The 72,089-nt window shown below is 42.6% G+C and overlaps 1 protein-coding gene and 1 long non-coding RNA gene across 7 annotated transcripts in view; one reads left to right on the forward strand and one right to left on the reverse strand.

Moving 5' to 3' along the window:
• LOC122458473 overlaps window positions 1-7,818 on the forward strand; it is a 17,594-nt gene extending 9,776 nt beyond the window's left edge. Inside the window, exon 3 of the long non-coding RNA XR_006278530.1 lies at window positions 7,648-7,818. This is a non-coding gene — a long non-coding RNA (uncharacterized LOC122458473). The remainder of the gene's footprint in view (window positions 1-7,647) is intronic.
• An 11,722-nt stretch (window positions 7,819-19,540) lies between these two features.
• MCUR1 (mitochondrial calcium uniporter regulator 1) lies at window positions 19,541-54,195 on the reverse strand. Of its 6 annotated transcripts, none has more exons than XM_038390964.2 (9): window positions 53,859-54,188; window positions 51,522-51,644; window positions 50,372-50,475; window positions 42,653-42,754; window positions 39,870-39,911; window positions 37,282-37,353; window positions 31,684-31,737; window positions 28,307-28,421; window positions 19,541-24,654 (listed from the first exon to the last, which is right to left on the reverse strand). In XM_038390964.2, the coding sequence occupies exons 1-9, from the start codon at window positions 53,956-53,958 to the stop codon at window positions 24,599-24,601; spliced, it is 768 nt and encodes a 255-aa protein (XP_038246892.2). In that variant the 5' UTR covers window positions 53,959-54,188; the 3' UTR covers window positions 19,541-24,598. The 6 variants fall into 6 exon arrangements, 5 of the variants coding, with proteins under 5 accessions (XP_038246892.2, XP_043364261.1, XP_043364262.1 ...); XM_043508326.1 differs by lacking the exon at window positions 53,859-54,188 and adding an exon at window positions 53,382-53,587; XR_006278993.1 differs by lacking the exon at window positions 31,684-31,737 and adding an exon at window positions 31,771-31,915 and having other exon boundaries at window positions 24,558-24,654; window positions 53,859-54,195.
• Window positions 54,196-72,089: the final 17,894 nt, after the last annotated feature.

Genomic DNA, 72,089 nt, shown 5'->3' on the forward strand with positions numbered 1-72,089 from the left:
AAAGTAAGATACAATCTCATGAAAAACAAACTACCTAAATTATTTATCCATAATTTCCACAGGCTCCTTCCAGGTCTCTGACTGTGGACTACTGTTTCTACAGTCCTCTTCAATCCCAGCATGCTTTACTCTAGGTTAGAGGAGAAGGTAGCTTCAGCACATGTTGCCCAACAGCATATATTTACCCTACTCAATTGTTTTCCCCAATACAATTTCCTGTGCTCAGTGGAGGTCACCACCTCCACTGATTTGTAGCTATATTTCCTGGAATTGGGTAGCACTAGCCAGGAGATTTCTGAAACACCTTGATACAAACAGCCATACCTTTTATAGCCCAACTTTCATTTTGTATCCCATAATAATTGAGCCATTTTAGTGTACAGATTCCAAAACTAGTCTTCTGTACATTTTCTGTGGCACTCCTAGCACACTTGTGGGCTCTATTAAATAGAAATGACAGTAAAATGAGGCATGGAACAATGTAAGCAGTCAGACCTGATATACAAATGAGTAAATGTTGAGAGTTATGTTCAACACTGAGACAAAATTCTGCCTCTTCCTCTGCAGCTATGGCGAGCCCTTCCTTCAGCAGAACTATATGACTCAGTTCAGCTCTGTGCAGAAATCTGAAGAGGTATTCTGACCTGCTAGACTGTAAGTGTGCCAAACAACAACTTTGATCTAGTGTATGGATTATAGTGGGTGGATTAGAGAATCAGTTGACCATGATGACTGCAACTTATTCATGAAACTGCTGCACATGCGCCAGCGGTTCTTAACCCACAGCCCACTTGCGGCCCAGTCAGCACACAGCTGCAGCCCGTGTGACATCCTCTGGGTCAGGACAGGAGGGGTATCTGCCCCTAGGCACAGAGCTGGCAGGGGTGGTGCAAAATGGGGCAACCCAGGATCAGGGCCAGCAATGTCAGCCCCCACTCCCAGCAGGATTGGGCCCAGCAGCATCAGTAGGAGGCCAGGGTGATCCTGCAGGGTGCTGAGCACAGGTCTAGTGACCCTGGCTGAACCAGGCTTCCCACAGTGGAAGGCAAGCAGGATGGACAGCCAGGGTATCATAGAATATCAGGGTTGGAAGGGACCTCAGGAGGTCATCTAGTCCAACCCCCTGCTCAAAGCAAGACCAATCCCCAATTTTTACCCCAGATCCCTAAATGGCCCGCTCAAGGATTGAACTTACAACCCTGGGTTTAGCAGGCCAATGCTCAACCCATTGAGCTATCCCTCTCCCCTGCCCCCCCAAGGACACCAGCAAATGCTGGGAGGGGAAGTACAACTGGTGCATGGGAGACAGACTAGGTGGGAAGTCTGGTGGAAGTCCCTGAATGGGTGGCAGTCTCTGGGTGGGGGGTTGGGGAGAGGCAGTCCCTGGGTGAGCCATTCTGCCCTGTACAGGCATGTGTACCAGCCCAGTGTTGCGGGTGTGTGTGTGTGTGTGGAGAATGACAGTCCCAGAGGGGTCAGGTGATGGAGGACCATCCCTGGCTGGGGAGGCACCTCACACTGGCTAGGGCAGACAGGCTCCGCAGCTGTGCTCTCCAGGCACTCGGCCCAGCCATGCTGCCAGCAGCAGCAGTATGGAAGTGAGGGTGGCACAACACCATGCCATGCCACCCTTACAGTAAAGTAATTATAACAGTGACCATTTTGACTTATTTTGCTAATTGAAAATGCTCTTGGTAGACATTTGCCAGTTCTGAAATGAAAGGTACTATAGCGATTTGAATCCTATTGCTTTCATCTAATACTAAACCCTATCTTTTTAGGGGAGGCAGCCCACATAACACAGAGCTGCCTATGCAGCCCACAATGATAAATAGGTTGAGAACCACTGACATGCATACTGAGAACTTTAGTCCAGTCTCAGTTTGTGTAAATCCCGGAGCATCAAGACGAGAGCAACTTACGCCTCTGCTTTTGGTTTCCTCCCTCTCCTCACAATACATAGTGTCTATGTGCAGAAACCACACATCCAACTAAGCAAATGGGAACATAGCAAGTATTTTAAAATTTATTTTCTCCACATAAACAAAAAAAAACTTGTAACATTATTTTTATTTCAAAGGGAAATTTTACAAGCCACAGAATGAGAATGGGCACGTGTTGAAATTAAGTACAGTAAATTTGGAACAAATGAAAGGAAGTGCTTTATTATGCAACATTTGTCAGCCCATGCAGTTTGTTGCCATAGGAGGAATTAGAGGCAAATAATTCTGTGACTGGGTTTGCAAAAGCATTGGAAAATTGTTTGTTCAGGAACAGCATTTGCAGCTAGGGAAGATAAGAGTATAATAAGGGTAATTACTTCATGCTTCTTTCCATAAACTGGTTGCCTCCAGGAGATAAGGAAGGAATATCCCCCTCATGTCAAAGTGCAGCACTATACAATTGGCGACACACATGGTTTCTTTTGTGGCCCTTCTCTGAAGCATGAAATATTGTCCCATTCTGTGCAGTATCAGACCTTTCCCAAGGATTAACGGTTGGAGCTAATAAGGTATTTATTCTGTGGGGTAAATTTTCAAAATGGTTGGGACAGGAGTGTTCAGCTCTGGTTTGTACAGGCTTTAATGAAAGCTGTGCTACTAATGTTTAAAAATATTTTTTCAGAATCATTGGCCAATAACGGTGCCTGCCCTCCAATGTGGTATCAGGGTATGTATATCTTTGCTGCACTCCATTTTGGCCGCACCTTTCATTTTATTACATAACTAAATACATTTTAAACAATGGCATACTACTACATACATTTCTATGGCACACTTCCTTACAGAATCTGGGCACCACTGCATTTAGCAGGGACACCATAGTAATGAGCAGTCTAAAACCTAGATACATTAGATTGAAAGAGGAACTCATATCCCATCCTCTCCCCTACAGACTAAGACCACTTATAGTGTGGCTCTACTTTGAATAATTAATAAAAGCTACCTTGTGGTGTTTCCATCTTTATTGCCTTCTTATGTATCAAATGTGTTCAGTTTATAAGTAAGTGACACCTCCACCCCCTTGCTGTTTCTAAGGGCTTTAACGTGGCTAGTGTAGTTATGACAGAGTTCTCCCAGCACTATAAAAAACCCCACCTCCACGAGGGGTGAGCTACCAGGACTGGTGCACTGTCTACACTGGCACTTTACAGCACTGAAACTTGCGGCGCTCAGGGTTTTTTTTTTTTCCACGCTCCTGAGCAAGAAAGTTGCAGTGCTGTAAAGTGCCAGTATAGACAAGCCCTTACTGTCACCCTATGCTCTCAGAGTCCCATTGGATTCCTTCCTTCTCACACATCAGTGATGAGGGTTCTGTAGGCCAAATTAGGCCTTGTTTACACTGCCCAATACCATTGTTTTCAAGATGTGCCCTCAGCACTATATACACAGGTATAGCTGATTGGAACTTGGTAAACTATCTTGATTACGGTGAAGTGAGCTGTAGCTCACGAAAGCTTATGCTCAAATAAATTTTCATAGATTCATAGATACTAAGGTCAGAAGGGACCACTCTGATCATCTAGTCCGACCTCCTGCACAGCGCAGGCCTCAGAATGTCACCCACCACTCCTATGAAAAACCTCACCCATGTCTGAGCTATTGAAGTCCTCAAATCATGGTTCAAAACTTCAAGGAGCAGAGAAGCCTCCCTCCAGTCAACCATGCCCCATGCTACAGAGGAAGGCAAAAAAACCTCCAGGGCCTCTCCAATCTGCCCTGGAGGAAAACTCCCTCCCGATCCCAAACATGGCAATCAGCCAAACCCTGAGCATATGGGCAAGATTCACCAGCCAGATACTACAGAAAATTCTTTCCTGGGTAACTCAGATCCCATCCATCTAATATCCCATCTCAGGGTATTAGGCCTATTTACCCTGAATATTTAAAGATCAATTAATTACCAAAATCCCATTATCCCATCATACCATCTCCTCCATAAACTTATCGAGTAGAATCTTAAAACCAGATAGATCTTTTGCCCCCACTGCTTCCCTTGGAAGGTTATTCCAAAACTTCACTCCTCTGATGGTTAAAAACCTTCGTCTGATTTCAAGTCTAAACTTCCTGGTGGCCAGTTTATACCCATTTGTTCTTGTGTCCACATTGGTGCTGAGCTGAAATAATTCCTCTCCCTCTCCTATATTTATCCCTCTGATATATTTATAGAGAGCAATCATATCTCCCCTCAGCCTTCTTTTAGTTAGGCTAAACAAGCCAAGCTCCTTAAGTCTCCTTTCATAAGACAAGTTTTCCATTCCTCGGATCATCCTAGTAGCCCTTCTCTGCACCTGCTCCAGTTTGAATTCATCCTTTTTAAACATGGGAGACCAGAACTGCACACAGTATTCTAGGTGAGGTCTCACCAGTGCCTTGTATAACGGTACTAAAACCTCCTTATCCCAACTGGAAATGCCTCTCCTGATGCATCCCAAAACCGCATTAGCTTTTTTCACAGCCATATCACATTGGCAGCTCATAGTCATCCTATGATCAACCAATACTCCAAGGTCCTTCTCCTCTTCCGTTACTTCTAATTGATGCGTCCCCAACTTATAACTAAAATTCTTGTTATTAATCCCTAAATGCATAACCTTACACTTCTCACTATTAAATTTCATCTTATTACTATTACTCCAGTTTACAAGGTCATCCAGATCCTCCTGTATAATATCCCGATCCTTCTCCGAATTGGCAATACCTCCCAGCTTTGTATCATCTGCAAACTTTATTAGCACACTCCCACTTTTTGTGCCAAGGTCAGTAACAAAAAGATTAAATAAGATTGGTCCCAAAACCGATCCCTGAGGAACTCCACTGGTAACCTCCCTCCAACCTGACAGTTCGCCTTTCAGTAGGACCCGTTGCAGTCTCCCCTTTAACCAATTCCTTATCCACCTTCTGATGTTCATATTGATCCCCATCTTCTCCAATTTAACTAATAATTCCCCATGTGGCACGGTATCAAACGCCTTACTGAAATCTAGGTAAATTAGATCCACTGCATTTCCTTTATCTAAAAAATCTGTTACTTTTTCAAAAAAGGAGATTAGGTTGGTTTGGCACGATCTACCTTTTGTAAAACCATGTTGTATTTTGTCCCATTTACCATTGACTTCAATGTCCTTAACTAATTTCTCCTTCAAAATTTTTTCCAGGACCTTGCATACTACAGATGTCAAACTAACTGGCCTGTAGTTACCTGGATCACTTTTTTTTCCTTTCTTAAAAATAGGAACTATATTAGCAATTCTCCAATCATTCGGTACTATTCCTGAGTTGACAGATTCATTAAAAATTCTTGCTAATGGGCTTGCAATTTCAGGTGCCAATTCCTTTAATATTCTTGGATGAAGATTATCTGGGCCCCCCGATTTAGTCCCATTAAGCTGTTTCAGTTTCGCTTCTACCTCTGATATGGTAATATCTACCTCTATATCCTCCTTCCCATTTGTCATGCTACCATTATCCCCAAGATCCTCTTTAGCCTTATTAAAGACTGAGGCAAAGTATTTGTTTAGATATTGGGCCATGCCTAGATTATCTTTAACCTCCGCTCCATCCTCAGTGTTAAGCGGCCCCACTTCTTCCTTCTTAGTTTTCTTCTTATTTATATGGCTATAGAACCTTTTACTATTGGTTTTAATTCCCTTTGCAAGGTCCAACTCTACTCGACTTTTAGCCTCTCTGACTTTATCCCTACATCTTCTGACCTCAATTAGGTAGCTTTCCTTGCTGATCCCTCCCATCTTCCACTCCCTGTATGCTTTCTGCTTCTTCATAATCACCTCTCTAAGATGCTTGCTCATCCAGCTTGGTCTACAACTCCTTCCTATGAATTTTTTCCCCTTTCTTGGGATACAGGCTTCCGATAGCTTCTGCAGTTTTGATTTAAAGTAATCCCAGGCCTCAACTGCCTTTAGATCCATAAGTTCTTCAGTCCAATCCACCTCTCTAACCAATTGCCTTAATTTTTCAAAGTCAGCCCTTTTGAAATCAAAAACCCTAGTTGCAGATTTATTTTTGTTAATCCTTCCATTTAGTTTGAACTGAATTAGCTCATGATCACTTGAGCCAAGATTGTCCCCTACAACCATTTCTTCTATGAGGTCCTCGCTACTCACCAAAATTAAATCTAAAATGGCATCCCCTCTAGTCGGTTCAGCAACTACTTGATGAAGGAATCCATCAGCTATCGCATCTAGGAAAATCTGAGCCCTATTATTATTACTAGCACTGTCCTCCAGTCTATATCTGGGAAGTTAAAGTCTCCCATGATCACGCAGTTTCCATTAGTATTTACTTTATTAAAGACATTAAAAAGGGCTCTATCCATAACCAAATTAGATCCCGGAGGTCTATAGCACACCCCAAGCACTATCGCAGGAGAGGCTTTACTAGTTTTCTTCCCCAATGTAATTTTTGCCCAGACAGACTCTGTCTTATCCATTGCATCGCTTCTTATTTCTTTACATTCTAACTCATCGTTGATATACAATGCTACTCCACCCCCTTTACCTTTGTTTCTGTCTTTCCTAAAGAGCACATACCCTTCAATACCTGTAGTCCAGTCATGACTACTATTCCACCATGTTTCTGTTATCCCTATAATATCTGGTTTCACTTCCTGCACCAGTAGCTCTAGTTCCTCCATTTTGTTACCTAGACTCCTCGCATTGGTGTATAAACATCTTAATTTTTGCTGTTTGGCCTCGCTCACATTTTGTACCCTATTAGGCACAGTCATTCTACAGCCAGTATAACCTATTAGACTAGTATCCACACCGCCCTCGCTCCTTATATACATTCTCCTACCCATGGCTGTATCCTTTCTTACTTCATCTTCTTCCCTCTCAATGCTAAAATCTGGCGTGGAGATTTTCTGGACATCTCCCATCCATCTCCCCCCAATTCCTAGTTTAAAGCTCTCTTTATCAGTTGTGCCAGCCTCGATCCTAGAAGTCTATTTCCTTCCCTACTCAGATGAAGTCCATCCCGAGAGAACTGACCTCTGTCCGTGAATGCCTCCCAGTGGCCATACATCCCAAAGCCCTCCTTATAGCACCACTGCCTAAGCCATCTGTTGACAGTCATAATCTTGTCACACCTTTGTTGCCCTTCTCTAGGAACAGGAAGGATCCCGCTAAAGATCACCTGAGCCTCAATTTCCTTAAGCGTCTTCCCCAGCCTAGCATAGTCTCCCTTGATACTTTCCAGTGAGAATCTGGCTGTATCATTTGTTCCCACATGAAGGATAATTAGGGGATTCTTTCCCGCTCCCTTGAGGATCCTTTTCAACCTCAGGTCTACATCCCGTATCTTAGCACCCGGAAGACAGCACACCCTTCTATTCTCAGGATCAGCTCTAGTTACAGGCCTGTCTATTCTTCTATTTTGTTAGTCTCTAAGGTGCCAGAAGTACTCCTTTTCTTATTTTGATTATGATACACAAGATGGAATTGAATCCAACTTCTTCTCTCTATATTGTGTTGGTTCTGTAGAGACGACTGGAGTAAAAAAAGAGGTCAACGTTTGTTGTTGTCACGAGTTAACAAGCCCAAAGTCAATTGGTTTGATTCTGACTACTTAGAGTAAACCAGTTACTCTTCGGAGTAGAGCTATGCAGAAGACTCAAATATAAGGGGAGTCTTAAATATAGGGGGAAGGGTAGCAACCTTTATGTATGTAGTAGCATAAAATCCATCCTTGGCAGCTGTACTGGATTGCTTTACCTGTAAGGGGTTAAGCAGTTCAAATAACCTAGTTGGCACCTGACCAGAAGGATCCATGAGGAAAGAAGATGCTTTCAAATCTGTGGGGGGAGGATTTGTTGTTGTTCTCTTTTGTTGTTCCCTCTCCGGATGGAGGGAGAAGCCAAGCAGTTACAATGTCTCCTGAAAATATACCTGGAATAATCCATCTAAAACCACTGAAATTGTAAGTAGGGCAAGGAAATGCGTTAGATTATCTTTTGTTTTGGCTTGTGAATTTTTCTATGCTACAGAGGTAGTTTTATTTCTGTTTTTGTAATTGTGAAGCTCAGCTCAGAGGGGAATCCTCTGTGTTTTAAATATTTTTACTACCTTGTAAAGTTACCTTCCATCCTGATTTTGCAGGTGTGATTTTTTTCCCTTTTCTTTATAAATAAAGTTCTTCTTTTACAAACTTGATTGATTTTCAGTGTCCTGAAGACAAAGAGTCTGGTCTGTGCTCACATTGCTAAGGCAATTGGTTGGTATATTATTCTCAAGCCTTCCCAGGAAAGGGGGTTAAGGGGTTTGGGGGGATATTTTGAGGGGATAGGGATTCCAAGTGACCCTTCCCTGAATTTTTGTGTAAATCACTTGGTGGTGGCAGCAATACTGTCCAAAGACAAGAAAAGGAATTTGTGCCTTGGGGAAGTTTTAACCTAAGCTGGTAGAATATAGGCTTGGGGGCCTTTCATGCGGGTCCCCACATCTGTACCCCAGAGTTCAGAGTGGAGGGAGAATCCTGACAAGGGGCTCATGGTCAAAGGCATTTCTTAGGAAGATAAAGAGTTATGCAAATTGGAATCTAATTTGGTCCCAATATTGTATGTTCTTGGGCAGAAAGCTAATGTCACATATAAAAATCAACTTGTTTTTTCCCCTTTAGTTAAACTTTTTAAAAAAAAAGAGAGAGAGTCAGGAAGAGATCTTATACAAACATTTCAGCCACTGTTGAATTTCTTCAGCTAAATTACAAACCTCCATCCAGTGTCTCCCAAACAGGTACATCTCCCCCCTGGCCTCCCGAACCATGATTGGCAAATAACTGACTACTTGGTGGTATTCTCAGAGACACCAAGGATTACCAGGGTATGGAGACTGAGCTATCATATTCTAAAAATTCTTTCTCCAGTTCAAGGATGAAGCACATGGAAAAGGTGATGTAGGGAAGTTTGCACTACTGTTGCTTGGATGGCATATGTTCTACAGATAGATATCTAGTCTCTCTCACTCCAACCCCTTCCCAGAGAACAAATGGAATTCTGACTTCATGGAGCAATGGACATCACCTGGAGTTCTCTGCTCAGTGTCCCACCCAATACGACTTTGATCACAACCCCTCACTTTTCCTTCTGGTGACCCCAATTCCTTTTTAGCACTCCTCTCTGATTAAGAGGGTGGTCATCTGTGATAAATGAAGTGGGGAGGGGGGAGCTCCCTGTTATGGACACCCAGCCAGCTATAAAATCCCTCTTAGTAGCTGTTCTCTACTTGCTTTACCTGTAAAGGGTGAAAAAGTCTCACTGCTATGGATAGGTAAAAGGAAGTGAGTGAACACCTGACCAAAAGAGCCAATGGGAAGGCTAGAAATTTTTAAAATTGAGAAAAAACTTCCCCTTTGTCTGTCTGTGGTTGTTCTCCTGGGGAGAGGGGGACAAAGCAGTGATGCTGTAAGCTTTGGGCCAGGTATGAAAAATCATCTGAATCATACCTGGAAACTACTCATTTGAAACCCCAGATATGTAAGTAGATCAGGAAATATCTAGGAAGATGTGATGAGATGTATCTCTTATTTCTTTATGGCTTGTGGGTTCCTCTGTAATAACCCCAGGTGCTTTGGTTTTACTTGTAACCTTTAAGCTGGACCTCAAGAAAGCTATTCTTGGTGCTTTATCCTTGTAGTTGCTCTTGTAATTTAAAAAATAACCACCTTTTTTCAGAACAGGATTGGAGTTCTGTGTCTTAAGAAGTTTGTGCATTTTTTTTTAAATTAGCTGGTGACAACAGCTTATTTCCTTTGTTTTTTCTCTCTCAGCTCTTCCCCAGAGGTGGAGGTGAAAGGGCTTGAGGGTACCCTACAGGAAGAAATTCCCAAGTGCGCCTTCCTGGGTTCTCAAAGGGGTTATGCACTTGGTGGTGGCAGTATCTACCCATCCAAGGTCAGAGAAAAGCTGTAACCTTGGGAGTTTAATAAGAGCCTGAAGTGGCCAGTATTAATTTTTAGAATCCTTGCAGGCCCCCACCTTCTGCACTTGATATGCCAGAGTGGGGAATCAGCCTTGACATCATCATTTGCTCAAAAAGGAGTTCTTGGAGGGGCCTTGCCTATTCCTTATCATGAGATCAAATAAACTGGCCTGTCATTATCACTAAGTAGAAACTTTTGGAAAATTTCCCCAGGATCACCTTATTTCTTCTCCTCCCCACTCTTATAACCCCACACCATGATAACTGTCATGGCTGTGTAGAGCAGGATACAGTTCTTCAGTATTGCAAGAACTATGCTCTTTAGATAAAGGGTAAGCCGCATTACTTCCTTAGCACCCATAGTCCCTGTTGCTCCTGAGGAAGACGTACCTGAATCCAGATGAAAAAGGAGTTATAATGGAAATGCTGACACAGTCTTAACAATTTAACCAATGCAGTCATTATGATATTGATGTTTTTAGTAATCATTTCTCACTAATGAGAATATGTTCAGCTTGTGTTATACACAAGTAGTTAAAAACGCAAACAGGACAGTGTCATGACTGTGTACTCCCCCTACAGCAGGATTGCAAAAAAAAAAAAAAATTGTATATCAAGTACATACTTTGTTAGGTTAGATGCACAATGGAAAAAGCCTTGATAAACATATTTACCACAAGAAAAGGAGTACTTGTGGCACCTTGGAGACTAACAAATTTATTTGAGCATAAGCTTTTGTGAGCTACAGCTCCAATGAAGTGAGCTGTAGCTCATGAAAGCTTATGCTCAAATAAATTTGTTAGTCTAAGGTGCCACAAATACTCCTTTTTTTTTTTTTTATGAATACAGACTAACATGGCTGCTGCTCTGAAACCTGTCATATTTGCCCCAGAGATCAAAACAATAGCCCATCAAGGCTGGCATCCTGCTTCTATTAATAGCCTATGCCAATTATTTAGCACAATATGAAATGCTAACTCTGTACTAACCTAATTATAATGTGCTGTACATGGGGGAATAGGTCTTTCTTCCCACTGAAGAGGTAATGAGCATTTATCCATATTTGTCATTTCCTCTAGTTATGTAGTTGATTAATTTCATTGATCTGGACCACATGGTGGTTTAAAAAAAGAAGTGAAGAGAGCACAAATAAATTAAGAGCACTAGCCTCTTGGGATACGGTTCAAATACCACTAACTGATCTACTCTAGAACCTTCCTACGATTGGCGCACCGTTCCTTGTCTTTACGGAGTCTGGGATCCGATCCAGGAAGAGTCTTCAGCCCCCCCACTATCACAACAGAGGATTGAGGGGCCACCTGCCACTCAGCAGAGACTCCATGTTGGGATCCTACACATCTCCAGTAGAGAACCTTCTGTGTAATCCGCACGCATGGAACCCTGTGCTGAGATGGTAGGATGCTCTCTCACATCCCCCATTGCCCTGATGGGGCCAATTTCTCCTTATCTTCAGGCAGGCTGGGGTCTGCATTGGGAAGAGGCAGAACTCAGGCACTTGCCACCCTAGCAGCGGGCTCTCTGGGGACAGGTCAAAAAGTACCCTTCTGCTTTGGACAGCTGGGTTTCCACTTAGCTCAATTGGGGTAGAACTGGGAGGACTTGTCTGATGGGGGTGGGGAAGAGCAAGGCAAGCAAACTCTCCTCCTGACTCACAGCTCTGGGTGGAGTAGAAACTACTGCAGCTCCTCCCTCTTATAAAGCAGATACCTCACTCAGCAATGAGCTCCTTGTTCCTTTCAGGCTGTAACAACAATGGACCTTATCAGGTTATCATGTGATCCCTGAGTTTGGGGTCCTAGGCACAGACTTGTTACTTAATCCAGCCCTGCCTTTAATGTATGATGGCCAAAACTGCATTGCAAGCTCCTATCTAATTTGTTGTTTGTTCACTGTCACTTCTAGGACTCTCAGCATTACTGCTTGCTAGGTTTCTCCATCCCACTTGAATTCTTTCCCCCCAGAAATATCAGTTTGCTTTGTACCACGAAGAATCTAATTTTGGTATTTTCTGATCTTTCTGATCTGATCATGTATCTAATCTCTCTCTTCATGGGTACTTGCAACTCCTGATGATTTAGTCTTTTGTGTGAGTGTCACCACCATACGGCTTATTCCTACTGACAGGTTACAGAGCAGCAGTCGTGTTAGTCTGTATTCGCAAAAAGAAAAGGAGCACTTGTGGAAAAAACTGAATGCATCCGATGAAGTGAGCTGTAGCTCACGAAAGCTTATGCTCAAATAAATTTGTTAGTCTCTAAGGTGCCACAAGTACTCCTTTTCTTATTCCTACTATATCTTTAATGATGATTAAGTATACTTCCCTTTCAGTCTTTGACAGTGTATACAAAAAGTATAGTTTAGAGTCAATGCCTAAACACTCTACATTAGAGCAACATTAATTTTGAGATTTTAAAAATTAACAATTCGATCCCCCCACCCAGAAAATAATCCATAACTAACTAAACAAAAATAACATTAAACAATTTGACACACCCTCGCCCCTAGTTAAAAGAAGGGGTAGATAGCCAAAGGCAGTTCAAATGCATTTGTTAAAGTGTAGATCTTTTTACCACTACATGCATTCAGGCTTATTGCAAAGGACAATCAACCAGGGCACTGCATACCTCTATTCCTCTATGGAGTGGATAAACCACTTCAGTTATGGTTTTTCCTTCCACTTGCTACTATCTATTTAATCTAATTAAGGTGTTTAAAAAAGCCACTATGCTGTGTGGTATAAACACCTTTTCATGCTTTTCTATATGTATGTTTATCATATCTATGTTTTTGTCTTACTCTAATACTAAAGTATTAAACTTGTGGTTTTGGTGCACCTGTTGAGGTTTTAACAATGTTAGCTTTCAAGCGGCAAATTGTTTAGTACAAAGATCTCAGACCGCTATCGATCAGGAGATTGATAATGAAACATAACTATCCCATTGACTTCAGGGTGTAAGGATTTGTAAAACAGGCGTCTCTGGGTTATATTCTTTTGCATTAAAATTGCTTTGCTTTGTTAAAAAAAAAGCCTAAAATGCAACTTTGTTGCCAACTCATGCTTTTATTGTGAGTGTCACTATTTGGTGTTTTTCTTCATGTCACTGCTCCTGGATTCTTGTGACTAGGTAAGAATCTCAGCTTTCATATTTTAAAAGCGTCTGTAGAAAAAAAACAAATATGAACCCTGAAAGTTCAAAAAAACCCCCAAAAATTAAAAATCCAAAATACATTAAAGTCTCATGATTTTGAGTTTACTCATGATTTTATAATGCTTGAGGTCAACAATATTATATTTTTGAATGTACTGGGATAGGACCACAGAAGTGCCATTTTATTTTTTGTTTCTACTTGAAAAATTTTTTTTTCCTATGCATATGTAAATATTGGCATGCATGAAAGTGGAGGTGAAGTCCTCCTAGACCAGGAGTAGCCAACCTGTGGCACCGGAGCCACATGTGGCTCTTCAGAAGTTAATATGCGGCTCCTTGTATAGGCACCGACTGCAGGGCTGGAGCTACAGGTGCCAACTTTCCAATGTGCCGGGGGGTGCTCACTGCTCAACTCCTGGCTCTGCCCCCACTGCATCCCTTCCCGCCTGTTCCCCTGAGCCTGGCATGCCCTTTCTCCTCCCCCTCAGAGCCTCCCGCATGCCTTCAAACAGCTGATCAGGAGGTGCAGGGAGGGATAGGGAGGCATTGATCAGCAGAGCTCCTGGTGATTGGGAGATGCTGGGAGCGGGGGGGGAAGCTGATGAGGGGCTGCTGACATATTACTGTGGCTCTTTGGCAATGTACATTGGTAAATTCTGGCTCCTTTGCAGGCTGGCCACCCGTGTCCTAGACATTTACCCCTCAGACTACATGCCTTAGGGTAATAACCACCTGTCAAAGCTAAGTTTGCTATCTACTATCAAATCAAACTAGATTAACTTCATCAAAAAAAATAAGATGCCCAACCCCTGAGGACACCTTGTTATCACAATCAAGTTTATAACTCTAAGTGCAATAAGGATCTGCCAGACAGGTTAGGAAAACCTGGTTGTCCAGCAGCCCAGGATAACCAAACATCTGATTTGATCACTTGAAAGTTATCTGCTTACTGCCTGATGGAAACAACACTATTGACATTTCAAAAATCCTGGGTGCACTTGGACTGAGTGGTTAAAAGGGAAGCATGAAGGGAAAAGCAGCACCCTTTTGCCCCTGCGCCAGTCTTTGAGGTGTGTGACCCTAACCATAGGTTCCCTCAAATCTGAGGGGGAAAGAAACCAAGCAACTGCTTGGGTAATGTGCTGCAATGTACACAATGGAAATTAACAACTACTATTATGTATTACAACTTGATGTATTTTAATAAACGTTTTCATTGGACAATACAGGCTTTATGGAACTGACTGCAATACAGATGCAGTGTTTTAGAATACTATTGATAGGACATCCAGATACTGCAACGAATATTAATAGGTGTGTTCTCTCTCAAAAATATAAGATGATTGAGCAGCAGACAGACAAAAGGAAAGAAAATGCTGTTTGAGTGATATACACATCACAACGTTGGCAGTTATAGCCAGCAGACAGGCATGCAGATCTGCTCAGGAAGCAAGAATATGAAAAACTCTGTGTGTGAGCCTAAAACTCCTTAGGCTCCCAGCAAGTTACTGGCGCAGCCAACGCATGCAGCTCTGTTATAAACTCACATTGATCTCTCTTTAGCCTGCCACTCTAAGAAATTCAACCCTTACATAATATTCTAACAAACATTCTCCTTTACTCAGCTTAACAAGTCCACATTTATTGATGTTGTCTTTATAAAGGTGAGCATCAAATAAAAGACTAAAGTGGAATTAAGCATGATGCCTGTTCCACTAGCCTGTTCGGGACATTCAGCACAGAAGTAAGTTTCAATTCACCTTTTGAAAAATCTTTTTCAATCTTTGCATTATAGTGATACTTCCTAGTTTACCACATGTATCCCAGAATGCTTCATTTGGTGACATCACAAATATCGGGGGGGGGGGTTGCAATGACAGTTCTGGACAGTAATGACAGTTATGAACTCACAGAGTCCTTCAGTGAAGAAACATTTTAAGATTTATAGGGAACTCCACTTTGTTTTTAAAGTTACATTGTATTTAGAACCCACTTAGTGGGAACATTCAACTCAGAAACATCTCTCACTAAACAAAAAGAGTGAGAGCTAGACTGTCACTATGGCCTCCTTTTGAAGACAACTAAGAGATAATACAAGGTATTATGGACATTTGATCCCTTCTTCCACAGTTCCCCTAAATTACCAGAAGAATCCTAGGTTGAAGATCTCCCAGAAGCCACTGCATCAGGCAGCTGTACCTGGTTCTGTGGAATAGGAACACAGCAGTATAACTGCATCTATGTAGTATATGGTTTTGCACCAAACACAGCATGGCTCGTGTAGACACGCTGCCCTGTTTGTGTTATCTCACCAAATCAGTGTAGGCCAGGCTTATGTAACTTTTCTAGTGTAGGCCAGGCTTATGTAACTGGTCTTCCAACAAGACTCCAAAACTGAATAGTTGGCTAATTCGGTTGGGCCTAGTCATTGACCTCTTTTGCCCCGCTACTCTGTAAAACAAAGGATCTCTTCTGGTCTGACTATAGCCAGAGTCCACTCTTTGCTGTAAGCCTCCACACAAGACGTGGCTTAAGCCACAAAATCCCCTTAACTACTGGAGGCAGCCATTTAGGGGTCTTTTCAGCAAGGCTCTTTACATTTGTGCCTAAGGAAAATTTCATACACCTATATTTGATATAATCCATATAATGTATTTAACTATACCTTTACCATAACAAGATGATGAATAACGGATAAAACAAGAATTGGTTAGGACTAAATTCTGACTGCCCAGCAGAACCAGGCATAATACTTCAAAAAGTTGCAGTATTATCTGCCCAAAAGGGGCCACACAACACCCTGACAGAGATTAGTCAGGAGCAACAGAGAGGGTGCTTGTGGATTACAAGCAGGTTAGACATACATTTTTATAAATACACTATCTTTTATCCCTAGGCCCTGCCCTGCTCTCCAATCCCACTATTCCCCTCCTGGTTATGAAGTTGAAGGCATGCATCCAGATGCAGGCCAAGCTATGGACTTGGCTTTTAAATTCTTTAACGCATACAGGGATATTCTGCACATGCAGCTAAAATATAGTTTTAAAGACATGAAAATGAGTCTAATTTTGAGCTAGTAAGGGAAATTCTTTTCAAGGCTGAATTGTACAAACATTAGGAAAGTTTTAAGTACCATAACAGTTTGTGACCATGTGCTCTTCCGTGTTCCAGGCAAACACCAGGCTTGAGTAGGGCACAAATAGAAGTCTAAAGTTTAATCGAGGCAGTTCCCCACATCCTACCTGGGAAAGGATTCCCTGCAGCAGTCTTAGAAGGCCCCTCCTGCCTCTCCCAGGTAGCCTTGCCTGAGCCAAAGTCCTTTTATAATCAAGCAAAGAGAAACTCAGTAGCTTTGGCCAAGCCTACCTTCCTCAACAGGGCTCTGGCAGTCAGCAGTCTCTGTAGAGATCCTGGACTGGTCCTTTCCCTCAAAAAGGAACACATAACAGATCTGTTCTTCTCCTTAGTTAGCCAGCTAGTGAGCTGTCCTCCTCCCTTTCATTAACTGATTGCAAGGGCAGGTGTAGCCACTTGGGGCTGAGTGGGCCCACAGTAGCTCATTAGCCTTTGCTGGCTCAATTTGACCTTGGTATATCCCATCACAGTTGAATTTAAAATTATCACACAACATTGTACAAGCACAACTTATCTTTACAGATATTGGGCAGATACTTTTTAATGTGAAATTTTACAGATACAGCAAGAAGGGATGTCCATTTAATGTTAATCACAACTTTACTAAAATAGATTAAAAAATCGGTAATAAAACTGATCAACCACTGCGCTTTTAAAAGAAGAGCTTGATAGGAGGTGGGCAGAGGAAGAGCTGGAAAGGAGAAATCATAGAATATCAGGGTTAGAAGGGACCTCAGGAGGTCATCTAGTCCAACCCCCTGCTCAAAGCAGGACCAATCCCCAATTTTTGCCCCAGATCCCTAAATGGCCCCCTCAAGGATTGAACTCACAACCCTGGGTTTAACAGGGCAATGCTCAAACCACTGAGCTATAGCATAGTTTGAATATTGGACAATCATCATTTACCTTGAGGACAGGAATAAACATTAGCCAAAACTATAGATTTTCCTGTAAAAATTGGTTTTGATATCCTGTGTTTTGCTTGGTTATCAAATGGGCATCACCCCAAGCAATTAAGTCTCTTATAGGAAACAAGTCCTTAAGGACAGGGTGTAGTGGGGAAAATGCTACCCCAAGGTTCAGCACTTTTCATCCCGAGCCTTGTCTACACTTGCAAAAATCCACTGTTGATAACAGGCATCTACTGGTGATACTGAGTTTAGAGACATGCACAGACAAAGATTAGCCATGTTGTTCTGCACTATTTCAGGAACAGTTAAAAGCACATGTTGCAAACACGTCAGCAATGTAGTTTTCCTAGAGTAGCATAGACAAGGCTTCACTTAGTGCCAAGACACTCAGAAAAGAAAGAAAAGGAGTACTTGTGGCACCTTAGAGACTAACAAATTTGAGCATAAGCTTTCGTGAGCTACAGCTCACTTCATCAGATGCATTCAGTGGAAAATACAGTGGGGAGATTTATATACACACTCTCAGAGAGCATGAAACAATGGGTTTTATCATATACACTGTAAGGAGAGTGATCACTTAAGATGAGCTATTACCAGCGGGGGACGTGGGGAAGAGGGGGAAAGAAAACATTTTGTAGTGATAATCAAGGTGGGCCATTTGCAGCAGTTGACAAGAACGTCTGAGGAACAGTGGGGAAGTGGGGAGGGAAACATGGGGAAATAGTTTTACTTTGTGTAATGACCCATCCACTCCCAGTCTCTATTCAAGCCTAAGTTAATTGTATCCAGTTTGCAAATTAATTCCAATTCAGCAGTCTCTCATTGGAGTCTGTTTTTGAAGTTTTTTGTTGAAAAATAGCCACTCTTAGGTCTGTAATAGAGTGACCAGAGAGAGACGTCAAGAATTATAACCTTCAAAAACCAGTCGGAGAACACTTCACTTCAATCTCTCTGGTCACTTGATTACAGACCTAAGAGTGGCTATTCTTCAACAAAAAAAAACAAAACTTCAGAAACAGACTCCAATGAGAGACTGCTGAATTGGAATTAATTTGCAAACTGGATACAATTAATTTAGGCTTGAATGAGGAGTGGATGGGTCATTACACAAAGTAAAACTATTTCCTCATGTTATTTCCCCCCCTCCTCCCACTTCCCCACTGTTCCTCAGACATTCTTGTCAACTGCTGGAAATGGCCCGCCTTGATTATCACCACTAAAGGTTTTCTTCCTCCCTTCCCCCTACCTCTCCTGCTGGTAATAGCTCATCTTAAGCAATCACTCTCCTTATAGTGTGTATGATAAAACCCATTGTTTCATGTTCTCTCTCTCTGTGTGTGTGTGTGTAAATCTCCCCACTGTATTTTCCACTGAATGCATCTGATGAAGTGAGCTGTAGCTCACAAAAGCTTATGCTCAAATAAATTTGTTAGTCTCCAAGGTGCCACAAGTACTCCTTTTCTTTTTGCAAATACAGACTAAGACAGCTCTGAAACCTGTCAGAAAAGAAAGTAAGTGTAGACAATACTTTGTTATTCCTTATCTACTAGCTTAGTGGCTGCTTACCTTTACTTTCCCGAGTGTATGTAGGCTTGATTTGACTTCTCTGTTGCTATAAAAACTTATGTAATGTAAGCGAAGCTGATTTGGATACCTGACTTATCTGGTGCAGTAGTTGGCATCTGGAGAAAACTGACCACAGAAGAGACAGATGAAGGTAAATGCCTGTATAATGGATCACAGGAACAGAAAAGGCAGGACTCAGACCAAACTTCCTATTTCCTCTAAAGCAATTCAGAGAACAGCTAGTGAAGACTATTGTGGGCACACAGAAATCTGAATGCTCTACAGGGAATAAGGCAACAATTACTTCTAAATAACTTCTGTAAGGAACATGATAGTCTTTGAAGTGGTAGAGGAGCAATGTTCAGAAAAATGGTAAAATGTGATATGCTGCTAAAAAAGTATATTCCACTAATCTTGTGCTAGGAAGAATAAACTTCTCAATTATATCAGCTTTGATAAAAATAATGGGCAAGTCATTTTGCCAGCATACATGCTTTTATTTCAGATTAAAAAAACACCAAATATTCCACACATTTCATTAATGGCAAAGGTCAGTTTTCCATTTATGCACTTAACATGAACAGTTGATAATGTAACAATTGCTCAAATGGAATGCACTTTTTAAATCTGTAAAAATATAAATATAAATTCAATAGCTGTACAACTAAAAACATAAAAATTAACAATTAAAAATACATTATGAAACTAAAAAGTGATCAAGGAATAAAGATTCATTTTTCAAATACAATTCCTGTTCCAGTATATTTTTAAAAAAAAAAAAGTCAGTATCTGTTTTTATTAACTTTTAATTAATAAAGCAGTTATAGCATGAAAAGTGACTATGTATGAATTGTGCTGTTTCATGTTCAGTGTCTTTCAAATAGAATTTACTTAGTTTAGAAGCAAAAAGATCCTTGTATTTGAGCCCTGAAAACTTACAATGGGATGAAAAAAGTCAGTCTTCCCCATGCATTGTGACCAGTAATAACAAATTAGCAACTGGAATTCAGCTAACAATTATGCTGATAGAAAAAAATAAACTGTGCTGTATCGGGTCTGCAGGTGGTATCAGGAGTAAAAAAAAAACAAAAAAACCAAAAACCAAAAACACAAAACTACCAATCACTTTTTTCCTGTAAGTAAAGCAGACAGGATTTGCAATACATATAGGGTGAAATCCTGGCTCCACTGAAGTCAATAAGGAATTTTGCCATTGACTTTAGTGGGGCCAGGACTTCACGCAGGGAGTACATATTTTATATGGTCATTTACTAACCATAATCACACTTTAAAGCTTTTAGCATATTTTCAGTATAGTCAAACTTTTGGCTTGAGATATGATTCTGATTTTAGATGGTTTTAATTATTATTCTAATATTTTCGTCAAATTTCAAGATCCAAGGCAGTTTCTTATCATATAGAAGCAAATGGTTTAAAAGTGAGACAAACAGATAAAATGTTAGTGACAAGACCTCGAGTGGCTAGGCTGTTTGCTGGCATAGACAGGCAGAGGAATAGGAAAAAGGATGCAGATTACCTATGCCAGGGTATATAAAAATGGATAAAGTAAGAACAACAACATTCAGCAATTACATCAGAGGAATCAGGTATATGTAGTTAAAAGCAATAGACTGCTTCTGGCGCTGTGAAGACAGATACACAGTACATTAACATTAAGGCAGATCATATGTGTAGAAGAATCAAGGAACATTTCCAGTTAATGCAAAGAAAATACCTAGCTTTAAACAACTCTTCTTTCTCCACTCATGGTTTTAGCACGTAAGCCTTTAACACCACACTTGAAAAAGGACAAAATAGAGACGGGGCTAGGTAATTTAGCTGTAAGGAAACAGAAATAGGTTAGAACTTACTAGGGAAAGAGGCCTTTTTTGGTTACAGATTTTAATTAAAAAAACAAAAATGTAAGCAAAAAAGCCAGCAAGAACTCCAATCTCAGTTTCTTCTTCTTACTAGTATATTTACATTGTGACAAAGTTCCTGCTCTACCTTGGTGGGTCTTGTGCTTATTGATGGATTTGCTTGCCTTGGAGCTTCACAGCAACCCTCAGCTTAGCAATTTTTCTGGTCCCACAGTCCAGGTCAAGCCCTCCTGTATCTGACCAGGAGTTGGGGGGAAAACCCAGGTCCACCCTCTACTCCAGGTTCCAGCCCAGGGCCCTGTGGAATGCAGCTGTCTAGAGTGCCTCCTGGAACAGCTGTGCAACAGCTACAACTCCCTAGGCTACTTCCCCATGGCCTCCTCCCAACACCTTCTTTATCCTCACCATAGGACCTTCCTCCTGGTGTCTGATAATGCTTGTACACCTCAGTCCTCCAACAGTCCACGTTCTCACTCTCAGCTCCTAGTGCCTTTTGCTCCTAGCTCCTCACATGCACACCACAAACTGAAGTGAGCTCCTTTTTAAAACCCAGGTGCCCTGATTAGCCTGCCTTAATTGATTCTAGCAGCTTCTTGATTGGCTGCAGGTGTTCTAATCAGCCTGTCTTAATTGTCTCCAGAAGCTTCCTGATTGTTCTGGAAACTTCCCTGTTACCTTACCCAGGGAAAAGGGACCTACTTAGCCTGGGGCTAATATATCTGCCTTCTATTACTCTCCTGTAACCAGCTGGCCCGACCCTGTCACAACATGTAAAGTTTGTTTTGTGAGAGTTCCTCCTTGATCCACATTTGCTCCCCGGTGCGCCAAGGCTTATTATAGGATCAACCTGTATTTCTGGTAGAGGAAGACTGTAATACTCTCTCTGCCCAACGCCAGCCCCACACAATCCCCTCTGCAGAACTTTCTGTTCATGCTGGCCTAAAGGTGCTCAAGACCTGAACACCCATTTCCTGCTTAGCAGCATACAAGACTATTGATAGAAATGTAGGCTGCCTTGAAACTTTCAGAATTGCAGTGATTTTATAGAAAGACAAAAGCCCCCTCAGTTTCCAACTATGCCAGATGATCGCACCTTCTGAACTGAGGTCTGCCAGTACAAAGGTGAAATTTTGAAATCAGATAAAGAAATAAGTTTCAAATTCTGATGAGAAATATGCTATAATACTGAAGACATTATGTAGCAACTGTGCAGAAACAAGCTTTTAGAGAAATTAAGGAATGGAAAATTAATGGCAGTGGAGTTAGGTTTCCCAGTTGCTGCTTGTAGTTATTTGTTCTTTGGATCAAATCTTAATATTCCAAAAACTAGTTCATGGGTGCTGATGTGCTTGCTCCTCATCTGTATCAGTAAGCTGGATTTTGATTTTAAGGATCAGATTGGAAGGGATTTATTTGAGCTTTTCAAATGCAGAAAGGGATTTTGCACTTTTTTTAATGCCAATGCAGGTAAAGATATTACAGCTTGCATGAATATGTCAGAAACTATCATAATTGATCTGCAATGGCTTTTAAATGCATAGCAAACTGTACCGTGTTCCCTGATCAATGAAGGTTTTGCATCTAACATATCTGATTTAGAAATTTCATGGCCTTGAGCACCGTACCTGGAGACTTTACAGGCTTGGAATACTAAATGTTTCCTATTATGTACGTTGCCCCTTTTTGTGAACTTTATTAATTCCAGTCTACAGCAAACATTGAGTGCGCTGTTTTTCCTTCAAGATCCATTTCTGGAGCAAAAAATAAATAAATCTTATAATCTTGCATCTTTATTTCACTGCAAAAGTCAGACTCCTCTTGTATAAGAATCTCACTTTTCAGCAGAATTCACTTTGTATTTGAAATTAGATATGCAGAATAAATTTACAATTCACTAGTATTTTAGTCCTACAACAATTCATCAACTGCTTAGGCATCCAGCTGGTCAGAGATTATATTCCAGTGTAACAAGAATATATAGTTCCCACTATATGCTTTTATATATAAAAGACTGAAGTAGATCACACCTAACGTTTACCTAAATTAAAACGCCTGACACTTTAATAGTGACATTTAAAATAAATATAAAAATCCAGCTTTAACACAACCCTTAAGAGTTGCATAATTTTTATAGTTTTTCAACAAACAAAACCAATTCAAAAGATGCTAGTAATTTGGAGGATGTTGTTTTGCAATACTAGCTTCCTTTACACTGCCTCTTAAATGTTCTCTCCTTTTCAGTGTTTTACAGAAGTCTTTTTATTTATGTTGTTTCTTAACTCTTAGCAGCTAGGGTAAGGTTTACTAAATTAAGAATCATTAATAAAAATAACCAATTGGTCTTTCCTATTAAGAGCAATTAAACTCAGACTGTTGTTATTAGAGTTACATTTTTAATGATTATCCATTAGCCTTTAGGTCCAGGGTAGTCCTTGCTTTTATAAAGATACTTCTACCTCCATCTGGCCTCCTCTCTGCCTTTGAATAACAAATGATAGCCCCAACAGCCAAGAAAGTTCAGTGGCTACTGGGGTATATATACAAAAGTTAGCCAGCCTGCCAGGACTTCAATAAACAAAGCAGAGAGCAAAACTGGTATGGTACCTGCCAGCCTTTACCATCAGCCCACAGAGAGAGGGAAAACACAAAGAGAAGCTAAGTGGAGAGATAGAACCCTAGGTTAATGAGAGTGATTGGACCTGGCAGCTCTGTTTGGTGATTGACCCTGGACACATTAGCCCCATTTCCCTATAATTTCCCCTCATTGCTACCACTAGTGGAAGCATTAATGTAGAGAAAGCATTGATATTGTAACTACCATTTCATATGGCCTTGCTCTGTGCAGGTTTAAACACACCAGTGGCTAGTCTACATTAGTGCTCCTACCATTGCTACCAGTAGAGGAGCTGTACCATTTGTAGAATTTTTGGGAAAATAGCTAGCGTAGACTTTCCCTTAGTGACCACAGCCCTAAGGCTATCACTCTAGTAAGTGATAGCCAATTGCTCTTTCCTCCCTAGAAGAGAACTAATCAGCTTTAATTCTCACCTCAAGAGTAAAAAAAGGCAATTCTTTTCTATCAGTCAAGCAGTGACAGAGAGCAGTTTGTATCTCGACATAAGCTTGTAGAAGAGATTAATATAAGCTATTAGATCTTACTGCTCTTCAAACTTCTGTTCCAGTTTTAGTACAAAATTTAAAATCATCATATGCAATGAGTTTCAGAACCCTGTGTGTCCTAAATAAGAGTTCTTAAAATGCTATGTAAAAAAAAACCAAAAAGGTCATAGAGACACTGTTTTATTATACAACACTTTTCATGAAACATAATTGTTTGTTTGGACGGCAATTTGGAAAACAAACCATAATGCAAACACTTTAAAAATTTGCATAACAGATAAAGAAATATTTCTTTACAATATAAGTATATGAATACATTTTTATTAACGAAGAGGAAGTGTGTAGGCTATGCATTAATCCAGTAGTGTTTCACTCCAAAGGCCTACATCCAAAATTGCCGTAAGGTCACTAATTAAATACATTTGGAGATTTTAAATTTATGACCAAATTCTGTTCTGAAACATACAACTGCGACTGCACGTGCATATCTCAGCAGAGTCTGGCATATAATTCCTAGTGGATTCTTCACTACCTCACACAGTCACTACACCATTTGGTACAACCTTCAGTCTGCTTAACTGAGGCTCTAAAACTACAACAGGAAAAGGATATTGCAGGTCAGGATTGAGGGGAATTGGCAGAGCTGTCTAGACTATGCCTGGTTTGTGCCAGAGGCAATCTTCTCTCTATATTGAGATACACGAACAATTTATTCCCAGGCACATTTTGCTTACATTTTCAATATAGATTATTTTAAAAAATAAATATAAATAAAACAGTATCAACTCGCTTTAAAGTGAAGACTGAATGAAGCTAGGAGAAAACATCCTTGATTTTCATAAGGCAAGAGAGCACAAGTCCTTTTAAATAGATGCTTTATTATATCCACAGACGATAAAATCCCAGTGCTACAGTAAGACATGTAAATACTGAACCTGAAAGAAAAAGCAAGAGTTAGTGTGAAAATGAGAAAAGGCAAGAATACACTGTTAGTTCTTGTATTGCTCCCTCAGGAAGCAGTATTCCAACAGTTAATTGCAAATACAATGAATTGTTACAAGTTATGGCTATATTCTTTATTTAAGAAAACAAGCTATTCATTTCCAGAGTACAAACACAACTTCAATGGGGAGGTGACCACAAAATGACAAAAGAGAAGAAAGGAAGGAAAGAGGGAGTGAAGGAAAAATGGGCTGGAAAGCTATCAGCAGTATTGAAAAATCCTATCATTGCTTACCATTCCGAATAATTAAGATCAACATGACAAGTTATGGTTACGAAATGAGGAAATAAAGACAATATGAATATTAGTAGCAAAGTCCAATATCCTGCAAACACTATAGTTTTTAAACCTCACTTAAAAATAGATATGATCAATATAATTTGTTGAAAAGTTTACCCTTTAACAAGTTTGCAATTCTGTCTGTGTGAGCCCTCATCTTCTTCTCACAGTCACCCTCCAAAAAGTAAAGAGTGTTTTTACCTTTGTCTTTAATAAGAGTAGTTACGCAATGCTAAGTGATCATACGAACATAAGAATGGCCATATTGGGTCAGACCAATGGTTCATCTAGTCCAGTATCCTATCTTCAGACAGTGGCCAATGCCAGATGCTTCAAAGGGAATTAACAGAACAGGGCAAATATCAAGTGATCCATCCCGTGGTCCAGTTCCAGCTTCTGGCAGTCAAAGGCTAAGGAGCACCCAGAGCATGAGGGTGCATGCCTGACTATCTTGGCTAATAGCCATTGATGGACCTATCCTCCATGAACTTACCTAATTCTTTTTTTTAAGCCAGTTATAATTTTGGCAATGTGTGTTGTGTGAAGTAGTATTTCCTTTTCTTTGTTTTAACCCTGCTACCTATTAAATTTCATTGGGTGACCCCCTGGTTCTGTTACATGAAAGGGTAAATAACATTTCCTTATTCACTTTCTTCACACCATTCACGATTTTATAAAAATCTATCATATCCCCTCCCCCTTAGTTGTTTCTTTTCCAACCTGAAAAGCCCCAGTCTTTTTAATCTCTCCTCATATGGAAGCTGTTCTATTCCCTTAATCATTTTTGTTGCCCTTCTCTGTTCCTTTGCCATTTCTTATCTATACCTATATCTTTTTGACATGGGGTGACCAGAACTGCATGCAGTATTCCAGGTGTAGGCATGGTAGGATTATGATATCTACCCCTTTCCTAACGGTTCCTAACATTAACTTTTTTGACTGCCACTGCACATTGAGCAGATGCTGTTTTCAGAGAACTATTCACAATGAATAGTTGTGATCTCTTTCTTGCGTAGTAACAGCTAATTTAGACCTCATCATTTTATATTTATAGTTGGGATTAGGTTTTGCAATATACATTATCAACACTGAGTTTCATCTGCCATTTTGTTCCCAATCACCTAGTTTTGTGAGATCCCTTTGTAGCTCTTCGCAGCCTGCTTTGGACTGAACTGTCTTGGATAATTTTGTATCATCTGCAAACTTTGTCACCTCGCTGTTTACCCCTTTTTCCAAATCATTTATGAATATGTTTAACAACACTGGTCCAAGTACAGATCCACGGGGGGGGGGAAGACGGACCACACACACTATTTTCCTCTCTCCATTCTGAAAACTGATCATTTATTCCTCCCCTTTGTTTCATGTCTTTTAACCAGTTACTGATCCATGAGAGGACCTTCCCTCTCATCCCAGGACTGCTTAGTTTGCTTAAGAGCCTTTGATGAGGGACCTTGTCAAAGGTTTTCTGAAAGTCCATGCACACTATATCCACTAGATCACCTTTGTGCCTGTTTGTTAACCCCTTCAAAGAATTCTAATAGATTGGTGAGGCATGATTTCCCTTTACAAAAGCCGTGTAGACTCTTCCCCAACTAACTGTGTTCATCTATGTGTCTGATAATTCTGTTCATTATAGTTTCAACCAATTTGCCACATTATCAGCCTGTAATTGGCAATATTTATAGTACTTTTGAAAATCCTAAGATCCAACATAGGAGACCAATGGATTTTTCAAAGTACGGAAAAAAGCTTTACTCCCCCGACACATTTTCAAATGAGAGTACCTCTTTAGGTAATGTTCCTACAATGGGTTAGGAATCCTGTTATGAAAAATAAGAATAAACTGTACTAGTGTGAGAGACAGAAACATGTTAATAGGTTTATCAATAACCATGCTCAAATCAATACATCTCTACAGCAAACCTACTCATTTAGTAGTATTGCATATTTACAGTCAAAAAATACATAGTGAAAAGTCAGGATATGAAAATGATGTAAGCAATAACACAAGAAACATGTTATATTATGCTTATACAATTTGCATATGACACCAGGGTGGGAAGGGTTGCAATCACTTTGGAGGACAGGATTAGAATTAAAAAAAAAAAAAAAAAAAAAAAAAAAAAACAACCCTTGACAAATTAGAGAACTGTTCTAAAATCAACAAGATGAAATTCAATAAAGACAAGTACTTCACTCAGGAAGTGCAATCAAATGCACAACTACAGAATTGACTAGATGGTAGTACTGTTGAAAAAGATCTGGAGGTAACACAGGTTCACAAACTGAATATGAGTCAACAATGTAATGCAGATGTGAAAAAGGCTAATATCATTCTGGAGTATATTAACGGGAATATTGTATGTAAGATGTGATAAGTAAATGTTCCACTCCGGTCAGCACTGATGAGGCCTCAACTGGAGTACTGTGTCCAATTTGGGTTCCAGGCTTTATGAAATACGTGTATAAATTGAAGAGAGTGTCAAAAGGACAGCAACAAAAATGACAAAAGGTTTAGAAAACCTAACCTATGAGGAAAGGTTAAAAAAACTAGACATGTTTAGTTTTGAGAAAAGACTGAGGGGTGAATTGATAACAGTCTTCAAATATGTTAAGGGCTGTTGTAAAGAGGACAGTGATCAATTGTTCTCCATGTCCACTGAAGAGAGGACAAGAAGTCATGGGCTTAATCTGCTGCAAGGAAGATTTAGGTTAGCTATTACGAAAATTTTGCTAACTATAAAGGAAGTTAAACTCTGGAATAGGCTTCCAATTGTGGAATCCCCATCACTGGAAGTTTTCAAGAACAGGTTGGATAAACATCTTCAGGGATGGTTTATATTTACTTGGTCCTTTTTCAGCACAGGGGTCTGGATCTGATGACCTCTCAAGGTCCCTTCCAGCCTCATATTTCTATGAAAGTGTTCTTTACATACAAATGCCCAAAAATGAAAAACAGTACTTCAGCACAAGGCATGTATGTGTGTGTGTATACACACACACACACACACACACACAGAGGACAATAATCGTACAAGCTGAACTGTTCTAATTAATGGATAGATCTCCTCTGCCTGCCAAGAGTAGTTAGCGATGTAATGTAAATAAATTTAAGCATGATTCAGATAAATTTAAGCATGATTCAGTGAGTAAGCATGTGCCTAACTTTAAGCACAGAAATAATCCCACTAAAGTCAATGAGTCTACTCAATGTCATTAAGTACCTTGCTGAATCAGGGCCTTTAATAAGAGAGTCAAACACAACTCTAATATGCGTGCATATATTTGTCAGAATTCCTTACCTGCTAAGTATTTAATATTATCAAGTTTGTGCGATTCCAACATTGTTTTCAGTCCTGCAACTTCCGTGTCTATTTTCCGATCTGTTTGAGTTAGAGCTCGGTCTTGTTGTGCATGCTAGGAACAAAGCAGATTATTAAGTTATTTGAACACAATTTAACCTTAAAACTAAATCTGTTTCCTTTCTGAATTACTTCTTTTGGCTCTCCCTTCACTCTTGAAGATTCAGTACTTTAAAAATGTATTAAAAACTAAGAATCAGCCTTACTCCTCCCTCTAATAAGTATTAAGTAATGTTATATTTCTTAAGAAGCCAGAGGTTTCCCTTATAGTACTGAAAATTCATGCTGCCAAATTTAGGTGAAAACTTACTGCTCTGCTGTAGTGTTTTTTAAAAAAAGCTTATAAAACATATATATTTCCTGATGGACTTATTACAGTGGTGACTTCATATCAAATTTACAATTAGCTGTCGATTCCATCATAAAATCCTATTCAAAGAGTTTGTAGTCTGTCTTTAAAAATTCATGCTGACTATACTTGACCAACAGCTTTTGTGCCTGATCTGATGTCCTTACTCAAGCAAATTTCCAACAAAGTAAAATGGGAGTTTTGCCAGAATAAATATATAATCTGGCCCCATTTTTATTTCACTCATCTCTCCACTTCCTTATCCCAGCACTAGATTATAGTTAAGGATGCAACATCAGCATTCCCTTCTTTGCTGTTGGTGATTTGTATCACAACTTGAAGAGGTTCAGATGAACAAGGTGCTGAGAAACTGTTAATATAAATGAATGGTGGACACACTGAATATGTACCAGTTTGGGAAAACAAAGGTGCCTGGGCTAGTAAGGGATGATCTGGCTTTATTGAGGCTTGATCCTAGCTGATCTTTCTGATCACCTTGTTTCTGAGGAGAAAAGGTATGCCCCTGGAAGCTTAATCAGGGAAATGAGATGGTGTCCATTCTCCAGGCCTGTGGGAGCTAATGCTAAGAGCAGAATCTCACTATTCACATTGGTTTGGTTTGTAAACATCCCCACCATGGAAAGAACCACCTTGATATAATTTGGTCAAGTTTTTGTTTGGTTAGCTCCCATTGTTATACCATTTGCTTAAGACAACTAAGCAAATCAACGTGACTGTTGGACTTGCCAGAGATGTATGTGGCTTTGATGGGCAGACCCAGGTGTTCCAATTATGGAAGAATTTTCTGGCCTCTCTTTTTAGATTTTCACTTTCTGTTCCATCTTGACAGTTGATATGAGCCTAGTAGTTCGGCTGTCACCTTCCAAGCGAAGAGTTGCAGTTCCCAAAAGGCCCCTTGGGAGGAAGCCGACTACTGCATTTCCTGCTTCCCACAGCTCCAGGATGTTGATGCGGAGCTGGGATTCCGGGGGAGATCATTTGCCATGACTCATGTTCCATCTGAGCTCTCCTTCCCGAAAGTTGGTGTTGGTTGCCATGCACACTGCTGGTGCATCTGCCAAAGCTGTGTCCCTATGATCACTACTGAAGGGACTGGACATCTGAAGGGACATGTGGTCCATATCCTGAACCAGGTACCTCCATGCCTGATTGGGAAGTTCTGAAGGTGATGAAAGTCGGAGTACTCAAAGTACTTTTCCCTTCCTCACAGGCCTTTATCATATGGATCAGCTGAATGCACTGATGTGCTAAGGAATTGCAGCTTATGTTATGTCAAATTTCTCCTCTGACAGTACCACAAGACCCAGGTCGGTTTGGAATTCCTAAGGTGGGGTAAGGGAGCTCTTCTAATGATTCACTATGAATCTATTACATACCAGGACCTGGATGATTTGGTGAACATGGCAAGCTCATATGACTGCACCTTTGCTAGCAGATTATCCAGAAAGTGGTAGAACTGGATGCTCTCTTATCTCAGAATAGCAGAAAAATCATTAACTTGGTGAACACCCCCGGGCTGGGCAACAGACTAAAGTTCATTGCTTGACTATGATAGGTTGTTATTCCTGAATGTAAAATATAGGAACCATTAGTGGCAGGAATGTATTGGAATGTGATTATTCTCGAGATCCACAAAATTTAAGAAATAATTTCCAAGATTTCTTATTCCAGATCTTTAAATCTCCATCCTGAAATGAGTTCTGCACACAAAGAGGTTGAAGATTGACAAGTCCAGTTCCCTCCCTCCCGGCCCAGGTGCGGGCTGGCAGTGCAAAGTGGTGAACATTTGAACAAGAGCCCTTTGATATAGCTGGCTGGATACCACACTACACCTGAAGCAGCTGAGGAGCTACTGTTAGGCTTGGAGTCCCCTACCTTCCTCAAGGTGCTCTCCCAAAGAGTCTCTCTGCTGACACAAACCACACTAGGAGAAGATAGCAAAAATTCCTGAGGAAAGGAGTTCTCAGACAGCTATCAAGGAAATCTGTTTATGAATACAGAAGCAGAAGACTAGGGAGTCACATTAATGCAGTTGACTAGTTGCACCTATTGAGGATGCCAACAGACAAATTGCATGTGGAGGTGGATGGGGGAGCAAAGAGGATAGAGAGGATCCTTTTGTTGGGTTCAGATTTAGAAAGGCTTGAAACTGCTGGGTTTTTCTACCCTGATGGAGCAGTGGATTTTCCACGATAAAGACAAGGAAACACACAGAAGTTCTCAAAATAACTCAAACATATAAAATGACAACTGAACTGAATATTTATATATGTTCAGAGTTTTGAGAACTCCATGTGAGCTTTGCTTTCATGAGTATCATGTATTCCTGGGGGAATTCTGCGCCACTGCGGGTTTCTGGGCTGGGGGGTGCCTCGTGGCTGCGCTCTGGGGGGTACGGAGTATGTGCAAGTGTCTGTTCTGGAAAAGGGCGCAGCTGGGCTCTGGGGAAAATGGGCAGAGAAACAGGAACTGGGTTGTTGTAGGGGTTTCTTTAATTCTCTACTCCTGGGGGAATTTTTTTGTGTTGGTATTGTTACAGACATAGTTGCTGACAGGTATTTTGAAATAAATTACAAAATAATTGAAACTGGCATGATTATGTAGTGTTATTTTGACAAATAATATATACAGAATTTTTAGGCACAGAATTCCCCCAGGAGTAATCATGTATGTACAGCATTATATTTCAGTTACCTGTGTAATAATGTCATAGTACTATATATATACACACACACACACACACACACACACACACACACACACACACACACACACACCCTCCCCCAAACTATTTAAAACTAGCTAAAAAATGAGTTTTGTACATTTAGGAGACCTGATATATGGACATTTAAATACTACTCATGTTAAAGTTGTTTGTGCCTGTTTACAGTACACAAATACAATAAGCCACCTTATATCATTCAACAATCCATTCTTAAATTCTTACCAATGCCACTATTTCTGTCCTTATTTCCAGCAGTTTTTTCTCATTAACTGAATACTGAAGAAAAAAAGCAAACAAAAAAAGCATTACCCTCTCTTCTGAATTTCTTCCCAGCTTCATATTAATAGTTTTGCTTAGTTTCCAACATCATTGTTATAATTCCTAAGATGGAATTCAGTATTCTTCTGTGTTTGCCAACAATATTTAGAGTTACCATTGTAGAACAGATGTTGATCTTTGGAAGCAAAGAGAGTTTAAAGCCAAATGTTTCAGGAAACCTCAGAGCTACAAGGGCAGCAGATCTTCTACCAGAAGCTGCCCTTTAATTATGGCAATATTTTTGCTGACTGGCAATGGGAAAGGATTGCAGATCTGCATTTAAAAAAAAACAAAACAAAACAAAAAAACACCACACACAAATTTCAATTAACAGTAGTTCCGTAACTGAGGCTAGATTTAAATATTCTGCTGTGTTCATTTAACCATAGCTTAAAGAGGACACAGTTAGACTTTAGCCACCTTTCTCACCCCCCCAGCCACCCCTCGGTATGAAGTTTTAAAAAATAAAAGCAGATTTAATTGTCATATAGTTGTTTAATCAGGATTAATTTGTTCCCCACTTGAAATTTTGGAGTGACAGTCAAAGAAAAGATGGGTAGACCTTCTTTTAATTTGAAATTAACACTATTAAAAATTATTGTATGTGTCAAATATACTATGTTTATGTCTCGTGGTAATCCATTCATTGGTTTGGGAAACCAGAAGGATGCCTTTAAATGAAGAAGTTGAAACTGGATAAACAACAACTCCACATAATGTTCTCGAGTTCTATAAAATGGGGGAGGGGAGGAAGAATATCACATGTTGCAAAGAAAAAGATTACTGCATGCTTGCAAGAACTGAAACACATCAGTATTGTTCAAGTTAGGAGAGACTCTGGTGAATGCAGAGGGGGACAAAAATACCACAAACATCTTCACTCAATATTTCTTTTTAAACAAGTGATAAAAAGGCAGAATACCTACACCAGAACCTAAGTGCAATATTTTTCAGTCAAAGTTACTATTGTAACGTTCAATCTCCTGTGGTTTGTAAGTAATAGCTGATCATCACTACCTGGTGCCATGCTCAAAAGAACAATTAAATTTAAAATGATTCCATAATTTAAGAATGAAATTATGTACAATACATATTTTAGTAGCATTAGGTATATTTAAGGTTGCTAGAACTTCCATTCTAATGGCCCCTTTTTAGTAGTTTATATTTTTTAACTTTTTTGAATGGAATGGTCTGGCCTCTGTTCAAAGTTTTGTTGTTGTTTGTTTGAAATTATTCAGATATTTTAAAAAAGAATAAAGACAGTGAAATGCACACTTTCATCAGTAAAGAAGTCAACAACTACTTGTAACAGCTCTAGCACGTAAGTAGATGGGGAACAGAAAACTAAAAGTTGGCAAGGAGATGGCCCTTAGATTTGATATGTGTTTTCAGTAGTTGAGTAACAATCCAAAAAAGTTAAAAGTAAAAGTCCAATATCAATAATCTTTTAATGTTTTTATGGCATTTCCTAGAATTTTAAACAGCAATAGAAAAAAAATCCATAATGTTGACTAATTTGCTAAGCAGCAAGGGCTGGGCTAATGGAGTAACTGGTAGCAGAAGGTAACAGCCTATTACTATGTTGATCAGCACTAGAGGCGGGTGTTGCACAAACTTTATCCAGGAGTTTTACAGACATTTGCTGAGAAGAGAATTCTTGGATTTAATTCTAGGTTCCGGAAGGGAGTCTGCTGCAGTGGTTCTGCCCCTATCCCCCATAAACATACGTCTATCCTCGAGCCCATGTCCCTTACAAGCCCTACTCCTCCTAATGCCCCCACCACCCTGACTCATTCTCTCTTTGGCTCCTGATCCCCTCACTCTCTGCTCCTTCACATCCCTCAGCTTCCTCCCACCATCCTCTTGTTGTACCTCCCCATCCCCATTTTCTACCCACCCTCTGCTCTTATACACCCCCCTGCCTGTCCCATCCAATTCTCCCCTCTGGTTCCTGCCTCTCCCCCTCCATCTACTCCCCCCATTTCCCAGCTTGCACTCCCCAAACACCTCCCCTAATACTCCCTCTGCTCCTATTGAACTCTGACACCTGGCTCCTATCTCTCACTCTTTCCCCCACAGATACTGTCCCCTTAGTCTTCTGCATCTCCCCACTCTCTGGTTCCTGCAACCCCCCTTTTCCCTTACCTCTTCCCCATTCTTTAGTCCTCTGCAGTCTAAATCAGGCTGCTCCTCCTCCTCACTGCCTGGGTACCAGTAGGGGGTACACTGAGAGCACAGGGGAAACAGTCTCCCTGCTCTCAGTTCTAGTGCCACAGTATCCTGGAGCAACATTTGCAAGAAAAGTTTGGCTCAGTCTCTGCAGCACTGGACTAGAGCATTCCCTATTTTTTTTCATGGGACCAGCATTCCTGACACAAAGACCACCTCTTTCCCAAATTTCAAGTTCCTGCTTCAAAATATGGAGGCACTACAGCATCCCAAAAAAGTCTTATAAGCATATGTTAACATAGGCAAAACATTGTATTTTTCCCTCATCTGGTCCTCAGAAACAGCTTATCCTATTTTTTTAAAGGAGGGTTATGGGAGGAGGAGGAGGTTCATCCTGAGGCAGACACCCAGTATGGAAGAATTCAGCCCAAAATGGTTAGTTTGGCAGGGTTACCAGCCAAACAGGGTCTTACAATGTGTTGGGCAATCTTATCTAAAGACATCACTCTTGTGATGTCAATAAATATGTTGAATACTATAGTAAATTTAAGCAATCTGTAAGATTCATTTGAACTAGTTTTACATAAATTGCCAGGATCTTCAATTCAATTATACGAAAGAGAAAAGATTATTCTATTCTACAATACTCATGGCCTTCACCTCTTTGGTTAGACAGACTTGAGATATTTTCTTGTGCGATAAGAGCAGGTAAAGCAAACTGCCAGAATGTTCCTGGCAGATGCCCTAGTACCAGTGGTTCCCAAACTGTGGGTTGTGGCCCCAAATGGAACATGCCATCAGCAGGTGAGATTCTGGTGATCCCTACTGCATGGAGGGTGCCATTTTGCTCTGAACAGCATGGCCTTGCATGCAGCATACGTACAAGGTCACACTGTGCAGATGATGCTATTTTGTAGAGCAAAATGGTGTTGTCCATGTGGTGTGACCTCGCACATATGTGTGAGGTTATGCTATGCAGAGGTGGCATCCTCCATGCTGTCTGGGGTCCTGGCAGGAAATACTTCATTAAAACGGGACTGTGCCAGCAAAAAATTTGAGAACCTCTGCCCTTGTCCTAGGCTCAGAGCAATGAAAAGCTCCCCCTTTGCTCATTTCTCAGCAGCCTTAGTTTGCCCATTCAACTCTGAGTCTTTCTGGTTATATTTATGACTGTCCCTCCCAACTTCTTTATGTGGGCTTTTGCCCCACATTTCAGTCAACCTCTCCTCTTCCCAAACTGGATTCTTGGATGCAGCAGAAGGAAACATTTTGACTAGCTATTGCAATCTCATAACCTAAATAATGTCCTTCTGCTTCCTATCTTATCACTAGAGAAACTTTCCTACCTTGCCTTTAAATGAAGAACTGGAAATCGGATAAATAATAACTGTAAAATAAGTAGTGTGTACACATTTATATTTTTAAACAACATGCTGATGGACTATTAGCTCACCATGCTTTGGAAATATTTCAGGAGTAAAGCCACTGGCTAAGTCTTTACTAATTTAATTTAAGTTACCCCAGGTATTTTCCTAGGTAAGTGTGCTTTATTTTCCCCCCAGCTTTTATAGGAATCTGCAGATTCAAGTATAGGTCTCACCTGTGTCCAAGTGCATATGCAAAAAATGCTTTCACTAATGCAGAAGCACCAACATCTAGACATAAGCACAGGGAGATCAAGAAGAGAGATCACAGAACTTTCACCCAGCCCTTTATTTTGGGTTCTCCTCTTTCCAATTGTGTACAAATAAACCTTATTTTATATGTAGCATCATGTTCTCCATTCATCTGCCTCTTTCCCCATTCTATGCCAGAGTTCTGGCCATGCTAATTGTTGTCAGCAGACATCATGCAAGCAGTCTCCTTGAAAGGTACAATATCCTGTATAACAAGAGACTGCACTGGAATACAGGACTGTAATCTATAGTTATCTACTTCTTCACAAAGGTTGGGGGTTTCATCTTGAAAAGCAATGTAGTCTAGTGCTTTGAGAAAGAGAGAGTCCAGATTCCTGGGCTCTATTCCTGTCATCTTGGACATATCACAAACTCTTTGTGCCTAAGTTAACTGATCTTTAAAATGCACACAGTAATGCTCATCTACCCATAGAGATATTATGAGGCTTGCTATTTAAGTAATTAAGAGCTTCAGAGGAAAGATGCTATGTTAGTGCAAAGCATTATTTTTGCAACATCTGAAAAAAATCTATGAGTTCAAAGGTTTGAAGACCTCAGTTTGTTCTTCAACCCAATTCTCTCATGGGGCAGCACAGAGAGCTACCCAGAGTACTAAGTCATTGACCCAACCCAGGATAGCTCGTTTGACAACCATTATGAGTAATCACTTTCAAGGGCACATCTACCAGTTTTGAAAGAATAAAGACTGGCAGAATCGAAAGAAAACAAAGCTTACTGCCCAGAGTAATGGTCAATATTATTCCCACACTACAATCTATGAAATATAAATGTCAAATGTGATGAGTGACTAGGGAAAATAAAATCTGTAGAAAAATGTCATTCAAAAAAGACTATTCAAGTTAGGCAATATAATTTTTTTTGATGTGCTGAAACACATTTTGGTAATGGTATTTACAAGAGCTTAAAACAGAGTTACATATAATACTCTAAAAGAGAAAAAAAAATTGCCAATTTACTGTAACCTTTATTACTCCAGTTAAAGATTTTCAGTTCTATCAGACACTTGAAAGTCAGAAGTGACCAATACCAGTTAGGACAAGATAGTGTGAAGATCACTTTAATCAAACTGAAAAGGAGTACTTGTGGCACCTTAGAGACTAACAAATTTATTAGAGCATAAGCTTTCGTGAGCTACAGCTCACTTCCGATGAAGTGAGCTGTAGCTCACGAAAGCTTATGCTCTAATAAATTTGTTAGTCTCTAAGGTGCCACAAGTACTCCTTTTCTTTTTGCGAATACAGACTAACACGGCTGCTACTCTGAAACCTGTCATTTAATCAAACTGTTGGCTGACATACTGGTTACGATGTAATTAGTCCCCTATTGGGGCAAGGACAGGCTTTCAATTTAGGTAATTTAACAAAGTATTTAAACTTAATTTGACTAGATAAATTTAGAAAAAAAAACCACATTTCCTCATTAATCTTGATATTAAAACAATGTGAAAATATGATAAAATATTAAAAGCAAATGGCGTCACATTACACTACAGCACCATTAAGATGAATAATTATGGTTCACGCTATCTTCTGGCCAACAGACTTCATGGACAACCATGAAAATTACATTCTTGACCAAACAATTTCAAATGGTATTCACATTTTTACACACTTCAGAAGAAATCCATAAAACATACCAGTTCTTTTACTCTGCTCTTCTCCAGATTGAAGCCTAATTTGTTATCTGCACGAACTTTGGTAACTTCATCCTAGAGAAAAATTATACAAAGTATATCAGGAAATTTAAAAAACATTTTCCTCATTCAATTCATGAGCTAAGTAATGGAACAAATATATTGTGCCTTCCTACTGCAAACCTCAATAAAAGGACTTTTCTCCTGATAGTTCCCCACAGGCAGCCTATTTTGCCCCTTCAATCAATGGAAGATACTCATGACCTCTGGGGTGAATAGGATTCCTGAAAGCCATGACAACTTGCCGCTGCTTTTGAGACTAAAACACTGACATAGCAGATCCAGGACAATGTAACATATGTCTATGCAATGAAGCTGAGAACATTTTTTATGTCCCAGGTACTACTAACTTAGACTTTTGGAGGCCAGGTCTGGGTATGTGTAAAATGTTGATGTCTTAGAGAGACATATGACTGCTCTAATCCATTCAGGGTAGCATATAAAAATATGCTTTCAAAGAGAACACTGGTAATGGTCATCTCTCTAATAACTGTTTGGCTTAAAAAAACCCCTACAGATAATTTAAGACAGCTCATGGAATATTTACTGGAAGTTATATAACAGATATATTATATTTTTAAAACTTTATAGAGCTACTTGTCAATGTTTTACTCGCACAATAGCAGTAAATGGTGGTACTGCTTCTCAATGATGACAGCTACCATTTTACTGCAACTTCCACAGTCAGGAAATTGGAATTCCTCTGGGGTCATAGAGCAAGCTGCTAACCAGACTAGTGCATAGGATAAACGTGAAGACTGATGACTATTCCAAGAAATTCTACTATATATCAGACACATGCAAGCATTTTTTACAAGCCACTATTAAGCTAATAAAAAAGCGTTTATCTTAGACTCATTTCTGTTTTAGCAATTTTTAATTCTGCTTAATAAACTTATAAAATATGTCACGAATTTTAAATTATCAATTCTTAATTATAAAATTTTAAGTTACAATTTTCTTTTAACAAACCTATCTCACACACTGTGTACGTTTCTATTTGATCTTACATAATTTTAACCTTGAATATTACCAGAGTGAATTTTCATACCATGATGAAGGAAAAATGTAACTAAATAATTTAATTTTATGTAAAAACAAATTGATGATTACCTCAAACCTCTATAAAACCTAATGAAAAATACCAGTTTTAGGAAGAATGATTCAGGATTGAGATATTAACGTCCATGTAAAAGGAAATCAATATCAAATGCTACTAATTACGATAGATCTTAGGGATTAATTAGAAGGATTTTAAAACTATATTTTAGAGAGAGTGTTCAAAAGTGCACAATACAAATACACAATATGAGCCTTATTTTAGACATGATATAATATTATGAAAAATCAAGACAACAGGAAGAAGAGGATGGGATGATGAAGAACAATAATTACGAGATCACATAGTTTCTAAGCCTAGATATGTCAACAGCTTGATGGTTCAGTGGAGAAGCATTAGAAGATCAGCGACCTGGGAGTGGAAGGGTGTGCCCCTCTCCAGCTGAGAGGAGCAAAGTAGGGCAGAGTAGTGAAAAGGAACCCTAAGACTACATCCTCAGGGGGCAACCATTTTTCCTAGGGGCAGTCCGGCTTCTTTAATACTGGGAACAATGGGAAGTGGTGTCCATTTTGAAAGAAGGCATTTTTGTTTTTATTAAGGGCACCCCGTAGCTTCACGCCCATTGAAAATTGGAGATGGCAATCATTTTGAAAGAGGGCAGTTAGTAATGGAATTCTCTGAAGGAGACAAATTTTCATAGCATCTTCTGAAGCAGCAGCAGCTTTCAGTTAAGAAGAACAGCACTAAAATGACCATTAACCTAAACCTAAACAAAAAAAAAAAAAAAAAAAAAAAAAACACCACACCAAACCCTTTTCATGTAGTCTGTACACTCAATTTCCGTAAAATTTTACTATATGGGAAGTTTGAAGAGAGTTTTCATTTTTCTGTTATTACAATAATTTGTATAAAAAAAAACATGGTCTGGCACATGGGGTTAAATTTCGTAAAGAACCAATTTTTAAATTAAATTTTTACTCAGATAAACCAAATGACTTGCAGATTCTCAAAAAACCAATTCTGTGCCAATGAGTAAGTGCTGTAATTTTGGGGATAATGCCATGTTTTCTATTAAAATGCAAAGTGACCTTAAGAGCAGAGCTCAATTCAGCCTTAACCATGGAACTGCAACTGACACTTTCTTAATTCAATCAATGAAATGCAAATAAAGTAACACAGCTAAAAGAGTGAAAAATAAATCTGATTTAAAACATATTTTTAGGTTTTAATAGTTTCAGGTACCACTAAGAATACATACATGAAGCTTCCTTTGCTGCAGTCTCCAGGATTTGGAGATTTCAGTCCCCCATACCAGGGTACCTGCAGCATAACAACTAAGCACTTTAGTAGCAGAGGTAAGTAAAAACCTTTTAAAAGTGAACAAGATAAATATTTAAAATGGGTCTCTAAATTCTTCATATTCATTATAGTCATATTGCATCTAAGTAGTAATATAAACAATGTACCTTACCATTACTTGCTTCTTTAGCATCTGGAGTTCAAGTTTTACTTTCTTTTAAAAAAAAAAAAGTACATATAAGTAAATGTCCAAAGAGTACAGTGAATCTGTATTTCAGCTACTAGCACTGTACTAATGATCAATAAACTATGCATATTTCTAATTTCCTTTTCATTTTATAGATTGTCTAGTCCAGAGTGGTACAACGTTTTTAAATGGTAGCAAATGTGAGACAGGTTACAGTATCAATCAGTTATTTCTGCAAAAACACTTTCTTAGAAGCATGTTTATCAACAGTTTGTTTCTGCTATTAAGACATTCCAGAATTGTTTTTTTAAGGGTTCCATTTTAATAAATTGTAGAGCTGTCAAGCGATTAAACAAAATTTGCAATTAATCGCATTGTTAAACAATAATAAAATGCCATTTATTTAAATAGCTTTGGATGCTTTCTACATTTTCAAATATATTGATTTCAATTACAACACAGAATACAAAGTGTACAGTGCTCATTTTATTTTTGATTACAAGTATTTGCACTGTAAAAAAAAAAGAAATACTATTTCAATTCACCTAATACAAGTACTATAGTGCAATCTCTATCATGAAAGTTGAATTTACAAATGTAGAATGTACAAAAAAAACCTGCATTCAAAAATAAAACAATGTAAAATTTTAGATCCTGCAAGTCCACTCAGTCCTACTTCTTGTTAGCCAATCGCTCAGACAAACAAGTTTGTTTACATTTGCAGGAGATAATGCTGTCCATTTCTTGTTTATAATGTCACCTGAAAGTGACAACAGGCATTCTCATGGCACTGTTGTAGCCAGCATCGCAAGATATTTATGTGCCAGATGCGCTAAACATTCACACGCCCCTTCATGCTTCAGCCACCATTCCAGAGAACATGCTTCCATGCTGATGATGCTCGTTATAAAAATAATGCGTTAATTAAATTTGTGACTCAACTCCTTGGGGGAGAATTGTATATCCCCTGCTTTGTTTTACCCGCATTTTGCCATACATTTCATGTTACAGCAGTCTCGGATGATGACCCAGCATGTTGTTCATTTTAAGAACACTTTCAGTGCAGATTTCACAAAACGCCAAGAAGCTACCAATGTGAAATTTCTAAAGATAGCTACCCAAGGTTTAAGAATTTGAAGTGCCTTCCAAAATCTGAGAGGGATGAGGTGTGGAGCATGCTTTCAGAAGTCTTTAAAAGAGCAACACTCCAATGCGGAAACTACAGAACCCGAACCACCAAAAAAGAAAATCAACCTTCTACTAGTGGCATCCGACACAGATAATGAAAATTAATATGCGTCGGTCCGCACTGCTTTGGATTGTTATTGAGCAGAACCTGTCATCAGCATGGACGCATGTCCCCTGGAATGGTACTTGAAGTATGAAGGGACATATGAATCTTTAGTGTATTTGGCACGTAAATATCTTGTGATGCCGGCTACAATAGTACCATGAGAATGCCTGTTATCACTTACACGTGACATTGTAAACAAGAAGAGGGCAGCATTATCTCCTGTAAATGTAAACAAACATGTTTGTCTGAGAGATTGGCTGAACAAAAGTAGGACTGAGTGGACTTGTAGGCTCCGATATTTTACATTGTTTTTGAGTACTTTTATGTAACAAAAAAACCCCTCTACATTTGTAATTGCACTACAGTACCTGTACGAGATAAAAGAAATAGTATTTTTCAGTTAATCATTTTTACAGTGCAAACATTTGTAATAAAAAATAATGTACACTGATTTAAAATACAACACAGAATATAATATATATGAAAATGGAGAAAAATATCCAAAATACTTAATAAATTTAAATTGGTATTCTATTTGTGTAACAGTGTGATTAATCACAATTAATTTTTGAGTTAATCGCGAGTTAACTGCAATTAATCAACAGCCCTAATAAATTGTGTTTCCAATTTATGTATGTTAAACACAGTTCAGAAGCACCTTAAGTTAACAGTCCCATTATTTTTTCCTTGTTCATTCACCTCTAAATATGTAAGATTACGGATAAACAATTCTTCCCTTCTCAATAGCCAACAGAACACCTTCTATTTGGTTTCCTTTAATTGTGACCTCTGGCAGAATTGTTAACAACCTATCATCCTCTACAAGGTTTCTTTCAACATCTTTTTGCTGGATGTAAATTTGTTAAACCGCATCTGCCAACGAGATAGTAAAATTCCTTCTCTTCAGCGGACTAAGTTCACTCCTTTGGGCTGACTGACAGTGTCCCTATACAGCAAAAAGATATGCTCAGCTTCTAGGAAGAAGAGCAATGGATATCTGACCTATGCCAGGAGTTTTTAACACTGTCCCCAAAGGAGCCTAAAAATCTTATAAGACATGGATTCAACTATGGATTGTATAACTACTACTGGATCAAATTTTTTAATGCTGTAAATGATTAATTATATTATATTACTACTTCTTCAGGTTACTCGGTGCTCTGCAAGCAACTCTCCACACTTGATACTATGATTCTACTACTCTTGGCTTTCCCTCCCCTCCTCCTCCCAACACAGAGAAGTTTTAAAACACAACAACAAAGCTTGATGCATGGCTTTCCTCTATGCTATGTGTTCTCAACTTGGGGCTCATGACCACCTTCCCTTACTTTATGGTGAATTGGGAGGGGCATCACAAAGTTTTTTTCTGTTGTGACATGAAGTCATGGAGTAGAAAAAGTTGAGAACCACTTCTCTATGCAGTATACAAAAAAAACCCCAGTGCTACACTAGTTTGCATGTGTGTCTTTTTTACCTCATTTTCAGCTCGGAGTGCTGAAAATTCACTCTTTTCTAAAATAATCATATCCTTTTTCACACCACCAATATGAGACATTATTTGCTGAAGAGTGATTTCCTTTGAAAGAAGAAAGAAAAATTCAGCTCATACCATAACAATTGCAACATCCTAAAAAAGTTCTCACTTGTGTACAAATATGGTATTTAAAACACTATTATTTCAGTGTCCGCGTCACCTAATTTAAGATGGCTAATTTAAGCTCAGAAGCTAGCTAAATTTTTACTCAGAGCTAGCACAAAACACTAGCTATTTCTGAAACATCTACAGGTTGATGGAATTGTGATATCACTGGTAGCTCCTCTCTTCACATTTCAGCTTTTCCTCTTCCTGCTGCAGCTGTAAGTGTGGTGTTGTAACATTAAAGCAACTAGTGACTCCAGTAATGCAAAGAGATGGAGAGGATATGAGGAAAGAAGTGCATTTGGATCATATCAGTCACATTGCACCTGCCAACTGTAATGTCTGCAGACTAATGAATACGTGTAATACTACATACTGTACCAAGTCAAATAAGAGGGAATTTTATTGTAGGCGTTTACTTAACCTAGAATACAAATAAGAACTCATGACAAACTGTTCTTTACCTCTTACAATAAAAGAAAAAAAGATGCACAGAACAGCATATAAAGACAGCACTTCAGTAAAATGTTCTTCCCTACTTCAGCCAAGATCAAGATACCAGTTACAGGAATGTTTACTTCAACACTCCAAAGAATGCAATTTAGGTGCCATAACTACTATGGAGTGCTCAACAGGTCCATTGGTCATACCAATACAAAGCAATGCTAATTTGTGTTTTTCTTTTTTTCTTATTGTTACAGCCAATGATCATCATCCACTGGCTCTGGTTATGAAGACATGTCAATAGCAGTATTACTTCAAAGTTTAATCTAAGTGAAATATTAAACAATGCTTAAATCCTGTCTTCCCTGTGTTTATTTTAAATAAGCAGTATTATTTTATACATATTTTCAATTTCACTGAGGACAGCAAACAGGACAGAGAACACAAAAAGTGGAGAAAGGTGGCCTGCTACCACCTGCTTTACCCTATCTTTCATCCTCTCCAGTTCTCTCTGTAATTGTAGGCATTTTTCTACAACTATACTAACAAGTCTTTACACCATCCAGGTAGTAACAGAGGTAAGTATTTATTCCCATGATATAGATGAGGATGCTAAGAAGAGAGGCTATATGACATGACCAAGATGACTGAGAAAGTCAGCATCAAAGCCATAATTAGAACACAAGACTTCCTTGCTCTTAGACGTTCATATAATTTACTAGAACAAACTTTCTTATGCTTTGGAGTCACCCCTTGCGACCAAAGGCTAGAGATGAGCTAGCTTCTATAAGCAGTTTGCTGGTGGCTCAGAAGGTGCTTTGAGCAACCCTAGCACTACTGGTCTACTTCCAGCTGCAAATAGGTCTGGGGTCTTCCCAGAACCTCCTCCTCCTCCCAAAAAAAATTCTAAAGACACAGAACTGCCCTGGGTAGCTGTAGAGGACAGAATAATAATTCATTCATTCATTATTCAAGAATAATTCATGAGTTTCAGGAAATAATCATAGGGACAAATAATCATATCCTGTATATGATGGAAACCACTTCAAGCCAGGGGGTACTACCGCACCTCCAGCACCAGCACCACTGATTCGGAGTCTATTAGAACAGGGACTGGAAGATTACTTGTCCAAATTTAGCATCGTCTCTAGATTGCTGAGAGATTGCTTAGCGAGAAGCAAAAGCAGGACATGATGACCAGGTCGCCACCTTGCAAATGTGGATGTTAGCCAGAAATGTCACAGAAGTCAATTGGAATCCAGTCAACGTCTCAGTACTCTATCTGGGGCTAGCCAACTCATAACATAGGAGAATACAACTGGATATCCATGACAAACTCCTTTGCATGGAAACAGGACTGCCCTTCATTCTGACTGCAAAAGCAATGAGCAACTTAAAGAATGGAAAGGTTTAGTCTGTTCTAGATAAAATACAGCTCTTCTGAGATGTAGGGTGTGCAATCTCTCCTCTCCCTTATTATGGTGAGGCTTTGGGAAGAAGATTAGCAAGAAAACTGCTTGGTTGATATGAAAAGTGGAGACCACTATTGTACACAACCTTAGATGGGGATGAAGGTAAACTTTATCTGCGTAAGAAACCATATATGGAGAATCTGATACTAGGGCTCTCAACTCTCCCGGTTGATGTAATGGCTACTAAAAACACTACCTTCACTGAAAGGTGAAACAGAAAGCAGGTCACTAATGGCTCAAAAGGGGGACCCATTAGCTTTATTAAGACTAGATTCAAGCTCCCTGGTAGAACACGGTTATGTACATGCATAAATAAATAGTCTGTCCAAACCCTTAAAAAACCTTATAGTCATCGGGTTGGAAAAAAAGGAGTGGTTATCCATATGAGGGTGGAACGCTGATACAGTCACTAGGCATAGTGTGATTGAGCTAATTGCCAATCCTTGATATTTCAGATACAAAAAATAGGCTGGACTATGCTGAATAGAAGCAAGAATATAGGAGACCCCTTTCAGCTTCATCCAGATGGAAAACCTTGCTAAATGGGAGAGGTAAGTTGTCCTAGTTGATGGTTTTCTACTACTATTCAGCAGTACCTTCTGCATCTCTGTCTAGAGTAGGACTCCACTGAAGTTAAACATGAAGACTCCAGGCTTTCAGATGAAGGGCCTGAAGACTGGGGTGGAGGAGGCAGCCAAACTTCTGAGCAATCAGGTCTGTGTGAAATGGGAGTATTAGTGAGGGACTGATTGAGAGGTCCAAGAGATGAGAAAGCCATTGTTGATGGGGCCATACCAGGGCAAATTGCTACAAGAAAGGCCTTGTCCTGGTTGGCCTTGCACAGAACAAGAGGGATAGGGAGAAAAGTGTACAGCAGACCGTCTGACCACAGCAGCAGAAAAGCATCCGTCAATGAATCCAGGCTCAGTTCTGCTCTGAAGCAGAATTGGTGAAATTTTGTGTTGTCCTTTGCTGCAAAGGGATCCATTTGGGGAGTTCCCCAGAACTGGAAAATGGACCTTGCTACATCTGGGCAAAGGGACTACACATGGCGATTATTAAAAAACCTGCTCAGGTGATCTGCTAGCATATTCCAAATACCCAAGAGGCGGGCTGTATTTGGAAGCATAGAGGTGTCGATGCAGAAGTCCCAGAGAAGTATTGCTTCCCAACAAAGTTTACAAAAAACATGGCACCAATATTCCCCTTACCCTAACAAGAGGAAGGAACGCCATACAAGGTAAGCACAACTCCTTGATGTTTACATGTAGGCTGAGATCTTGGGGAGACCAGAGATCCTGCATCTGCAGGGGTCTCACATGAGCCCCCACAACCCATGTCTGAGGCATTAGTGACTAAAGTAAGAGATTGTTGAGACAGGGTGAAAGGAACTCCTTTGCAGATGTTGATTAGATTGGTAGATAGACCCAGGAAAGATAAGATGTGACTTGGTATGTGCACTAACATATCTATGTGATGCTTTTTTAGAAAATACACCTCTGCCAACTAGCCTTGAAAGCATGTGAGAGACAGTCTGAAGTACTGGACCATGAAAGTGCCACTCTGCCATGTGCCTAAACTTCCACCCCGGGGTGAGAGAATAAGTCTTTAAATCCAGAATGAGGTTTTGCATTGCCTGAAACCTTTTTGGCAATAGTAAGGCCCTGGTTGCTGTAGAGTCCACAACCCCACTCTAATGAATTCTGTTCCACAGATAGGACTGACTTGTCTGAGTTAATCAGCAGACCAAGTGCATTGAAGGTGGATCAGATTATGTTATGCTGGACATCACCTGTGACCTAGATTGACCTCTTATCAGCCAGTCATCCAAGTAAGGGACTACATAACCCCGACCTCCAGAGGAAAGCTTCTACTACTACAATGTACTTTGAAAAACAAGTGGGGCAGACAAGAGATGAAAGGGAACCATTGTAAACTAATAATGGCGACCGCTGACAATGAATCTCAGAAATTTTCTGAGGCTCTCATGAATCGCCATGTGAAAGAAGGCATCTTAAGTCAAGAGCAGCATATCAGTCCCTCAGCTCTACGGAAGGGATTATGGAAGCTAGAGTGACCATTGGGAATTGCAATTTTTATAATAACTTGTTTAACTGCCTTAGATCTAGACTCCCTTTTATCTTTGGGATCAGGAAGTACTGAGAGTAAAATCCCTTTCCCCTGAACAAAGGAGGGACCTCCTCTATAGCTTCTACAAAGAGGAGTGATTGTATTTCTTGTAATAATGCTGCTTGATGAGAGGAGTCCCTGAAGAGAGATGGGGAAGGAGAGGAAGAAATAAATTGGAGCCTGTATCTCACATCCACCGTGCTTAGAACCCACCAATCTGTTGTGATGTGGGCCCAACAACGACAGAAGTGGGACAGGCAGTTTGAAAAAATTGTAAAATAAAAAGAAGGCACTCTTAGAACTCGTAAAATGCTCTTAACCTGCCCATCAAAATGAGCTCTTGGAAGATGCTACCTACCTTGATGAACTGGTGACTGCCAAAGTAGAGGGCAGTGGTGGGTGCCTTTTGTAACCTCTGCTCCTTCTCCTTGGCAGATCGTGGGCTTGAGGGGCAAACCCCCCAAAATTCTGGGACTGATGAGAACAAAAGGCCTCGCACTTCACTGCTGGGGTGCAAATGTCCAGGGATTTCAGGGTTGCTCTAGAGCCTTTGAGAGGATGCAGAGCGTTCTGTGAGAAGTGCTATGGTCCTTCAAAAGGTAATTCCTGGATTGTCTGTTGTACTTCTGGATGGAGGCTAGAAGCATGTAACCAGGATGAGTGCCTCATCATGATAGCAGAGGCCATGCTGCAAGCTGCAGAATCTGCTGGATCAAGACCTGCCTGCAGAACCATTCTGGCAACCAACTTGCCCTCCTCTATCAAACACTGGAACTCCTATTTCACCTTGTCTGGGACCGTGTCTTTGAAACTCTGAAACTATATCCCCCAGGATGAAATTGTAGCATCCCAGCAAAGCTTTCTGGTTTGCAATATGAAGCTGTAATCCTCCTGTGGAATAAAGCTTCCTCCAACACAGGTGTTGGAACCCCCTGAGAGGGAACACAGTACTTCCTCTTTTTTCTTTCCGCAGTCAGAGGCAGGGAAGCTGCGGTCTACCAGAGAACCTTGGTAGGTGCCAAGATAGGCTTATTTATAGGGAGAGCTACTCTGGTTGGCAACAGATGTCGAAATGTCCACTAGCTTATGTGATTTTTCCCAGGCCTCCTCTGGGTGAATGTCTAAGTCCATAGCCATCCTCCTCAACAATTCCTGATGCATCTTAAAATAATCAGAAGGCAGATAAATAGATTCCAACACAATTGCCTCATCAGGAGGCAAAGAGGATGCCAGCGGTATTGGGGGCTGGTCATGAGAGGGATCCCAAATCTGTTCAGAGCAAGGCTCAATACTGATGATAGGATGCTTTTGTCACTGATGCGCCTGACGATCAGTAGATGGAGCCTGCTAAGGTGGCTGTAGAAACATTCTTGAATGAGGGAGGAAGCCTCACAGCCTCCAGAAGGACCACTACTATGTCTCCAGCCCCCAACTGTGTGTAGAGCCAAGAGTCCCTTCTATAAGCCCCTTCCTGGAACTAAGGCTGAACCCACATCAAGCAGGTGACATACTCCTGATGGTGCGACTGGGTAAGTTGGGATACATAGAATCCCACTTCAGAGTCTGATGAAGGAGAAGCCTCTTCTTGTGACCATGGCAGTGCCACACTCATTGGTACCAGTGAAGAAGGTTCAGAGTCTGAAGAAAGGGGAGCAGAGAAGATCATCTGTGGCTTTCCCTGAGATAGTACCCCTTTAATCGATACTCTGATGGTTGAGCCCAATGGAATTGCCTGGTGCAGAGGTTAAGGCACTGACAGTGGCACATTGGGCACTGGTGCCAGGTGAGTTTCTTGAACTGCTGGTGACGACAGCACTGAGAGATTTAGCAACTCTCTTGTAGCCTCAAATGCTTCAGGAGTAGATGGCACCGGGAAGACACTCAGCAGTACCATAGTGCGAGGAGATGCCAACGAAAGTGCGTTGGGAGCTGGTGTCAGCAGGCCGACACTGGGCTCTGGAGTCAGTAAACTCCCCTGTTTAGAGGCATGCTATGGAGAGTGACTCCTCCTTAAACACACTCCCATGTCTCTAGAAGAGCTCAACCTCTTCACATCTTCCAGTGATCCTGGCACAGAGTCTGATTTCCAATGCCTCTTCCTCAGTACCAGCAACACTAATCTGTCTCTCGGTACCGGTATTGCCAGAGGTGTATTATTGGCTAATACCAAGGTGCTCAGTACGTGGGCCGAGGAAGACAGCTCACACAGAAGATATAGTGCCAATCTGAGCAGCAAATGTTTTATTCTGGTTGTCCTGCCTTTCATAAAATGGGGCTTAAAGTCCTTGCAAATGGTACACTGGTTGCTCATGTGAGCCTCCCCCAAGCACTTAAGGCAGCTGGGATGAGGGTTACTATTAGGCATTGCCTCACGGTAAATGCGGCAGGGCTTGAAACCCAGAGTGCATGGTATATCTCCGGTACCAAGGCCGGAACCGAGACCGGGGGCCAGAACCACACGTCTTTAAAAACAAAACAAAACAAACAAAAAAAACCCCAAAAACCTAACTACCTATTAAACTGAATTAACTATACAATGGGCACTACTGTACACCCTCACTATAACGCCCTTCATAATAACAAACCTTCAGTTATAATGAACCTGGTCCCTGGATTCCACTTCAAGCCCAGCTACAGAGCTAGAGGAGCCGTCAGCTGCCCCACCCTCACTGACACTCTTTTGCTATAACAAACGCCTGGCTATAATGAACAAATGGCTTTGATCCCAATGGGTTTGTTATAGCGAGGGTGTACTGTATTTACAGGATTTGACTAAAACTTGAAGGAGGACAGGAAACTCTAATAACCATCATGGGTGATAGGAAGGAACTGAGGTGGGTTGGGGTAGCTTGACCCTTTATGCCTGTGCCTAGGTGTGAGATAGCAGACAGAACTTGTGACGCCCTAATGGATACCACAAAGACAAAATCTCTCTGAGAACTGTGCACTGGATTGCACGAATGCCTACAGTGGAATGGACAAGTGCAACCACTCAAGAGCCAAGGAAACCCTTACTTCCTTGTGACAGCAAATGGGTTTGTCCTTCTTGGGAAGACTTGCACTATTCACTATATCTCATGTGCCAGTCAATTTGCGTGTGCCACATATCTCATTTATCTCAGTCTCTTACCTAAAAATTCTCTAGCCAATTACCATTTCAACCCAAAAATGAGGGCATGTATTGCACTTGAGCTTGAAAAGTCTGCATCTGGGTTGTGCACTGAATCACAATAGTTGAAATTCAAAATCCATAGCAACATTTGTTTGAGAATGGGGGGGGGGGAAATCAGGCCTCAAAACTAAATATAAATCAATCATCCAGTTTGAAAACACCCGGAAGATATATAGGGATGCTTACATTGTATTTTTAACCCCGAATTGCTTTGCTGTTCAAAATGTAAGGTACAATTTGAAGCACAATCATTCCTTAAATACCAAGTTATATGTTTTACTAGTAACAACATTAAATTTTAGTTTTCTTTAAATCCAATACCTTCCTGTACCTCACCTGCTGTACTTTGGTGACCATGTCCTTATAAATCACATCCATGTTGGTGTTCATAATTTTCACTAACGCAGATACAATGATCTCCGATTGCTGAGTAGTGAAACCTAAGCAAAACAAAATACAGCAAAACATAGCCTAATTATGCCTGAACAATTTTTTCAGAGATGTCTCTTTCAAATACCATTCACAAAGATTTTTAATTAATTATGGCCATTGCAGAGGCTACAAACATACTCCTCCTACCATTCAGAACTAATAACAAAACACAATGTTACTGTCCAATTAATTAAATTAAAAACACACAAAAATGCAAGGTTTCTCCGCCATAAAATGAAAACTGCAGTATAGCTAAATGGCAACTTCTACTGTTCAGCACTATCCCGCAACAATATAGGATGGTGGTATTTTATTTATTTATTAAAACAGATGTGGGTACACATCGAAATGTCATATTGTCTCTCTCGTGCCTGCTTAGTTTTCTGTGAACAAGCAGGTTATTGGAAGTTATAACCTTGCTCTTCAAGAACAGGAACCTGATTTTAGAACACTACTTGTTCAGAAAAATGTAAAAGGAATGCACAATCCAATAAATCAGAACAAAGCTAGTTGATCTGTTTTAAGTCTACCAGTCTTTGAGACTCTGTAAAATATAACAATATGTAAAGTGAAGTATATTACGATTTAATTCACTACTGCTGATTATCGTAACAGTTGCAACATTCTACTAAGATAATTTTGCAAAACAATAATCCCCCAGGTTTGCAGGTTCACAATAAAGGCATTGATATAATATTATGGATGAGAATTAAAAAAAAATGCAAATGTAGGGCAATTACAAGGTATGTAAGAGTTAATTAAGTGTTATATAGCAGGCCTGACCAGTTTCTGACTTCAGTTACACAGATGTAAATCCAAAATAACAAAAAGTCAAAATTTGATCTTAATAATGTCCCTTTAAAGCAGATTAAATCTCACAGTAGGTTTTAAGCAATCTTTATAAAAGCTCTCACTAAGAATGACACTTTTAAATTAAGCATCACAGAGAAATAACTGCACAAGTTTAGTACTCTAAAATGATAATGAAATCATATGGCAGAAATAAGTTATAAATCACTCTACATATTTTAATAATTTGTAACAGAAAAGTTACCATTTTCTTCCAGCAGGCACACTAGAGCATGGGTGTCAAAGAATAGCTTTCTACTCCCCGATAAGGAAAATTTCCCCTTGACACTGTGAGTTTGTAAAGATGATGCCACAGAGATGCTTAAATCTACAAAAAACGCATACAAGTTACTGGGTCAATATGAAAGTACATTCACTAAGACATTTTTATTCCTGTAAGAAATTCACTACATACTTCCAATAACTAAAAATTGGCATTACTTTAATCTACCATAAAATTCAATAATCTCCCCCAACATAAATTATTGCAACATGCTCAGGATTCTGGAGTTAAGAGTGCAAAGCACCTTGCAGTCGGCTATTCTGTTCAGCTTTTTATACACTTGTATGCCATAACCATGGTATCTGAGCACTTTCTAGTAGCGTATTACCCTTGTGAGTAATCTCTGTGAATTCAGTGGGACTACTCATGTATAAAGCCACATTACAAGCGGTACAGCAGTGTAACTGCTCTGCCACAGTAGGGTAGACATTTCCTACAGCAACAGAGAGCATACCCCCTCAAGACGCAGGAGCTGACAATTCTTCCATTGACCTAGCGGTGTCTACACTGGGGCTTAGGTCAGCTTAACTACATCTCTCACACAGTGTGAATTTTTTACGCTCCTAAGTGACGTAGCTAGGTCAACCTAAATTTTAGATGTAAATGAGTTTTTACTCACACACACAGACATTTGCTGGATTAGGCCTTAAATAATGCCATCAGCACCTACTCAAGTCAGTGGGAGTTGAGGGCACTTGCTATCTTTGAAGACTAGGTCCACAATTTTAGGCCAGATCTACACTATAAATTTACATTGGTGTAACTGTCACTCAAGAGCGTGAATCCCCCCTCCCCCGAGCGATGCAGCTATCCCAACCTAACCCCCGGTGTAGACAGTCTATGTTTATGAGGACTTCTCTTGTTAACGTAGCTACCGCCTCTTGCGGAGGTGGATTACTACGCTAATGTGAAAAGTTCTCCCGTCAGCGTAGGAGTGTCTTCACTGAAGTGCTACAGTGGCACCACAGCACTGGTACAGTTACATTGCTGCAGCATTTTAAGCAGAGAACTGCCCTTATTTCATTAGCAGTTACCTCCTATTACTTACTGAAATACAGTAGGACCTCAGAGTTACAAACACCAGAGTTACTGGCTGACGGGTCAGCCACACACACCTCATTTGGAACTGAAAGTATGCAATCAGGCAGTTGAAGGGGGGGTGTGTGAGAGCAAATACTGTACAATACTGTGTTAAACTACTAACTTTGAGGTTCTACTGTACTTGATGACTCTTTAAACAGAAAATATTTATTCACAATCTGATATTTACCACTGTAAACAAAACTTAAAAACCACACAGCAAATACTCTTGCTGTTTGTTTTTTTCAAACGGAGTATGAAGAGATGAAATTGTAGGGAAGGGGAGATAGGCTGGAGTGCTGCGACTACTGAAGAGCTAAGAGGTTGACTTGTGATAAACACGACACCCATTCTATTATATGTAACAACTCCCACCAAAACTGTAGAGAAGATATAGTTATGTTCAATTCAAATCTCCCGAATAAGTATAATGAGGTTAGTTTTCTGGATTAAAAATAACTGGAAAAAATGTACTTGTGGCACCTTAAAGACTAACAAATTTATTAGAGCATAAGCTTTCGTGAGCTACAGCTCACTTTATCGGATGCATCCGATGAAGTGAGCTGTAGCTCACGAAAGCTTATGCTCTAATAAATTGGTTAGTCTCTAAGGTGCCACAAGTCCTCCTTTTCTTTTTGCGAATACAGACTAACACGGCTGCTACTCTGAAACCTGGAAAAAAATGCAAACACTTATTCCTACAACTGGCAGAGAACAGCATTTCCGCAGGAGAGTGAATTTTCTCGTGGGCAGCAACATCCGAGCCCCTCCAGCTCAGTTTTACTAAACGCGGCTTGTCACAACATCACGGGCAGGCGGATGAAGGCGCCTGTACAGTTGCGCTGCGTGTGGAAACAAGCAGGCCTAGCCCAGGAGAGCTCGGGCTCCTGTCACAGGCCTCCTTCGCGAGAGCAGACGGGCAGGCCGGAAGCCCCCTGTCAAGCTGTGGAGGGGAGGGCAGCCCGTGCGCGGAGAGCGCCCCAGCCCGGGGCAGAGACTCCAGCCCGCGGCGCTGCGGGGCCTGGCGTGCAGCGCTCACGGGCTCAGCTGGCGGGGCTGCAGACTGGGCGGGCCTGGCCCTGCGGGTGAAGGCGGGGCGGCCTCCCGGCTCCCCGGGCGTCGGACAGGCCCGGCCCGCTCCCAGCCGGGCGGCGGCGCCCGCGAGACCCCCGTTCTCACCCCGCTCGCCAAGAGGGCGCAGGCGGCCGGTCCCCGCGGCGGCGGCGGCGGCGGCGGCGGCAGCGCTGAGCCCGCTGATGCCTTTACTCCAGACTCGCATGGCGCCGCGGGCCGCATCCCCCGGCGGCGCGGAGGAGGCGGTTACTGGCGGGCGCCCGTGGGCCCGGGGCGCGTGGAGGAAGCCTGGTAGCTTCCAGTCTCCGAGGCAACGAGGCGACGGCGCGGGGATGTCACGTGAGGTGGCGGAGCGGCCCAGCACAGCCCCGATCGCATCACCCTCCGCCTGAGGGCGGCACTAGGGCTGTCTCCTCAAACCCCTGCCCTCCGCCGGCCCATCCACTGCGCACGCGCCTCCCCGCGGAGGGGTTTCCGTAGGATGCGCGGTGACGTCACGGGCACCTCCCCTTGAGGAACTGAGCGGCGTAGGCGTGGCTGAGCGCTGAGTAGCGCGGGGGCGCTGGCCAAGCGGGAAGCCTGGGGGCGGTCCCAGGCGCGCTCGCCCGCCCCCGCTGGATTGGATCCACCCCACACAAGGGCAGGCGGAAGAGCCAACCACGGGGCTGTATGTTACCAGGGGCCCGCCTGGGCGGTTTCTGATGCTTTCTGAGCTCGGGGCGGGGCAGTTTTGGCACCTGCTGTGAACGCTGCCTTGCTTGGTGCAAATCACTGAGGGTAGGAGTCTGAATGAGACCTTTGTTGTGGGCGAAGAAGCCGGCCCCAAAAGTAAGGTGTAACCACACACCCAGACAAGGTAAAAAGTAGACTAGTGGTACTGTAACAAAGTACTCAGGGTATGGCTACGCTACGAAATGAGGTCGAATTTATAGAAGTTGGTGTTGTGGAAAGCGTTTTTATACAGTCGAGTGTGTGTGTCCCCACACAAATGCTCTAAGTGCTTGTAGTCGGCGGACTGTGTCTACAGTACCGAGGCAACCGTCGACTTCCGGAGCGTTGCACTGTGGGTAGCTATCCCACAGTTCCCGCAGTCTCCACCGCCCATTTGAATTCTGGGTAGAAATCCCAGTGCCTGATGGGGCTAAAACATTGTCGCGGGTGGTTCTGGGTACATATTGTCAGGCCCCCGTTCCCTCCCTCCCTCCGTAAAAGCAAGGGCAAACAATCGTTTTGCACCTTTTTTCTTGAGTTACCTGTGCAGACGCCATACCACGGCAAGCATGGAGACTGCTTAGCTAACCATCACCATATGTCTCCTGGGTGCTGGTGGACATGGTACTGCATTGCTACACAGCAGCAGTTTATTGCCTTTTGGCAGCAGACAGTGCAGTATGACTGGTAGCCGTCGTTGACGTAGTCCTGGGTGCTCTTTCAACCGGGCGCCTGGGCAAACATGGGAGGGACTCAGCCAGGTCATTTCCCTTGTTTTGTCTCATGGCGATTGAGTCCTATCGGCAGGGCACTGTCTTTTTAATTTGCAGCCAGTAGAAGACAATGGCCAGTAGTCATACTGCACCATCTTCTGCCGAGCACCCAGGAGGTGACGATGGGTAGCGGTCGTACTGCACAGTCTGCTGCCAGCAAGATGTATAAAGATAGATGAAGTGGCTCAAAACAAGAAATAGACCAGATTTGTTTTGTATTCATTTTCTCCTCCCTCACTCTGTGAAATCGACGGCCTACTAAACCCAGTTTTGAGTTCTATCCTTGAGGTTTTAAGTTCTATCCTTGAGGCGGCCATTCAGTTTCTCGCAAAGCCACCCCCTTTGTTGATTTTAATTCTCTATAAGCCAACCCTGTAAGCCATGTTGTCAGTCGCCCGTCCATCAGGGCAACAGCAGACAATCGTTCCGCGCCTTTTTTCTGTGCAGAAAAGGATGGCAAGCATGGAACCCGCTCAGATCACTTTGGCAATTAGGAGCACATTAAACACCACACGCATTATCCAGCAGTGTATGCAGCACCAGAAACGGCAAAGCGAAACCTGGCGAGTAGGCGACATCAGTGCGGTGACGAGAGTGATGAGGACATGGACACAGACTTCTCTCAAAGCACGGGCCCTGCCAATGTAGGCATCATGGTGCTAATGGGGCAGGTTCATGCGGTGGAACGCCAATTCTGGGCTCGGGAAACAAGCACAGACTGGTGGGACCGCATAGTGTTGCAGGTATGGGACGATTCCCAGTGGCTGTGAAACTTTTGCATATGTAAGGGCACTTTCATGGAACTTTGTGACTTGCTTTCCCCTGCCCTGAGGCGCAAGAATACCAAGATGAGAGCAGCCCTCACAGTTGAGAAGTGAAAGGCAATAGCCCTGTGGAAGCTTGCAACGCCAGACAGCTACCGGTCAGTCAGGAATCAATTTGGAGTGGGCAAATCTACTGTTGGGGCTGCTATGATGCAAGTAGCCAATGCAATCAAAGATCTGCTGATATCAAGGGTAGTGACCCTGGGAAATGTGCAGGTCATAGTAGATGGCTTTGCTGCAATGGGATTCCCTAACTGTGGTGGGGCCATAGACGGAACCCATATTCCTATCTTGGCACCGGAGCACCAAGCCAGCGAGTACATAAACTGCAAGGGGTACTTTTCAATAGTGCTGCAAGCACTGGTGGATCACAAGGGACGTTTCACCAACATCAACGTGGGATGGTCGGGAAAGGTACATGACGCTCGCATCTTCAGGAACTCTGGTCTGTTTCAAAAGCTGCAGGAAGGGACTTTCTTCCCAGACCAGAAAATAACGGTTGGGGATGTTGAAATGCCTATAGTTATCCTTGGGGACCCAGCCTACCCCTTAGAGCAATGGCTCATGAAGCCATACATAGGCAGTCTGGAGAGTAGTCAAGAGCTGTTCAACTATAGGCTGAGCAAGTGCAGAATGGTGGTAGAATGTGCATTTGGACGTTTAAAAGCGCGCTGGCGCAGTTTACTGACTCGGTTAGACGTCAGCAAAACCAATATTCCCACTGTTATTACTGCTTGCTGTGCGCTTCACAATATCTGTGAGAGTAAGGGGGAGACGTTTATGGCGGGGTGGAAGGTTGAGGCAAATCGCCTGGCTGCTGGTTACTCACAGCCAGACACCAGGGCGGTTAGAAGAGCACAGGAAGGTGTGGTGCGCATCAGAGAAGCTTTGAAAACCAGTTTCGTGACTGGTCAGGCTACGGTTTGAAAGTTCTGTTTGTTTCTCCTTGATGAAATCCCCCGCCCCTTGGTTCACTCTACTTCCCGGTAAGCTAACCACCGTCCCCACCTCCCTTCCATCACCGCTTCCATCACACAAACAGGGGGATAATTACCAAGGTAGCCCAGGAGGGGTGGTGGAGGCGGGAGGGACAAGGCCACACAGCACTTTAAAAGTTTAAAACTTATTGAATGCTAGCCTTCTGTTAGTTGGGCAATCCTCTGGGGTGGAGTGGCCGGAGGCTCCCCCACCGCGTTCTTGGGCGTCTGGGTGAGGAGGCTATGGAACTTGGGGAGGAGGGCGGTTGGTTACACAGGGGCTGTAGCGGCGGTCTGTGCCCCTGCTGCCTTTCCTGCAGCTCAACCATATGCTGGAGCATATTAGTTTGATCCTCCAGCAGCCTCAGCATTGCATCCTGCCTCCTCTCATCATGCTGCTGCCACCTTTCAGCTTCAGCCCTCTCCTCAGCCCGCCACTTACTCTCTTCAGCCTGCCACCTCTCCTCCCAGTCATTTTGTGCTTTCCTGCACTCTGACATTGTCTGCCTCCATGCATTCGTCTGTGCTCTGTCAGTGTGGGAGGACAGCATGAGCTCAGAGAACATTTCATCGCGAGTGCGTTTTTTTCGCCTTCTAATCTTCGCTAGCCTCTGGGAAGGAAAAGATCCTGTGATCCTTGAAACACATGCAGCTGGTGGAGAAAAAAAAAGGGACAGTGGTATTTGAAAAGACACATTTTATAGAACAATGGGTACACTCTTTCTTGGTAAACCTTGCTGTTAACGTTACATACATAGTACATGTGCTTTCGTTACAAGGTTGCTTTTTGCCTCCCCCCACCGTGTGGCTAACAGCGGGGAACATTTTCTGTTCAGCCGTAGGCAAACAGCCCAGCAGGAACAGCCCAGCAGGGCACGTCTGAATGTTCCCTTAAGAAAAGCACCATGAATGATATCACTCTCCTGAGAATAACACAGAGAGATAAAGAACGGATATTGTTTGAACGCCAGCAAACGTACACTGCAATGCTTTGTTCTACAATGATTCCTGAGTACATGCTACTGGCCTGGAGTGGTAAAGTGTCCTACCATGGTGGATGGAATAAGGCTGCCCTCCCCAGAAACCTTTTGCAAAGGCTTTGGGAGTACATCCAGGAGAGCCACGAATGCCAGGGCAAATTAATCATTAAACATGCTGGCTTTTAAACCTTGTATAGTATTTTAAAAGGTATACTCACCAGAGGTTCCTTCTCCGCCTGGTGGGTCCTGGAGGCAGCCTTGGGTGGGTTCAGGGGGTACTGGCTCCAGGTCCAGGGTGAGAAACAGTTCCTGGCTGTTGGGAAAACCGGTTTCTCCGTTTGTTTGCTGTGAGCTATCTACAGCCTCCTCATCATCGTCTTCCTCGTCCCCAAAACCTGCTTCCGTGTTGCCTCCATCTCCATTGAAGGAGTCAAACAACACGGCTGGGGTAGTGGTGGCTGAACCCCCTAAAATGGTATGCAGCTCATCATAGAAGCGGCATGTTTGGAGCTCTGACCCGGAGCGGCCATTTGCCTCTCTGGTTTTCTGATAGGCTTGCCTCAGCTCCTTAAATTTCACGCGGCACTGCTTTGGGTCCCTGTTATGGCCTCGGTCCTTCATGCCCTGGGAGATTTTGACAAATGTTTTGGCATTTCGAAAACTGGAACTGATAGTTCTGATAGCACGGATTCCTCTCTCCATACAGCGATCAGATCCCGTACCTCCCGTTCGGTCCATGCTGGAGTTCGTTTGCTATTTTGGGACTCCATCATGGTCACCTCTGCTGATGAGCTCTGCATGGTCACCTGCAGCTTGCCACACTGGCCAAACAGGACATTGAAATTCGAAAGTTCGCTTGCCTTTTCCTGTCTACCTGGTCAGTGCATCTGAGTTGAGAGTGCTGTCCAGAGCGGTCACAATGGAGTCCTCTGGGATAGCTCCCAGAGGCCAATACCGTCTAATTGCATCCACAGTTCCCCAAATTCGACCCAGCAAAACCAATTTCAGCGCTAATCCCCTTGTCGGGGGTGGAGTAAGGAAATCAATTTTAAGGGCCCTTTAAGTCGAAAAAAGGGCTTCGTCATGTGTAGGGGTGCAGGGTTACATTGATTTAACGCTGCTAAATTCGACCTCAACGCCTAGTGTAGACCAGGGCTCAGGGAAGGTCAACAGAACTGGCTGTAGTGTGGTGAGTTGCATCTGATCCTGTGGCTTTCCTAAGTCTGGCTGTGTGTAAAAAGAAGAGGAGGAATTGTGACACCTTGGAGACTAACAAATGTATTTGAGCATAAGCTTCCGTGAGCTACAGCTCACTTCATCGGATGCTCAAATAAATTTGTTAGTCTCTAAGGTGCCACAAGTACTCCTTTTCTTTTTGTGGATACAGACGAACACGGCTGCTACTCTGAAAGCTGTCTGTGTGTAGTTATGGTTCCCCCGGTCCACCATGCTGCCACCTCTTACTTATATTGGAAGGTATTGGGAACAGTGACCGTGGAGTTCTAACATTGGAAAGGCTGGTGAGGCTGGGGTCTTTAATCACATTGGTCAATAATTTCTTGCATGGTGACAGGTTACAGAGGAGTAGTCCTATTAGTCTGTGTCAGTAAAACAACGAGTCCTTGTGGCACCGTAGAGACTAAGAGATGTATTTGGGCATAAGCTTTCATGGGCTATAACTCACTTCATCAGATGCATGGAGTGAAAAATATGGTAAGCAGCTATAAATATACAGCAAATGAAAAGATGGGAGTTGCCTTACCAAGTGGAGGTGGGGGGAAGTCACTGCTAACGAGGCCGATTCAATTAGGGTGGATGTGGCCCATTCCCAACAGTTGACAAGAAGGTGAGGGTATCAACAGAGGGAAAATTATTTTTTGTAGTGACCTATCCACTCCCAGTTTTTATTCAAGCGTAATTTGATGGTGTCAAGTTTGCAAATTAATTCCAGTTCTGCAGTTTCTCACTGAAGTCTGTTTTTTGAAGTATTTTTGTTGATGAAAGGCCTCTTTTAAGTCTGTTATTGGGTGTCCAGGGAAACTGAAGTGCTCTCTTACTGGTTTTTGAATGTTACAATTCTTGATGTCTGATTTGTGTCTATTTATTCTTTTGCGTAGTGACTGTCTGGTTTGGCCAATGTACATGGCAGAGGGGCATTGCTGGCACATGATGGCCACATTGGTAGATATGCAGGTGTGGCTGATATGGTTAGATCCTATGATAGTGTCCCGTGAATAGATATGTGGACAGAGTTGGCAACTTGGTTTGTTGCAGGGATTGGTTCCTGGGTTAGTATCTCCCCCACTCCCCAGCAGCACCAGCTGCCGAGGGTCTACCCCCCTGCCTTACAGCAGCTGCCGACTGACAGCCCCCCCGCTCTCCAGCAACACCAGCCACCAACGGAGAGCCCCCCCACCTCTGCAGCTGCAAGATGCTTTCAGGCAACCACCTCCCCCACCTCAGCTGCCAAGGTCCCCGACGCTGGTGGTGCTCTTGCTGCTCTACACACCATCAATAGAGGAATCTCCATAGATGGGACCAGCATCTCTCCAGAGACCATCCAGAGGGTCACCAGCACCTCGCTGGATGCCTGCCCAGCTTCAGAAACCACCCTGAGTGACCCCAGGTCCCTGCCGGATGCCTGTCCAGCTGGATCTCTCGACCCCAACTGCCCATATCAAGATGAACCAGCTAGCAATACCGCTGATGCTGCTGGAACCCTCCCACTGCAAGGTAATGAGGACACCATCTACCTGCAATACCCCGCTGTGGACATGTTCATCTGCCCCATCTGCTCTCCGCCTCGAAGCTTCCACCTCCTCAGTGGTGTCACCAGGCACCTGAAGAGATGCCACAGCAAGCGGGTCGCCTTCAGCTGTGCCCTCTGCAGCCTGCCCTTCGAGATGCAGAAGCAATGCAAGACACACCAAGTCGCCTGCAGGAAATGCCTCAAGGGAACAACACAGTCTCCTGCTCCGGCTCCCAGCCCTCCTGCTGCACACCGGCCCGCTGCTCCTGAGCCTCAACAAAGAAAAGCGATTGTGCAAGCTGCTGTCAAGAAGCCTATCCCCATCACCAGGCCAGCGCAACGGGGTGCTGCAACCGAGAAGTACCTGCTGCCTTAGGGAACATCACCCAGGTCCTCGTCAGCAGGAGGCCTGTCTCACCCTGTCACATCGCCAAGCAAATCTCCATACTCAGACGTCTCAGTACTACCTTGCCACCTGCCCAGCATGTCCCCGTCCCCAGAAGGATCAGCGCCCCACCGTGCATAGCTGCTCGAGATCCTGTCACCGGAAGAGCCAGCGCCGCCCCTCAGAATGCCCCGCCAACTCCAACTGCTGGAGGAGCCAGAGTCACACCTCAGACCACCCTACGATTTCCAGCAGCCAGAGGAGCCAGTGCCAAGCCTCAGACCGCTCTGCGAGCTCCAGCCACCGGAGGAGCCAGCACCATGCCCCAGATCGCCCTACAAACTGCAGACGTTACTGGAGGAACCAGCTCCGCAGCCACAGCAAAGCACAGGGCCTTTGTCACCAGCATGGCCCCCGAGTCCATTCTGCAGGACGCTGCCTACAGGAGATCTCCCGCTCCAGCAGCAACTGCCCAGACAGCAGCCGCTCCTAGAAGGACCAGTGGTGTCCCAGCAACCCCCGAGCCAGACCGCGTCTCTCTGACCACTAGCAACGCCAGCATCCCACCAGAGATCCCGCCCCAGCACCCAACCGATGGGAATCCTGAGCCATGAGATAGACCACGCAGGCTTTGAGCCTGCACCGGACGAGGTCGAGGATCATGAGGGTCAGCAGCCGGTGGTTAGGGCTGCCACTCTGTGGCAGACTGCCTGGACCGAGGAGCTGCAAGCGACAGCTTCCTTGGCGACTTTGACCTCCTCGTAGACAGGCTTACCCAAGAACTGTCTGCTGAAACCGCTTCCAGGAGAAGTTCAAACCAGGAGAACGCCCCGCCTGCCCACAGAACGCCTGCTCCAAACCTCAACACCACCACCAGGGGAGCCAGAAGTAGAGACGCCAGCCGCCGCTACGATCCAGAAGCGGCTTCAAGGATCCAAAAGCTGTACCGGGCAAACCACTCCAAAGCCATGAGGGAGATCCTAGACAGGCCCTCGCCCTACTGCACGATCCCATCTGAGCATCTCTACAGCTACTTCAAGGATGTATTCGACCGCATCGCCCAGAATGACGCGCAGCGCCCAGAGTGTCTCCGCCCCCACCCCGTGTTGACGAAACAGCTGTCCTGGAAACTGACTTTACGCTCAAGGAAGTGATGGCCAGACTCTCAAAAACAAAAAACACAGCTCCAGGGAAAGACGGCATCCCCTACAGCCTCCTGAAAAAGCGAGATCCCGGCTGCCTGGTCCTCGCCACGCTCTTCAACCAGTGCAAGCGATTCTGCCGGACTCCCAGCTCCTGAAAGAAGGCCATGACGGTACTGGTGTACAAGAAGGGTGAGCGGGACGACCCCAGCAACTGGAGGCCAATCTCCCTCTGCTCCATGATGTACAAGCTCTATGCCAGTTGCCTGGCGTCGAGGATCATGGAGTGGTCAGTGAGTGGGGGAACCGTCAGCTCCACCCAGAAAGGCTTCATGTCCTGGGAGGGCTGCTATGAACACAACTTTGTCCTCCAAACCACCATCGAAATGGCCAGAAGGGCGCGGAGGCAGTGCACGGTAGCATGGCTCGACCTGGTTAATACCTTTGGGTCCATGCCCCACCACCATATCATTGCCACGCTCCAGGCATTTGGGATGCCAGAGAACTTCCTCCGTGTGATCCGAGAGGTGTACGAGGGATGCAGCACAACCATTCGCTCGGTCGAATGGGAGACCGCCGAGATCCCGATCCGGAGCGGAGTTAAGCAGGGCTGTCCCCTCAGCCCCATCATCTTTAACCTCGCCATGGAGCCGTTGCTGTGAGCGATCTCCAACGACACAGATGGCTTCAATCTCCACAGCGAGAGGGTGAAAGTCCTGGCTTACGCGGATGACCTAGTCCTGACCGCAGACGACCCAGAGAACCTCCAGTGTATGCTAGATGCCACCAGTCGAGCTGCCGATTGGATGGGGCTCCGCTTCAATGCAAAGAATGCATCTCTCCACATCGACAGCAGCAAAAGGGACTTGGTGCAGGTGACAGGGTTCCAGATCCAGGGCGAGTCCATCATCCCCCTGGCAGAGGGGCAGGCGTACCGGCACCTCGGCATGCCGACAGGTTTCCATGTCCGACAGACACCCGAGGACTCCATCCAGGAGATCTTACAGGATGCTGCCAAGATCGACGCCTCCCTGCTAGCACCGTGGCAGAAGATAAACACCCTGAACACCTTCCTGATCCCCTGCATCTCTTTCGCCCTAAGGGGATCCGCCGTGGCAAAGGTACCCCTCAACAAAGGCAGACAAGATTGTCTGGCAGCTGGTGAAGAAGTGGCTGTTCCTTCCCCAGAGAGCCAGCAACGAGCTGGTCTATATCGCCCACAGGCATGGAGGTGCCAATGTCCCCCACATGGGTGACCTGTGTGACATCGCAGTGATCACCCACGCCTTCCGCCTGCTGACGTGTCCCGACGCCATGGTAAGGAACACCGCAGCAAATGCCCTCCATGACACAACAAAGAAGCGGATCGGCAGAGCCCCTTCCAACCAAGACACCACCAGGTTCCTGAGCGGTTATCTGGATGGCGAATTTGGACAGGACGGTGGTGACATCGCTTCGCTGTGGTCCCACGCTCACAATGCCATGCGTCGCCTGGGGAAGCGCATCGGCTGCCGCTGGGAGTGGTGCGAGGAGCGCCAGGAGCTGGGAGTCCTAGTGCTGCAGATCAGGTCCGACGACAACACCATCGTCACCCCGAGCGCCAGGGGCATGCTGCAGAGGACCCTGAAGGCGGCCATCCACTCGTTGTACATGGAAAACCTGAAGTGTAAACCAGACCAGGGTAAAGTCTTCAAACTTACCAGCAAGTGGGATGCCAGCAACCACTTCCTTGCCGGGGGTAGCTTCACCCGTTTTGTCGACTGGCGGTTCATCCACCACGCTCGGCTCAACTGCGTCCCGCTCAACAGAGCCATCCGCCACAGGAATCAAGACAAACGTTGCAGGAAGTGCGGCTACTCCAACGAGATACTGCTCCACGTCCTGTGCAGCTGCAGGCCCCACTCCAGAGCTTGGCAGCTGCACCACAACGCCATCCAGAATCGCCTGGTGAAAGCCATTGCACCGTGCCTGGGGGAGGTCGCCATGAACTCCACCATCCCTGGGACGGACAGCCAGTTGTGACCTGACGTGGTAGTCACCGACAAGGACCAGAAAAAGATCATCCTCATTGACCTCACGGTCTCCTTTGAGAACAGGACCCCGGCCTTCCGCGAATCCCGAGCTCATAAGGTGGAAAAATACGCCCACCCTGGCCGACACCCTGAGAGCGAAGGGCTACGAGGTGCAGATGGATGCCCGGATTGTCGGAGCCCTGGGCCCTTAGGACCCTGCAACAAGCGTGTGCTGCAGACCTGCGGAATCGGTCGACAGCTCATGCGGTGCCTCATGGTCTCGGACACAATCCAATGGTCCAGGGACATCTACATCGAACACGTCACCGGCCACCGACAGTACCAGGAGATGTGAGCCTGTACAACATCGTGCATCAACCATGGGAAAGGGACTGAGAGACTTTTTTTTTCCATTGGACCATATGAACTGGAACCATAAACTCACTGAACATTAAATCCCACCAAATGAGGGTAGATCCATCCTCCTCATTGTATCCGCTCATTATACTCTACACCTGAATGTAGCCATTATATGAACAACATACCCCCATATCTCAATGTCTGTACTTTGACCCGTTAAACTTTTACCCCCAATCGGGGAGATTGCAGATTATGTATTCCTTACGCCACCCACTCCTAAACTGAACTTCGCATCCCTTGATAATCTGTACCTTTATTCCCTGATAACCAGAAACTTCTATGCCTAAACTCTGTACTGTTTTCTTTTTACTTCAACATTATCTTAGTAAAATTATTATTTCTGTTGTGTGGTGAGTAGTTGCTGGTGAGTATTTGCTTCAGGTTGGGGGACTGTTTGTAAGCGAGGACTGGCCTGTCTTCCAAGGTCTGTGAGAGTGAGGGATCGTCCTTCAGGATAGGTTATAGATCCTTGATGATGCGCTGGAGAGGTTTTAGTTGGGGGCTGTAGGTGATGGCTAGTGGCATTCTGTTACTTTCTTCGTTGGACCTGTCCTGTAGTAGATGACTTCTGGGTACTCTTTTGGCTCTGTCAATCTTTTTCGTCACTTCTCCAGGTGGGTAGTGTAGTTTTAAGAACGCTTGATAGAGATCCTGTAGATGTTTGTCTCTATCTGAGGGATTGGAACAAATGCGGTTGCATCTTAGGGCTTTTGATCGTGTGGTCTGGATGAAAGCTGGAGGCATGTAGGTAAGTAGAGCGGTCAATAGGTTTCTGGTATAGGGTGGTGGTGATGTGACCATCAATTATTTGCACTGTAGTGTCCAATAAGTGGTTGGGAATGGGTCACATCCATCCTAATTTAATTTGCTTCATTAGCACTGATCCCCCACTTGGAAAAGACAACTCCCATCCTTTCATGTGCTGTATATTTATACCTGCTTACCGTATTTTTCACTCCATGCAGCTGATGAAGTGGGTTATAGCCCATGAAAGCTTATGCTCAAATAAATTTGTTAGTCTCTAAGGTGTCTCTAAGTCTCACGAGGACTCCTCTTTGTTTTTATAGGTCAGTCATGCTCTGCGACATATAAGCTTGTTGTCTGAATAAACCTGTGATGTTCTGGAGCATTTCCCAATGTACTTTCTGATCCTTTTCTCTCCTGCTGCAACCAATCCCTCCATTCTTAGTCCTTCTCCATGGTCATATGGCCGCTCCAAGCCCTGTGTTCACTGTCAGCATCCATAGAGCACTGGAGTACCTTGCCTAACATATCCACACTAGTCCGCTTCTTTCTCCTCCTCATCTGGGTCAGATATTCAGTAAGAGTGACAGGGGGACATCTGAAGGCCAGCATGCCAGAGTCTACTGATTATAACGTGCAGATATAACATTAGATTTACAGTCACAATGGAAAAGAAAAGATAAGTCTCAAAAATCCCTTCCCTTATTCCCATAAAGACCTTTAAAAAGAAACGTGAGGTGATGGTTCCCATTAAGTATAGTATAGTTGTAAAAGCAGCAGGTGTGTTGGGGGCAGCACCAGATTTTTTGTTCTCCCTCACCTTTTGATATCCCTGGCAGAGTTCTTTTGCTTTCATGGAGTACCGTTGCTGATCCCCATCATGCCCCAGTTTCAGCATCCCCTCTGCTATCAACTTGCAGATGTCAGTATTTCTGTGGTTATTTGGTAACTGTGTTTGCACAGCCTCTTCTCCCTCCAGGGCGAGGAGATCCAAGACTTCTTCCCAGCTCCAGGCAGGAGCACATCTAGTAGTTCTCTAGGTTCATGGAACTGGCATGGTTGGATGCACACAGGAAAGGTCAGCTGGTAGGTATGCTGACCAAGGTTGGGGAGTGGGGGGTAGTCTTCCAGTCTCTGGCTCCTGAGCAAGGGAATTTAAAAGTGTGAGTGGAGCAGCCACTGTTGCCAGGACAGGCCAGCTGCTTGAGGACTGTTAGGGTTGACACAGATAATGTAGCGTCTACACTCACACTGTGTTATCCTAAGTAGGTTTGTGTCATTTGAGAAAGTGGTGCCATTGCATTGCTGTAAGGGGGTGCTTACAGCAGTATTGGACAAATTTAAGTGTAGATACATATCGGCCAAGTTGTGCACACGTTGATTTAAGTTAACGTAACTTTTTAGCATAGACCAGGCCTCACTCAGTGGCTAGGTGGGGTGAGAAGAGGATTTGGTCTCATAGGTTATATCTACACTGCAATTAAAAATTGTGGCTGTCCTGTGCCATCTGACTTGGGCTCATAAGGTTTGAGCTAAGAGTCATAGATACTAAGGTCAGAAGAGACCATTATGATCATCCAGTCCGACCTCCTGCACAACGCAGGCCACAGAATCTCACCCACCCACTCCTGCGAAAAACCTCTCACCTATGTCTGAGCTATTGAAGTCCTCAAATCATGGTTTAAAGACTTCAAGGAGCAGAGAATCCTCTAGGAAGTGACCCGGGACTGTTTAATTGCGGTGCAGAAATTTAGGTTTGGGCTGGAGCCTGGACTCTCGCACAGGGTCCCACAGCTTGGGCTGCAGCCCAACCCCAGGCCCTGGCTTTTATATGCAAAAAAGCAGTTATTATGGCACAGGTGGGCCATTGAGTTTTTATAGCATGTTGGTGGGGGGAGAACCTCAGAAAGAAAATTAGGGAAAACATATAAAACATTTTAAAGGGCTGTAGCCATTGTCTGTATCAAGAATACTCTTCAGAATACATTTCCTTTCTTGAACCTAAAAATATCCCAGAGGTAGCTACATTTCAGTGCTGAATGAAGGGATCCCTGTAGGCATAGGGCCTCATTTTGGCTTCAGTTGCATCTGCACAAGTTCAGTGACATAAATGGGCTTACACAGACAAATGTGTTTGCAGGGCTATAAGTGAGGTGAGAATTCAGCTAACAGTATATACAGCACATTTGAATCATTTGGGTTTAAAAGGTATTGTATGAATGTCACAGTATTAGCAGCGGTAGTAACTTTTGATATTTATGAGTATGCAGACAGTTGTCTTTTCATCCTGAAATGTTCAGTAGCTGCAGCACGGTATTTTCTTTGATATTTATTCTTCAAAGATCTATTTCAAAACCCTTACAGTGATTAAAAAGCAAATGTGCTATTATTGAAGCATCTCCTTTCATGTCATCAGCCTGGTTGTAGTGTGTTTCAGAACTTGTATTTGTCAGCAGAAAATATATGCAAGAACCACTACATAGATGGAGATTGATTCTGAGTGGGTTGGGTTGTGGCTGCAAATACACAAGCATCTGCTGTCTGTCTCAGCAGTGCCCATTTTTGTCCTCTTCTAGGGTAATCAAGGTCTTAAATGATGCTTCATTGCTTACTGTCTCATCTTACATTACTTCTAGCCTTCACAGATTACTTGAGGCTACTGACTTTCATCTCCATGTCAGAGACCATCTTATTCACTTCTTCCCCCACTTTGTTCTTCCAGGTCCACTTTTTCCATCATTTGATGAAACAATCTTCAACATAGATAATTGGCATTTTAGGTGTTCAGATCCCTGAAGGCTGTTTCAGAAATTATACCTGTAGATCCAAATATTTCAGACCTGTCTGTTCTACTAGTTAGAGACTGAAGGCTAGCTTTTCTGTTGGACTACCTCGGGGGTGTAGCACAATAAGAGGCATAGACAGAGGGAAGGGGGCAAAGGTAGCTTTATGCCAACCTTGTGCCCTCTAGATTCTACATGGCAGTAGTGCTGAAATGGCTTCCAGCATAAGTTAGAGCAGCCCTGGGTGCTCAGCTTACTGTAGCTGTTGCTTGGCTGTAGAGTAGCCTAGAATTCCTATAGTTCTCATTGCTATGGGCTCATCCCCTTCACTAATGTCCACTACTCCTGCACTGGGAAAATTCTCCTCAACTTCTTGAGCTCATATGTGGCAGCTGGATTTAGGTCCAGAATCAGCCCCCAAGAGAGACTTCAGAGCAGTTTGCCCTAATATAGTCTGCTTGATAGCGGGTACCCGGGCTAACAATTGGAAGGTACCATACATCACACAAGCTATAAAACAGATATTTCTATTTTACATCACCATTACAGCCAGTGAATAGTTTCAGCAGTAGCTCAGCTGATCCTAATCATGGCCATATTGCCCCTTCCTGGGACAATCCTCTCTCCAGCCTGGGCTCTCTCTCACAATGCCTTGCTCGTGACCAGTAGAAAACCCCTCCAGGTGCTGTTATCACTCAGCACAACCACATGTGGAGACCCCATACCCAACTAGATTGCATGAATGCTCCGAGAACCACTCATGAATCACACAGAGAAAGGCACCAGAGCCAAATCCCCCAGTTTCAAGCACCTCAGGAATATACAGTCTTGCACGGCTCAAGATGAGCAATACAGATTTATTTATTGGTTCACCACTTCATCAATGGAAAGTGAATATACACCAGTCTTTGTACTCTGAGCAGATAAACAGTAAAGCAAATTTATTGACTATAAAGGATAGATTAAGTGATATTAAGTAATAGGCAAAAACTCAGAGTGAGTTACCAACAGAAATAAAATATAAGTACGCAGTCTAAACTCTCCACCCTATTAGACTGAGCAACAACTAGACTAAGCAGTTTCTTACGCCACTAGATATTGCAGTTTATAGTACACAAATGTCCCCCTTGAAATCTGTCATAAACAAAACATAAGTCCAGGCATGACTGGGTGCATTGTTGAGCCTCCAGGCAAGGCTGAGCAATTCCCCTGGTGTGGCCTCATGTAGGTGAGTCATTGCATTGTAGCTCCCTTGCTGGACAATGGTTGTTGATGGGTTGATTGACATCCCGCCTGTGTGTTGGTTACTTTCCTTGCTCTTGCCTCTGGGAGCTAATATCTGATTCCCCAACTTACAACATGTTTTAGTGACCACCAGACAACACAATTCTCTTAACTTCATATGCATTAATGATATACGTCTATGGATAGAGAAATGACTTTCAGCAGATCATAACTTTTCCCCTGATACCTTACAAGGCATGCTTTATATGCAAGATCATAATTATATAAAAATGAGGAATTTGGGGGTTCCACAATGCTCCCCCAAGGTATAGAATTTCACAACCTGCACCTGTATGGAGCCCCACTGAAGTCAGTGGAGACCACCTGCATGGTTCTTAGTACAAGGTCAAGATTTAAACTGTTTTCTTTACAGCCTGTCTAAACAAGACCCATCTTTCTGTTCCTCCTCTACTCTGTTAAGTGTCACTATCATAGCTGTTGCACTGAAAATCTTGAGATTGAGACAGGCCTGTGATATTCCACAAAAGCCTGATTCTTAGGTCAAAAGCCTGATATAGGGGAGGTATGGCTATGGGACTGCAAGATCAGGGAATTATTTTATTTCATCAACCCTTTTTAGGTCATCCTTTCCTAGGAGTCTAAAGTTTACTGCCCATATCCTGCTATCACTATTAAAGCAAAATAAATAAATAAAAAATCATTGACTTCTGTGTGAGCAGAATTATCTTATAGTTTACTCTTATAAGTGGTCTGGTCCTACTCCCACTGAAGTCATGGAATCAGGATTGGGCCACGTGAATTAGCTCAGGTTCGGCAACCTTTGGCATGCGGCTCACCAGGGTAAGCTCCTTGGCGGGCCGGGCCAGTTTGTTTACCTGGTGCGTCTGCAGGTTCAGCCGCTCACAGCTCCTAATGGCTGCGGTTCGCTGCTCCAGGCCAATGGGGGCTGCGGAAAGCTGTGGCCAGCACATCCCTCGACCCGCACCGCTTCCCGCAGCCTCCATTGGTCTGCAGCAGTGAACTGTGGCCAGTGGGGTCCGCGATCGGCCGAACCTGTGGACATGGCAGGTAAACAAACTGGCCTAGCCTGCCAGGGGCCTTACCCTGGTGGGCCATGTGCCAAACGTTGCCGATCCCTGCATTAGCTCTTCACTGATGCCAGCAAAGTTACAACATATCAAATTATTTAATTAGGGATACGATTTTATTTTGCAAATTTATTTTTAGGAAAAATCATTGATGCCTTTTTCACAATGACCAAAAAGGAAGAATTTTTTTTAAAAAAAATCTAAAACAATTTGCATTATTTAGCCCCTCCAATAACTTTTTTTGATTTTAGTTCTAATACCAAGAAAAGTGCCTATGGCATGGTTAACAGTGAACAGTTATGAACACAGCTGTTTCCATACCAGAGAATGCACTTTTGTAAACCCAACTTGATTCTCCAAATTAAATAAAATAAGTTGTAAAGTTTATTAACAACTGACTTGATTAGGGAACAGTGTTCAACAACAGATCTGTTCATGTCAACATAGAAACCACTGAAAACTATAACAAGTTATAGCCAGATTAAGAATGTGCTGAAGTTCAATTTCAAGTGTATGTGTAGGATATTACAAAGACCATTAAAAATACAAGTTTTTCTGAAGTGGATCACAAAGGCTGAAAAAGGCGCACTTTCTTACATAAGACATTTTTAAAGTGTAATGGTATGCCAAATCAATTACAGGGTTTTAACTTCGGGTTCAGTTCTGCCATCCTTTCTTGCACTGAGTAGTGGGACTAATAAGAGACTACACAAACTAGTGGTGGAATCAACCCCCTTGGTTACTGGAAGAAGCTCAGATTGTGTTTTTGAACTTTGACAGAGGGCACCTCGTGACCATTTAGAAAATTAAGGCTCTCAGCTTCAATGCATTTTTTTGCCATAGTATTGTCACTTAGTACCTACTAGCACTTCCTGTAAGTTGCTGGGTGTCTCCAACCCCTGTTGAAGTGAATGGGAGCTGAGTGCTCCACACCTCTCAGAATCAGGCCCTAACTTTGATGTATTAAGTGAAATTTGTTCCATTGCTACCATCACATCTATCCATGTACTATGCATGTACAAAACTCCAAACCCCTCACACATCAAATGTCCTGGATACTTTTTAAATAAAGGAATCCATGACAGACATCCCAATTTATACATAAACATAATCAATAACCTTATTTTAAAAAGAAATCTTTGCACTGTAAGCCTCATGTTGTGACTCAACTTGGGATAGAGTCCATACTTCTAACAGAGGCCAAAAATTGGGAGTTTGTAAGTCTTGAGTGAGTACTAACTAAAAACAGCAGTTCACAAAATGCACTGCTTTCTGGCAAAATTACCATTTTCATAACTATTTAATGTGCAATGAAATAAACACTGCTTTTTGAATGTTTGAGAATTGAATGTATTTGGCTAAAAAGAGTGCATTCTGCATGCATTTTATTTATTGGCAGGGGTGGGGGGTGTCTAAAAAAGCCTACCATTTCACATCAAATAGCATTCAGAATTTAAAGACTTTCTCTGGGCAAATGTGCCTTTTTAATATCAGTTGTTAGAA

Source organism: Dermochelys coriacea, chromosome 2 (assembly GCF_009764565.3).
Source record: "Dermochelys coriacea isolate rDerCor1 chromosome 2, rDerCor1.pri.v4, whole genome shotgun sequence".
NCBI classification, from domain to species: domain Eukaryota; kingdom Metazoa; phylum Chordata; order Testudines; family Dermochelyidae; genus Dermochelys; species Dermochelys coriacea.

Excerpts from the sequence above, each read along its gene's own strand:
- MCUR1 (XM_038390964.2), bottom strand. The coding sequence starts at position 53,958 with ATGCGAGTCTGGAGTAAAGGCATCAGCGGGCTCAGCGCTGCCGCCGCC. Across the intron at positions 42,755-50,371 it reads TGGTCACCAAAGTACAGCAG|GAAATCACTCTTCAGCAAAT; the intron begins GTGAGGTACAGG and ends CTTCTTTCAAAG. Across the intron at positions 39,912-42,652 it reads CACTCCGAGCTGAAAATGAG|AAAGTAAAACTTGAACTCCA; the intron begins GTAAAAAAGACA and ends TTTTTTTAAAAG.